Here is a 72089-nt window from a genome sequence, read left to right on the forward strand (position 1 = left end):
ATGTGTGGTTCCTACAAAAGAAGGGGTTTGTTAGAAGCAGTGTTGGAAAACTCAGGCGAGGAGACCTAGACTCGGCCGAGTTACTTAGCCTTGGCTCGTAGCCTGGCTGAGTTCTTATGCACCAACTTGGGTGTAATACTCGGCCGGTACTATATATATTCACCTGATTCTACGGTACTCATGGGAGTAATACTCGAGCACTATTGATTGGAAAAAGTAGGGCAGTGCCTCCCTTATTTCATTTCCCTGCCACTCTCTTGCAATAATTGAGCATTGTAAGTAGGAAAAAGAAAAGCAAAGAAAAAAAACAGCTGGCTAAAAGCAGGGCAGACCCATTATTTCTTACATTCTAAAGAAAGCATAATGTTAACTAAGAGCGTATTTCACCGTGTATTTCTTTTGGGAAACTTCATTTATTTATGAGAAACGTTGAGGTTTAGCTCATAGATAACATCTACATATGAGTCCAACGATTTAGATTGAAATTGAGTCGATCTAACGATCATGACATTATCTAGACTTCATATATGAATCACTTGTAATTTACTCTAGTAGTTATATACTTCTCCTTATCTGCCCTTCATATCTGAATGCCGTTTAGTGTGAAACTCCATTCAAGGAGTTATCATTCAGGTAAAGCACCAATTGGGGGGGGGGATTATCTGGGGGGATTATCTGTGTGAACCATGTAACTTTTAAAGAGCACATTGTCACCCCAAACAGCAAAGAAACGATTTGTTTACATAAGAGAAATGATCCCTTTTATTTCAAGGCCTATTAAAATGGTACCTTCTAATAAATCTTAATATACATTTGGGAAATCATTTTATGCAACAGTTGTATAGTAATATAATAGAACCATACTTGAAGAAAACTATATTTGTAACATTTTTATCACCTCAAAATATGCACATACCCTCTCTTCATCCCAATATTCAATTTTCAAAAAACTAAAATTCAATTTGCATTATAGATATGGCTAAAACGAGTCACATCCAACGTTAAATCTAGACCGTCCATTTTATGAATTTCAAGATCTAGGTCTTAACGAACTCAAAACCATTTTTTCTTTAATGATAACAAAAGTATCTAAAAATTTTCAAAAGAGAAAAATCCTTCCAAGGCTCAGAACTAAGCACCTTAACAAAATGAACGGCTTATGTTGATTGGGCTAAAATAACACTTTCTTCGACGCATTTTCAATTTTTATTTTTTTGTGATTGTTCAATAGAATGAACAAACAAATGGCACTACTATGATTTTTGAATGTTGTTGCGTTATATTACTTTAAATCATTCCCCCATACATTAAAATGTCTCCAGCAAATAATTTATCCTCGAGATACAACAAAACAATGAAACGAACAAATGGTTACTCGATAAATACATAAACACTAAGGTCTAGAAAGCTAGTGGATGAAAGCAAGAAAACTAAAGGAGATCATTGTAGCTAGGAAGAGAAGTAAGAACTTATGACCATTTGTTTGATCCAAATTTTGAAATATACGATCTTTTCATTCTAATGATCAATCACAAAAAAAAATAAAAAAGTTGAAAACACAATCTAGAAAGTATTTTTTTAGCCCAATTAACATAGGTCGTTCATTTTTGTGATATGCTTAGATCTAGGTTTTAAAAGGATTTTTTCATTTCCAATTTATTTAGATGGCTTCATTATCATTAGATGAACAATATTAAAAAATAAAAAAATGATTTTGAGTTTATAAAGGCTAAGATCTTGAAATTCACAAAATGAATGGTCTAGATTCGTTTTTGGAAAAGACTCGTTTTGACCATATCTAGAAGTGTAATTGCATTATACTATGATACAACCGTTGATATATAAAATAAAACTCTTCCCAACGCCTATAGGCGAAAATGAATAGTGATTTCACCTATTCTCATCACCATCAAAACTTCATCGTACGGTCACAGTTGTCCGGTAGTGTTTTAATTTTCCTTTTTTTTCCTACAAATCCAATTTACCTAAAATTTGAAACGTGTGTACATCTTAGTGAAGCGCACCTAAAAAAAATATGAAAACAATAATTTTTAAAATATAAATTGATCAAAATACCCTCGAAAATACTACAAAAATCCTATAGGAGAAAATGGACAGTGATTTCGACTACCCTCATCACCCTCAAAAGTTCATCTCACGGTCACGATTGTCCGGTAGTATTTCATTTTTATTTTTATTTACAAATTGGAATTACCTGAAATTTGGAACTTGTGTTCATAGAAAATAGGAGAATCTACGAAAAATATCAAAAAAATATTTTACATGAAAACAATTGACCAAAATACCCCCGAAACAGTTTAGGGGTATTTTGGTCAATATTTTTCAAGTAAAATTTTTTTTGATATTTTTCATAGATTCTCCTATTTGTTATGAACACACACTCCAAATTTTAGGTCATTCCAATTTGTAAAAAAAAATGAAAAATGAAATACTATTGGACAATCGTGACTATGAACTTTGGACGGCGATGAGGGTAGGCGAAATCACTGTTCATTTGTGCCTATAGGCATTGCGAAGAATTTTCCTATATTTGGGCGAAAATGAACAACGATTTCGTCGTCCCTCATCACCATCCAAAGTTCATCGCATGGTCACGATTGTCAGATAGTATTTCATTTTTCATTTTTTTTCTACAAATCATAATGACCTGAAATTAGAGAACATGTACAACTTAGTGAGTTACACCTAATAAAAATATCAAAAAACTATTTTTCAGAAAAGATAACCAAAATACCCTCAAACTTTTTCAAGGGTATTTTGATCAATTTATTTCATGTAAAATAGTTTTTTGATATTTTTCGTAGATTCACCTATTTGTGATGAATACACTCTTTAAATTTTAGGTCATTTATATTTGTAGAAAAAAAATGAAAAATAAAACACTACTGAACAATCGTGACCGTGTGATGAACTTTGGATGATGATGAGGGTAGGCGAAATTACTGTTCATTTTTTCCTATAGGCGTTTTGTAGTATCTTTATATATATATATATATATATATATATATATATATATATATATATAAACTTCTAACCCGCATCTAGGCATGTGAGCTTACGAGACTGACGGGGAGATTATATACTTGTACCATGAGTCTGATTATGTAGTTGGACCATTTCTGGGTCGTTTGGGTACCTGGAAATGTATTGTCAGAGAAGTGCATTACCGACATTTTGGCTAAGAAATACTGCGTTAATTTTATCTATGGTAATGTAGCTTTTTTCTATTTTATTTTCTTGTTAGGATGAAATATTGATTAAAACTACTTTGTTTTCTAATATGTGAATGTCATATCCACATGGGTTAATTTTATCCCTCTTCTCCCCGTAATTTTTTCGTTAATAGGTGAATGGCATCACTATATTTCAAAGAGAAAATATTGTCGTCATCACTATTTACTATTCATGCCCAGACCTATTATGCAAAAAGTCTATGACATTCTAATAAAATGGTGCACTTGCCTATAAACCATCACTACTTTCTTGTTTTATCACAAAATTCTACTAAATTGCCAACTAAAGATTATCATTGTATCATTCCAATAAGATTTTCTAATATTGTCATCATCCTTATTCTAGAGAGAGAGAGAGAGAGAGAGAGAGAGAGAGAGAGAGAAAGAGAGAAATAAAGTTCTTAAGCATCACCATTCCAAAGATAAAGAGAGAGTGAGAAATAAAGGTCTTGATCATCACCATTCTAAAAAGAGAGAATGAGACTATGAAATAATATTGTCATTATTCCAATAAGATTTAGTAATGCTATCGTCATCAAGATTCCAATGAGATAATATTGTAAGCAATATTCTAACAAGATTTTCTAATACGATAAGAAGTTCATATCATAGAGGTAGAGAGAGACTGATAGAGAAGCTTATCATCATTCCAACAAGAGAGAGAGAGCGAGGAGAGAGAGAGAGAGTATAGCAATTCGAACTAAGACCACTCATCTCTCCCCTTTTGACTCCTCCCAAAAACTTCTAACTCTGGAACTTCCATAAGTGTGACTGGTTTCGATCAGTTATTATATCTTCATAATCATAAAGGTCACCGCCTTCACTCATGATTAAATTGTGTAAGATACAATATACAACAACTATCTTGACTTGTGTTTTTATTGGATAGGTAGTTAACCCCTTTCAAGCTAGAAAAATGTACCTTCAAAACTCCAAAAGCATGTTCAAGGCATTTCTGAGTGAAGAATATCGTTTATTAAACAACTCCTTTGATATTGGGGTACCGACATCTACAACAAGCTGTTTAATAACGAGTCCTACGACAAGGGGCGAGAAATTCTTGCCCCTTTCATTACGGGGACTTCCTTACATTTGAACCAAATGCCATGAATTGAGACGAACTTTTATTAAGGGGATTTCCCTATAAAATTTAAAAATTGAAGTCGATGGAAACATTTGATGCAGCTATAGAAGAGTTCTACAATAAAATCGAATTTCAAAGGGGTAAAAAATAAAAAATCAGTTATGCATCTTTGCACCATTATGTATCTATCTACTAGATTTGTTCTCTCTAGGAGTTATGATTCATGGGTATCAACCGAGATCTCACAAAGGTCAATCATGATTTTGTATGATCAATACAATTTCAGACAAGCACAAGCAACAAATACTCATTGATTCTATGATTTTTATACAACAACAATGTGATCAACTATCAATCATTTAAACATTAGATGATCATGTATTAGTGGTTTGAGGCATAAAGTACTTGAACTTTGGATAAAATTTAGAAGAAAATTATACTGCAATTTTCTGCTGCATAATGGGTTCAGAAAATTGGCCATATTATTGTGATTATCATGTTGTTAATTATTCAAATTCAATCATAATGATTACCCCTCAACCATGTTTTAATTTTTATGACAATTTCCATCAAGAAATCAACAAGAAGTTGGATGAAATCATGATATAGCATCTAGTTTTCTACCGCAACAGGAGTAGTAGTAAAATTAGAGCAATTCAACAAGTCAAAAATTACGTGGAAAATCAACTTAGAACATGTCACAAATCCCTCAAACCACATAATTGATTTTCTAATGTTTTGAGAAGATAATAACTAACCAATTAAATGAGTTTTTTAAAAAATCTGAATCTAAACAAAATTAGTATGAAATGTATGAAATATGTGTGGTCCACAATCAGTAATAACATTAAAACCTGATTTGAAGCAAATTAGTTCATTGAATGTTCTTATTTGAGTTTTAGTTTCAAAAAAAATGAGAAAAAACTAGTTAATTGAGCATTTTTCAGGGCTTAACAAAAGTGAGATTCAATGTTCTTAACTGGTTTTTAGTTTCGAAAATTCGGGAAAAAAAACTAGTTGATTGAGCAATTTTCAGGGCTGAAGAAGAGAGAGATTCAATGTTCCTAGTTGGGCTTTTAGTCTCGAAAAATTGGGAACAAACTAGTTGATTGAGCAGGGCTCAACAAGAGAGAGGGGAAGAGAAGGCCGGCTATAGCTCTGGCTGGTCTGCTACTGAAGTGATATGGGAGAGCATGTGATGTGCCAAGTGAAATGGAGAAGAAGGGACCTCATAGTGGATTTTATTGTTTGGGCGGGTTACCCGTCCCGCTCATATTTTATTTCCCAGCCTTCTCGTTGTGTAATATATTTCACGTTAGCTACGTTTGACTGCTTATGCAGACCAAAACGTCATATTCTCTAAAATTTAATTTTCTGTAATAGGTTTTTAGGTATTCAAATGCTCCCTTAGTCTTCATTTTCTTAAAAGTTTGGATAGGCTATTATATACTTGGACTACAAGTTTAATTATGCAGTTGGACCATCAGTCTTGATTTTTAAAGTTTAGAAGGTGGATGTGTGCGTCATTTTGAAGATAAGACAGGAAAATGACTTCTTAATGGCTAATAATAAAACAAAAACAAGGTTAAAGTTCCCTTGGACGTATTTGTTTTGCAGAAAGAAAACTTAAAAGGGAAAATTACAAAAAACCTTAAGACCACATATTTTATGCAACTTACCCAACAGAATTTTTTCTCTTACTTTTTTCTCCAAAACCAACTTTTATAAAGTTGGTTTTGGATGGTGATCAAACATAAGTACTCAAAACTTCTTTAAACTTTCCAAAAAATACATTCCACTTCTCAAAAAATAAGAACTTCTTTATTTTTTCAGAATTGTTTATCTTCCAGCAAACAAACGTGCCATTAAAGGAGGGTCACACTAGTGCCAATTTTAGAAATTAAAAACATGAAATTTGAAAAAATGCACATCAGGTATTTACCATTTAAATTTGAAAATTTGTTTCGTGTGGACTGGACCACATTTCTACAATATGAGTTCCCAAGGTATATAAATCATCCATCTTAAAGATGGATGCAAATAGGTGGTCCTTCTAAAACAATTGAAACTAACTGTCTAAATATTTTCTTAATAAAATAGCTATTTCTAATTTTCAAAATTTATATATTTTTCATATTCATGATCTCCATGTTAGACATTACATGTCCTTAAAAGTTAAATCAAAAAATCCATCTCAAAAATATATTTTTAAGACGTGAATCATTTCTACATGGCCTCATAGAAACCGTATCCTTTAAATTTGTATTCATTTGTTTTGAATTAATTTCCAAATGCCCATATACATGACTTTGAGTTGAAAAATGTTAAAATTTAAAATAGTTGAAAATTACGGCATATTTTTGATAAATTTCTCTTAACAAAGACCAAAAAGAGATCTCATGTAAAATTAGAAAATTTGTAGACCAATTTTTTTTCTTTCAAAAAATAAGAATATATCCATACAACAAAATTTCCTTTATTATATTTATGGAAATATTTGATTAATTCTGGTAAGTAACTATCGTCGGGCTCCATAGGACCTGAAATCAGGTTGAGAACTAGCCGTTGACACGCCCTAGGGGCATTTCCGTAATTCCTCATATTTAAATGGATAGCCGTTATGGAATGGCCAGCAATTTCAAAAGGTCGCATTTGACCGTTGAGAGGCCTCATTGTAACGTTTGCAAAGAGGGACGCTCCGCAGAAAACCGGCTTCTTTCTCTCTCTAACCCCTGCTTTGCTTCTGCGTTTATTTCTTTCGCTTCCTCCTGTTTATCTCCATCACTCTCTATCTCTCTCTCTAAACTATATAAACCCTCTCTCTCTCTAAACAATACGGCGCCTTTTTTTGGAGATCTTTTCTGAGGCCTTTCTTTGACACACTCTCTCTTGCTCTATCTCTGTTTCTTTGAGATTTTTGAGGTTTCTCTCTCTCTCTAGAGAAATGGCAGAGGCAAAAGAAGGCGAATTTCTCTCCAAAGTGTTTCAGATTGATGAAATATACGAATTTTCAGCACCGCATTTCTTCGACTTTGTGAGTGGAGAAACCGAAGAAGAGATGCACAAAGCTCAGCTCTGGTTTGAGAGGGCCTGTGGTCACATTCCATCGCGTAAGATTTATGTGTTCGCTTTTCGTTTCACTAAATTGTTTTTATTTCTATGGTTTATTGCAGAACAATCTTTTCTCAGAGTTTAGGTGTTCACGGTAATTCTTGTGAAGAAACCCTAGATCTCTAGATTGCAGAACAGGATTAATGATGCATTTATTGTGCATAAGTAAAATGGATTCTTGTTTTAATTTAAGTAATTTTCTTTGTGCAAAACTATCAAGTGGGCAGTTCTAAAAAATACATACAATTACAGTGGAAAAATCATGTATTCTGTACCGTATTTTCTTGGAACGTCAGATTGTTGTCTCACAAAATTGATATCTAAACCTCCTAGTATTTCTCCACTTTTTGGTTGTATCAACCAAGATTGTAAACACAAAAACTAAAAATAAAAAACTGAATAAGGACAAGAGAAATATATAAGTTGCTTAGAGACTGTAAGTCCTGTTACAATTTTTCTGATTGATAATGGAGAAGGATCTTTCTCAATGGTTGGAAATTGGATAATATGGTAAGCCTTGTTACAATTTTTCTGATTGATAATGGAGAAGGATCTTTCTCAATGGTTGGAAATTGGATAATATGGGAAGGATTTTCCTGGTATATATATCTCAAATTCGAGGTAAAAAGGAAACTGCTTTCTTTAAGTTGTGATTCTTTTACGGTACAGAATTTATCTTTAGATTATTGATGCAGCTTTCATACCAAGAATCAAATTGGGAAGATCCACAAAGATAGACAGGCAATGTGATTTTGAAGATGCGGATTCTGTGAAGGAGGTAGGAATACTTTTCACCATATAAAGCCAAGTAGGTTAATTTGAAATCCGTTTTCTTACCATTAAATCTGATTTTGTTGAAACCTGGTGATTATTAATTTGTAGATTGATGAAATGGGTACCAGAGACCCTACGTTGGCACCAGAAGAAATAAGGTACTGATTCCCTTCTTTATATGGTACGCTTGTTTGAAATATGATTTAGGGATTGGGTGTAACGTGGTGTCTTCATGGTTTGGCCAAATAATATATTTGACAACACAATTGAGGTAAAATGGGTCTTCATGCAGGTGTGCTTCTGAGCCAAATTGCGTGGAGTCAGTGAAAGTTAACAATCAAGATGAATCCAAGGTCAATCATGAGGTAGGAATACTTTTCACCGTATAAAGCCAATGAGGTTAACTTGAAATCCATTTTACTACCACTAAATCTGATTTTGTTAAAACCTGGTGATTATAAATTTTGTAGATTGATGAAATGAGTACCAGAGACCTTACGTTGGCACCAGAAGAAATAAGGTACTGACTCCCTTCTTTATATGGTATGCTTCTTTGAAACATGATTTAGCGATTGAGTGTAACGTGGTGTCCTCATGATTTGGCCACATAATATATTTCACAACAAAATTGAGGTAAAATGGGTCATCGTACAGGTGTGATTCAGAGCCCAATTGCATGGAATTAGTGAAAGTTAACAATCAAGATGAATCCAAGGTCAATCATGAGCAGGTGATTTTCAACTATTTCTAGTTATTGAGCTGGTCCTATGTTTGATTAGCAGGGCGTCACTCACTTGATTAAAGAATCAATAATGATTATTATATTATATAGTGAGTAATATAACTAACTGAATTTATTCATCAACCATTTTCAGGTCGGTGCTCCTAAATTGGCTAAAGAATCAGAAGAAAGAAGGTCCTGATTCCCTTCTTTATATGGAAGGCTTGTTTGAAACATAATTTAGCGATTGAGTGCAACATGGTGTCCTCATGATTTGGCCACATAATTTATTTGACAACATAATTAAGGTTACATGGATCATCGTGCAGGTGTGCTTCTGAGCCAAATCGTGTCGAATCAGTGAAAGCTAACAGTCAAGATGAATCAAAGTTCAATCATGAGCAGGTGATTTTCAACTATTTCTAGTCATTGAGCTGGTCTCATATTTGATTCAAAGGGTGTCACTCAATCGATTAACGAATCAATCATGATTAATAAATTATATAATGAGTAATATAACTGACCATCAACCATTTTTCAGGTTGGTGCTCCTAAATTGGGTAAAGAATCAGGTTCACGGGACTTCCAGGAAGATGACAGGTGTGCTTTGATCACTGCAAATCTTCCTTTCCGAAAAAATTCCAGAAATTCACATTGGAGGACAATATTAGTTATAAAGCCTTTCTGTGCAATGCAGTTGTGTGAATGTAGTATCATCTCCGGTAAATATTAAAAAACCAAATTCCGAAAATGAATTTGCAGCTGTTACTGTTCCTTCGAAGAGCACAAACCCTTGCCATGGTATGTATCAACCAGTTTAAAACTCTTCGACCCATGCTTTTCTTCCTCTGCGTTTTGCCAGAAATTTACAAGTCAGAATTTTCATAAGAGAAGTTTTATTTACACAGCTTCTATCATTAACTTTTGCCATTTGTTTTTTCAGTAAGAAGTGCTGCCAAGTGTGCCCCTCCAAAAAGCACAATTCCTAGCCATGGCAAGTATATCAGGGAGGCAAAGCCCTTTGAATCCATCATTTTTCCTTCAACAACCGCGTAGAACTTTCATAACATAAATTATAAACTTTGGATATGTTCTGTTAAGTGCTCTACAATTTTATTGATATTTGAGCTTATGTTTTTTCAGTAAGAAGTGCAGTTAAGAATTCACCCTCGGTAGACATTGCACTGGAAAATCGGGCAATTAAAAGACAAAAGCTTGATGGGGGTCGATCAAGACAGGTCAATTTTATTTATATATTTTATAATACAGGTCAATTTTATTTATGTATTTTATAATTATTAGGTACTTCCAGGTTACAAATCTTGTAATTGGTTATTACTCGCAAATTGTAACAGTTTAGGAATCTTGTATTTGAAATTTTTGGTCCTTGTTGAAGACGGAAAAATGTATTCATCTTTTCTTCTCTTTCATGTCCTGGTTAATCATCTTCACAGATTCTTAATGTTAAAGAACGAGTACTACTCCACAAGTGTAGAAAGGTTTGTATCTATTCAAATTCAAAATTCATACATAATGGCTTTCTCCGCATTCTAAAATCTGTGAATTGGGTTACCTTTTCTGCATAAGCAGTGAATTTGTTTCTCTTTTATGCATATGTTCAGGAAGAGCCATCTCCATTTATTTCAATGGCCGAAATGGTGCAAAAGTTCCAATCAAAGCCTAGGGAGATGGAAATTTCTCATGGCAGATCCTACTCCCAAGTAAATTAGCATGCCATACTCTTCCTTCTTTTCTGTTTCCTTCTGTTTCTTAATCATTGTCCTGTTCTTTATATTTCATTGCACGTGTGTTGTTTCAGGATGAAACTGCTTCGCTTACTCAGAGGAAGCCCAAATTAACTTTAACAAGGCCAAAGCAACCAGAATTAGAGACAGCGCATCGGGCTCGACCTGTGAGGTACGACCTTCCTTAAGATGATCATGATGTTGCTTTTCTGTTTACCAGATTTATTGGTTTGTAGATCATCAAGGGACTTTGTTGGATTCCTTTAAGATGATCGATCATGTTGCCTGCCTGTGTACCTTGTAAATAACCTATGATTCTTATTGCTTCTCTGGATAATTAAGGGCAACCTTTTGTTTAAATGTAGGCTCAAGAGCTCAGCAGAGCTTGAGGAGGAGATGCTAGCAAAGATCCCAAAATTCAAAGCCAGACCAGTGAATAAGAAGGTAAAAAGTGAATATTTCTCAAGCATTGCTTGTTCCTGGTTCTTATTTTATTCTTTGTAACTCATTTTAATATTTATTTTCATGTGAACTTGTGGCTTGTTCCTGGCTTGCTTTCATGTTATCTCCACACGTCAATGGGGAATCCTTTTATCATGATGGGGGTTGTACAATACTACAATCCAAATCTGTTTTTGTAGTAGAGGAATTTCATTACGTACTTTCAGCTCCTATCATTTGACTAGTGTTATTTTTTCTAATTTATCACTTTCATCTTTTGTTCCCATATTTCAAGTTTGAGTGGGAACTTCTGTTTTATAGTGTGATATTCATGTGGAGATTGTGGGATATTCAGATCACTCGTGGGATAGAGTGAAATTTCTAGCTTCCATTTTAGAAGGCACGTCCCTTCTCTGATTTGGTGGAATTGCCAGAATCATTAAAGTCCCTTTCCAAAGGACCAAAACTCAATAAATCAATAGTGAATACATATTGAACCTGTTAATAGGGAGTAGAAGAAAGTATTTCTTTGAATCACTTTAACAGAATATTTGAATCGTTGCCATTAAAAGTATATTTCTATTGCCTTGCTTGATTAGTGAATTACTTGTAGAATAATATCTTCCAGTTTTTCCAATTTTGGACTTGTGGTTTCACACTTAATTTTGTTGGTTGCTATTGGAAATGGCAGACAAGCATTTTTCTGTACTTTGGATTTTTATTATTTTGCTGGCTGATTTTATTTTTGAGTTTATATTATGTGTACAATCATTTTTCATAACTTCATCACCCTCCTGTGCGATTAGATACTGGAAGCTCCTTCCTTCCCAATGCTACCAAGAAGTACTCCACAATTACCTGAGTTCCAGGTAAGATATTGCTTGATAATGACATAATTAGATTTCATAGATTTCTTTCCCAATGCTACCAACAGATTTCATAGATGGGATGCTCCCAAACAATTTCATCTTTTTCAGGAATTCCATCTGAAGACGATGGAGAGGGCTGCTCAACATTGGACAATGTCATCGGTGGCTAACAACTCTTCACTGGTGAAACAACTTTTTCTCTTTCAAGTATTTTTGACGAAAACTTTCATTCTGTGGTAAAAGAAGAAATGTGGCAGTTTTTTCATGTTTACTGAATTTGTATTTCGTCAAAGTTGGTAGGCAAACCCAAGCCTGACCACTCACAGGGTCACCATCTCACTGAGCCTAAGTCACCGCACCTGGAGACTCTTCTTAGGGCACGCCCACCTCAGTAATTTTCTATCCTTGAGAAAATTGCTACAATTTGAATTTCTAGGCTGGAGTGTCAAAATTGCTAACTTTCTATGGTACAGGATCAAAAGCTCTCAAGAAATAGAGCAAGAGGAGCTTGAAAGAATGCCCAAATTCAAAGCCAAGCCACTAAATAAAAAGGTATAGTTAACTCTATTGTATGCTCTGCAAGCACAGGAGTTTTTCCCCTGCATATAAATACCGAAGGACAAATTAGTTACCAAAGAGGCATGTTGTATATGTAAACATTGAGCTCTTAATGGGATAGGTTCAACTTATATAACAAGTAGTTCTAACTTATATGTATGGTATTACTTATTTTTATCCTGATGAGATACAATCACAATTTGAGTAAGAGTGTCTCAAACGAATTAGCAGTGGAGATATTGGAGAAATGAATCCTCATAGTATTAATGGTATTCACAAACACAAATTTTAGGGGCAAACCACAAAATAGAATTTCTCCTCCACAAAAACACATCCCTTTTACATGCACATTGTTGCATTAATTAAAACCTTTTTGTTTAGGCCTCATCATCATATAAACATTTCCAGTGTATGACACAACCTTCCACTGTTGGTCTTTTAGTTGGGCATCATAAGAAATGGGCTTATTGAAATACTTTATTGAAACACTCTATGCAAATCTGATTGCCTTGTAGAGCAGTCAACACAGGAATCTGATATTTGCTTTTAACTTTTTATAGGGATCCAAGAATCGTTTTTAACTTTTAAATTTTTATTTTATATATTATTGTTCACAAATTCCAGTGTGCCTTAGCATTCATGACTGGGTCTCTTATGGTCGAGCGGTATAAGGCTCTTATGCCCTTCGTTAATCTCAGACAAGTGGGCATCGATTCAGTTTGCACAAACAAACAAGTAGTTAATGTAACAACTATATTTGAGTTCTGATCTCACTAGCAGCATCACTTGATAGCATTCATGACTGGGTCTCTCATGGTTACAATGATTCCAATCACACTTTGGACTCATGCTCTTGGTATTGGTGGGCATTGGGGCATTCATGACAGCGGAGGAAAATTGAATAAAACAAATCAAAATGTTCCTGACATAGGTGTATGGCAAGGACATCATTTTTCTATGACGGGTTTTTGCCTTAACCTTTTTTCCGATTCAATAGCACCATGGACGAGAAAGTTTTCGTTGTTGTGGCTTCAGAAATTATGTAATGGGGACTATTTCTTATTTTATATAGCAGGATTCCCTTGTACAAAAATAATTTTCTATGACAATTTCTTTCTGCCAAGGCTTCAACTAAAACTGATTTATTTGTAGGGACATTACTTTCTGTATGCCAAATGTTGATTTTAGTGAGATCGGTATATCTGCTTTAGTTTTTTTAGTTTGTTGTAAGCCTTCTAACATAGGAAATATCTTGTCCAAGCTTTTGAATATTACATACTCTCTCCATTTGCAGATATTCAGCAGCAAGGGAGACCTGGGGGTTTTTCGTAATCCTAAACGCCTAGTCACAACACCAGTGGTAGCCTACATTTTTTTATGAATCCTTTGGAATTTCATATATTATTTGCATGTTGTCTTTGTTTTTTATTAGTTTCTTTCTAATAGAATTTCAACTGCAGGAATTTCATTTTGCAACTGATGAAAGGATACCTCCGACACCACCAATCACAGATCTTTTTGATAAAGTGAGCCTAACAAGCCCAAATAAGTTCTGGTTTTGTTTGTATTTTTTGCTTTGCTGTTTGTTCATGGTCTAAAAGAGGGCCATATTTGGGTTCATAGCAATATCTCTGAAAATATATGGAACTGCTTCTTTGGTGCTTTCTTCCAGCTTTCCTTGAAATCAGAGCCTTGTGATCAAGAGAATCGTATTCCTCATATCACAACACCAAGTCCCTTCCACCTCCAAACAGAAGTTTGCACCCCTTCCATAATTTCCCTTTCCATTTTTGTCATTGTTTTCATAGAAATACACAGCCATCAATCCACGCTTCGACTAACCTTTTGCACTTTTAATAAGCAGGAGCGGGGTGCAGAGAAAGAGAAGAGATTTTTATCAGAAGTCTTACACCAACAATTAGAAGAGCAAAAGGCCAGGATCCCGAAGGCCAATCCATATCCTTATACCACTGATTACCCTGTTGTAAGTCAGGATTTAAATTGGAAAGAGTTAAATAAGAAAAGAAACACAGAAGCTTAAGTCTAGTGATGCTATCATTGCAGGTACCCCCCAAACCAGAACCAAAAGAATGCACAAAACCAGAGGCTTTCCAACTAGAGAGCCTTGTTAGGCATGAGGAGGAGATCCAAAGAATGATGGAAGAAAGGGAGAGGATGGAGAGAGAAGAAGCCCAAAGGAGATTATTCAAAGCACAACCAGTCTTGAAAAGGTACCCTGAATCATTCATTTAGTTCCATTTTCTGTTATACTGAGGATTTTGACCCTCGTACGTTTTCATATGCAGTGACGCAATTCCAGTCCCAGAAAAGGTGAGGAGGCCACTGACCCAAGTCCAAGAAATTGATCTCCATGTTGATCATCGTGCAGTGGACAGGGCAGAGTTTGATAGAAAGGTAAATGTATCACTCACGGCTGAGTGAATCCCATAATAGGTCAAGGAGAAGGAGAGCCGGTACCTTTTGATGTTAAGGACTGTTTTTAAGAAAATTCATTTCTATTAATTGTTATCTACATAATAGGTCAAGGAGAAGGAGAGCCGGTACAAAAGATATAGAGAAGAGTATGAAGCTTCCAAGAAGGTGAGCCATATAGTTTTTCTGTAACTTTTCTATTTTGTTCAGGGAAACAATATATTAAATATTTTGAGTGTTTTGTGCTTCTTTTTTGCATATATTTATGAGAAGATGGAAGAGGAAAAAACAGTAAAACAGATGAGAAAGACGATGGTGCCCCATGCCAGGCCTCTTCCTCACTTTGACAACCCCTTCTGCCCACAAAGGTTCACATTAAGGAGGAAACTTCGTGTCAATTAATATCATCTACGTAGTATTCTTGGCTTTGACGATTTATGGAATTGAACTTTAACTGTTTCCATAATGCTTGACTTACTTCAGATCATCAAAAGAGCCAACAAAACCCAAGTCTCCGAGCCTCCATGTTGTCCAGCGAAAGGAGAGGCGGCAAACTGTAGCTACTTCTACTGCTGCTCAGCATATGAGATGAGCATGAAGCATATATGATGAGCATGAGAATGTACGGCTTTTCTCTTTGGTTCAAGAAGGCTTGATTCCTTTTGTACCCTTATTACAGATGACCTGATGTAGCTCAAAATATTCTTTCGTGTCAGATGTGGCAATTGTTTTTCAATATTAATTCTAACTGTTCCTGTCTCATTTAATATATCCGTCTGTTGCAGCATTGAAAGCATTTATTTATATTGTTTTTGCGTAGGAGGAACAGTTGAAATCAACTTTACTGTTCTTTCAGATGCCAACATTTAAGTACATGATAAAATAAAGATCTGAATAACAAATAATTCACTGTAGCTATCAAATACTTTTTGGAATCTAAAGCTTTCCAGTAGTTATCCTAACTATAAATAGCATAATGAGCTCAAATGTGGGCTTGTATTGAGATGAACAATGTCAAACAAATGGGCAGTTAGTACTTTTTCTGAAAAAATAGATTCTTTTAGGGGGAAAAACAAATTTAATCCACCAAATTTGAAAAGGTTTTTATTTTCGGATGGATTGGAAATCTGCATTTTGGGCTCATTTTTCATGGAAAGCATCTATCAAGTAGGTGTTTCATCTAAAAACAATGGAAACTAACGGTCCAAATGTTTTCTTATTAAAATATACTTATTTTTTCATATTCTCATGATCTCTATATTAGAAATTACATGTCCTTAAAAAATTAAGTCCAAACATCCATCTCAAAAATAGATTTATTAATAGGCCAGCATTTCTACACAGTGGAGCTTGGCCGCATTAGAAATCGGGTCCTTTTGAAGAACTATATCAGTTTCAATCTCTTGGCCGCATTAGAAACAGGGTCCTTTTGAAGAACTATATCGGTTTCAATCTGAAAAGATTTTTTGGCATATTTAGACATTTGTTTTGGACATGCTATTTTAATCTGAAACGCATACATGAGTTTCGATTTGAAAAGATATGCTTTGACTACGAGAAAATTGACTCTTTTAAAATTAAACCTTTCTTGGCCGTAGTGATTTTTTTGCAAGAAAGCGTTCCATAAATAAGAGACCATAAATTCAGTGTCCAATTACTCTGGCGAGTCCGCTTGGAACTTGCCCAAGTAACTCGGGGATCTTAAAAAAAATTATAATATTTTTTTTAAAAAAAAAACTATTTGTAACATGTTTTTTTTTATATATTTTATCATCTTGGCAAAGATTGAAAAGTCGTTTTGGTGATGAATACTTATTTTTTTAATTATTTTGAAAATACACCCAGCCACAAATTGATTTTTTTAAAATCTATTTTTCACTACTTTTTTAACCTCATTTAAGATGTGTTTTGTTTAGTTTTACTTTAAAGCATATTTCCTTTTCTTAGAATTTTTATTTTTTTAATTTTTTAACTTTTTTTAGCTTGAACAGTACTCGGGCCGAATTACTTGGAATCGGACCGAGTACTTGGCTCGGGCCTGGGCTGAGTGGTCAGCCCGAGTCGTTCAATCATAAATATACAGGAGTTGACAGGACTTGACTATTGGAAGGAAAAGAGGTTCGAGGAGGGATTTCAGGTGCCTGGCCTCCACCTTGATTGGAGTTTCCTTATCATCTAGTCCTTAGGGTGATAAAGAGAGAGATTTTGCATGGAAAAACAAACGAAGTTTTGCACGAGTACCCTTGTTAGAGAGAGAGATTTTGCAGAGGGGAGTGAGAGAGTATTGCACGAGTATGGTGATATGGTCTAGATTGCAATAAGTAAACCTTGCTGGTCCAATCTAAATTTTTGAGTTTTTCTTTGAACTTGTATTCTCATCCCCAAGATAACACGCCAGTTAGATTTGGTTTCTAGCATGTAAAGTTTCGAAAAAAAGGGAGTTAGATTTGGTTTCCGGGCAGGATCAGAACGAGCAAGTGCCCAAATTGGTTACTCGACTAAACACCAGATATTAATATAGTGAATGACCAGTTTTCAATCTATTATTTCATTAAACTGCATCTCTCTCTCTCTCTCTCTCTCTCTCTCCACTCTTTAACAGTAAAGCTAGCCAGTTCCAAAAATGAGGGGAAATATGGAATCGGCTTCGGCTCTCGCATGCTCCACTCTTTAATAGTTGGCCAGTTCCATAAATGGAAGCCGCCTCTTCCATGCTCCCTCATGGAGCCAAAGCTTTTTGAGGTTTTCGCTTCTGAAGCCGAAACGTAACAAACATGCCCTCAAGGTATCCTTTTAACAAGAAGACAGCTTTGCAAAAACTATATAAGCAGTTCTGAATTTCGTAGAAAATGTGAAATGAACATGTTCTGCGATATTCTGGACTAAAATTCATTATAAACAATGGCAATGCCGAGTGGATTTTAATTTTTCAGACCTAGATTTAATTTTTTCAGACCTAAAATACTACACTGTTCTTGCAGTTCATTAGCCTTTTTCAGTTTCTTTTGCCAACTAAATGAGACTAATGACAAAGGAATCCTTCTCTTTACATGTCCTTGTGTCAGATGTGGTTATTAACTTGATCCAAGATGGAGAATTTTGACCATTGCACCTGAGATTTTTGCATGGATTCTTGAGTAAGAGACAATAATATGACAAGCGATTATAATATATAACTCTTCCCTTTCCAATAATTGGCAAAAGATTGTTGAATCGAATCTGCAGAGGCTCTGTGTGCAGTAAAACAACTTACATAGGCGTATAGTGTTATGATAGCAGTACTGTATCTGGTGCTATTATTTTTCGTTAGCCACTTTACACAGCTTTAGTTTTTAGGAAGAATAAGTTGTTCACATGGATTGGAGGTTTATTTCAGCAGACCTGATTAGAGGCGCTTCATAACATAAAGTTCTCACCATATTTCTTTCTTGCATCCGAGTCCATGAGAGCAATAGATGGACCATTGTCTCCTCCACATTGATGAAACCACACTTTGGATTGGGTTCAACTTTATCATCATCAGAGAGAATCAAAAGAAAAGCATTATACAAGGTAAATCTCTTGTCAGATGGATATGGGATCAATTTAAAGAAAGGCATATGGTACTTGGATACACATGAGAACATGGTATACATTTAGGGGAGAAATTTGCCAGCATCCATGATGGCCTTCATATTTAGATTACAGAACTTGTTACAGTAATAATTCACTAGCTTCCTCTTCAGATGGATATGAGATATGGGATTCATCATGGAGAACTCGAAAAGAAGAGACTATGTGTCTTATACCAAACAAGGTAGTGAAGAGTGTCATGTTCTTATTACGCTTCTGCAAGGTGGTTTATGCACTCAAGCAGGCCCCAGGAGCTTTCAACACAATGGGATTTTTACAAATTCAGAAGATGTGAACACAAGTAATGTTAAACCTCAGTTGAATTCCATGTTCTGTATAAAAGACTAGGGGCAGATAAGATACTTCTTAGGCATCAAGGTTGCAATGTAAGGATCCAGTTATTTAGGATGCAAATACAGAGGATGTAATTGATAGGGCTTGCCTACAGACCATAATTGATTTACAATTTACAACACACCTGCAGCCCAAACCACACGAGGCCCCACCCCCTGCCCCGGGGCATAAGTGATGACACATGAAGATGTTACAAGGTCATTCAATTGCAACCTAACAAAGCAACAAATTAGGAGTCATATCTATCTACCATCCAATTTGACAATGTTCAAATAATCCATTTAATCTGTCAATACATGATTAATTAATCTGTCAATTCATTACTGATTGTTAGAAAAAACACTCCTGACAGTGAATTACGTCTGGCCCAAATCTGGGTGTGTATGCAAACATCAATCGAGCTGATTCCCCCTATACCAAGAGAATGACTACAAGATACGGAGTTCCATATCTAGAAAAACAAGAAAGAACACGGCGCTCATAAGACTCATGAAAGCCATGTACAAACTATATCATCATCATCATCCCATGTACAATACGGCGCTTATAATTCTACACCCCATTGTGTGGTTTAAATTCCATTATAAATGGAGTTTTTATACTTAAATTATTTCTGTCAGGCACCTATTTATATGATAACATGAGAAAAATATCATCATCATCATCTGAGACTTATCCCAACAAGTTGGGGTCGGCTGCATGAATCATGTTCCACTAATTCCAATCTATCAAGGGCCATAACCCCAGTCAGACCATAAGTCACCATATCTCTTCTTACTATTTCTATTCATGCCTATTTGGGCCTTGTCCTTGCCTTTTTAGAGCCTTCCACTTGAATCAAATCGCTTTTCCTCACTATTGTTGTTCTAGGTTGACACTGCATATAGCAACCACCTAGTACTTTCCTTCATCTTATCAGCAATTAAAGCTACCCCCTAGTTCACTTAGATGTAATTCCAAATTTTATCCTTTCTTGTCTTGCCACTTATCCATCTCAACATCCTCATCTCAGCTACACTCATTCGATGGATATATTGTTTCTTGATTACCCAACATTCTGTTCCATAAAGCACGACAGGTCTTATGGCTGTCCTACAGAACTTCCTCTTCAGTTTCATTAGTAACTCCACCATGACCAGCCTCAAGCCAGTCATGCCAGTCCAAGGATGGAGAAAGGAGGGCTGTAGAATAAAATTTTTTGCCACATCTTTTTCATGAATCCTGATAACATGCGAAAAATATATCTATTGAAGTTTATTAGAGAGCTCAAAGAGCAACAAAGCCTTGAAGATAACTGCTAGCTGGCATTTTTTCAATGATAAAATGAAGGATAACTCAGGTAAACCACATAATGATTAATCATAATAACTGTGCTATCTGCCTACATTAGCAAATTATATGGATAAAGCAGGAAATTTGCAGATCAACAGATGGGCACAAATGACTATAACAATAATCAGCAAAGCTTTGTTATTGATTCAGGCATCATGCCTTTTTTGGTTAGACAGGAAACAAACTGTTTGCATCCCTCAAACATAAATAACCCCCAAAGTTCTACTTCTAAGTTTTATAAGGAATGAACAAGAAGAAAACAAAAAGTAACTATAAACGAAAGGTACAAAATTGCTAGGATAAATCTATCCAGAGGAATAGATGTCCCCCCATAGTAATTTTGACACCTCGAACTTCTATGGAAAACAAAGCAAGAGACAAACCTAACTAGAAGAATAGATAACTTCCAACAAAAGTTTATCATATCTTAAAAGAGAGAAGGACATGGTAGTTGATAGTATAGAAAAGGTACACAAACCACTCCACACTTTCATTTTCAAGGACATATTCATCGTCACCATCATCAAAAGGGCTCAATGCTCATGGTAAATAAACAGGTTGCTGAATCTGATTTGCTCACCAATTTAAGAAAGCAATAATGACAGTCAAGATAAACTAGGCTCTCATGCCATCAGCTAACCATCACATGTCAAATTTCAAAATCATCATCATCAAGTTGCCCATCCATTGTAGCGGCAACCATCGCAACCTCTTCCTCATCATCATCGATCCTAACATATGGGTTCAACTGCGCAGGCTTGAAATTATAACCGGTCAATAAGTAAAAGGCCACACTAACTAGTTCCAAAAGCAAGTTGCAGGTCCAATCGTATTGATATGACACAGCTTCCTCCATCAAGAAGAGAACAAACCGACTAAAGTAAACATAGCTAATAACAACCACATAGTATTGCCTGAAAAGGGTTAGCTTTGCAAGGCTTTTCGCCGCCTTTCCATCGCTTCTGCTTGCTTCTCTAAGATGCTTAATAGACCAAACTACGGGTAGAAGCACAACAACACAACAGATGAAATCCAATACAAGAAATACATTCTTCCACATCTCCCATCCTTTAATTGAAGGACCTACTTCATCAATAGTCACCATTAACAAGTTATCCAACACTTGTAAAGGAATGACCACTGCAAGAAGCTTCTTGTCCTTGTCTTGAAGAGACGGCTTTAGAATGGACCAGCCTGTTCCTATTAGGGCTATTACAGTGAAAAGCATGATCCCCTTCAGAACGCTGAACGCATAAAAGGCCATGTCCCAGCCATGAGGAGTACCAGTCCTCTGAATACGGGATTTATCCATGGCCTCACAGAGGAGATTCAATGACTTCACCACAACTAACAAGCCCATCAAATAGTGAATCTTAGTGACCCATGTCCATTTCATCACACACAGAGAGACCCACAAAAGAAATAGAAGGAAATAGACCACAGAGAAGATGAAATAGAGAGTGGGGAGTTGACCTTGACCTTGAGAAAGATACTCCTTTTTTCCATCCTTCCCCAAGTTGTATGCCACAATCTTCACATTCATGGTTATCTCTAATGGGCTCAAGCAATTTGCAAAGATGAGATTGTACTCATCAGGCTCAGAGATAGAAAGCGAAATGGATTTCGCAGAGTAATTCAATGCGCTAAAGGTCAAAAGGGGATTGACAGAAGGAGAGCGGGTCTCGAATACACATGCGTTTCTGGTATTGCTCAACTCTGATAATTCCATTTCAAGTTCTTCCCAATCTTCATCAGGTAAGACGAAGAAACCCAACTTGGAAGAATTGAAGGCCTGGTTCACACCAGATGGCCATGACCATGAAACATTGCTCACTGAAACTTCCAGTTTACCATTCCTCGTGAAACCAAATTCCAAGATCTGGATGAAGGGGCGAGAATCAGTTGAGATTCTGGTCTCTCTGATGTCTGCAAAGGCTGTTTGGTATGCAAGAAAGAGAAGGAAGAATTGGAGGACATAAAAACAAGGCAGAGAAGGTAGAGGAGGAGCCATAAGGGGAAAGGTAGGATTTGTTTACCTCAAGACCATAAGTAAGATTTTATTCAGAGATACATGGATGAGCAGTTGACAAAATTTATGAGTTGGGTTCTTCTTCTTTAATCTTGTCCTCGAGGTAGAGACTGGGGAAGTTGGTATATGCACTTGCAATATGAAACTAGAAAATGTCAACAACTCTCTCTCTCTAGAACTAGAAAATCTGAATCTCTCTCTCTCTAGAACCAGAAAATCTGAATCTCTCTCTCTTTTTTTGAATGAAAAAATACCCTCTGAGCTCAGATTTCCTGTTACAGAGAGGGAAGACCGGTAGGGCTTTAGTCACCATTGGTTATGAGCCCGTTGAGGGAGATGGGAAACAATGGTGAATTTTTTTATTTAATTCTAAACCGCTAAGAAAGTGGTTAACGGGGGGAGCATCTTATGGGGTTTCTACCAAGAACAATAATTTAATGATTTGGCTTTTGAAAAAGATTGGTGATAGACTTTACCCTTTTGACTTTGTAAAATAAATGGTATCTATGCTTTGCGGCTTTTCCTGTGTTTTGTAACGTGCAGTTAAAGCAAAAGGAATGGCTAACAAGATTAGCACGAGGTTAGGGTGTTCATGTGGTTAATTAGCAATGCATAGGATTTGTGAAATAAGGGCCGGCAATGGGCTTGTTGGACCGGCCCTAAAAAAGTAAGCCAGGCCAGAAAATGTAGCCCGAGGGTCAGGCCAGGGCTTGGCCACTGGGCCTGAGATCAGGGCTGGGCTGTATTGGCGAGGTTTGCAATAGGGCCGGTCTAGGTCAGCCCTGACCGACCCAAGGCCAGGCCAAGCCATCCTTGAGGGAGTAGGGGGTGGGTTGTCCCAGCCCACTGCCACACTCTATGAGGTTTGTTTCCTCCTACATATATGGGCAAGACAAACAAAAGAGGGGCCGGGGCCGGGGCCGGGGCCAGGGCCAAGTCGGCAGCGGCATTTGAGCAAACATGAAGTGCAAGATATGCCCCTGTGCAGTGTTGATTTGTTTTTCGATTTGGATCAGAATTTACTCTGTTTGAATTGGAACTAGTGTGGCGGTGATTGAGTTCTGAAACCTGAAATCTCCTTACTATTTTTGTTTTTTATTTCTTGCCTTTGTTTAGTTATGGCAATGGGTCGGGTTGGGTCAGATTCCAGGTCAATCCGAACCCGGACCCTAACCGACTAAGTTCCACATAAACCAAGACCAACCCAGACCGGAATCGGGTCGGGTCCAAGTCATTTAAATACTGACCTAACCTGAACCCAAACCCAAGTCGGGTACAAAGACTCGGACCCAACCTAGTCTTGGGTCTAGAAATTTAAAAAATAAAAAATATTTCAAACATTGTATAAGACATATTTTATTTTAGCTCGGGTCGATCCAGAGACTCAATAGGGATCCAACCGGACCCGACTTGATAGAGTCCTAGTCATTTGGACTCGGGTCGACCCGTGGGGAACAAAACAAGGACAGAAAGCGGACATGGCTCAAATCAAGGACCGACCCGATTACCACCCCTATCTTTGCTCACCAGATCAGGGATCACCATTGTAAAATACGAAGCTCTCTATCTAAGAAATTCAATACCATGTTTACACATTCATCCGCGTCCAAAGTATTCGGAATTAAATCCCACTCTGATCTACCCAAAAAAAAATCCCACTCTAAGATTGAATCTGGTTATCTAATTCAAATGTAGGCTTTTAAGGGTTGAAAACCTTTGTACTTATTCTGAAATTGCCCGTTATGAATCAAAGATGACCTGAAAATTTTCAGATTTAAAATGTTCCATGGTTATGTGTTTTGGGTGCAAGACCAAGTGCTAGGGTGGTCGTAAGAGACCAGCATATTATTGCCCCAACCTAAATATCACAGAATTTGACTGTTGGAGTGCTATAACTGAAAATTTGAGATATCGAACCAAAAAAGCATGTACAATAATAATCCTGATTAGGGGCATTCAACCCATCCCTGTCATCAATGGTGGTGACAATTCCCACCTCCCTATGCTCATCTCTTTACTGTGCATAATTTGACTCCCGAGTTTTTAATTTTCAACTATTTTTAAATTAGGGTGCGGTTTGTATAGAGTAGGCTCTAAACGCCTACCTTCAAATAATGTCAAAAAATGTGGTTTCATTATTGGAAATCTGTGTTAGCCTTAAAATATTTTTTCATATTTATTTATAAAGTTTAAAGCTTAAAAAATAGCATACATCGGCATATTTATGAGAACTTGAAAATCTTGAAAATTGAAAGTCAAAAAATGCGTTACAAAATATACTATTTCTAAAACCTGTAATCCATTTTTTTTCTCATGTCTCTGCATCTTGATGTCAAGATGATTGATTTGAAGATATTTGGGCATCAAAACAATCTCTTCTAATGAAATTTTTGAAAAACGTTCAAATTTGATTGTTTAGAGCCTCGGCTCTATATAAACTTTTCCCGTTAAATTGTGAGTTTCAAAACTAATTTATTGTTTGATCCAATTTGTTGCAGTGCCATTTGACCACCGCGTTTTAACCTCCTTTCTTTTTCACTTTCTCTTCAAGGGACCATGAGACCGAAACTATTTAATGTTGCAAGGTTCATGCTTGCATCACCCACCTCTTCTCTCTCCTTGTAGTTGCCACGTCCCAAGCAATTTGACAACTCTCTCTCCACGCTCTTCTCTTGCACCCTCTTATGTTTTTATTTATCAAGTGAGACTCTTAAATATTATTTATCGAATAAAAGAGCTTTGTAACAGGAATTACGAAATAAAAGTAGAGGCATGAAAAGATGAGTGAGACTTTGAACTCTAGAAACCAGAAAAAGAAGTAGAGGTATGGAAAGGTGAGTGAGGCTTTGGACTCTAGAAACCAGGGAGAGAACTAGAGGTATGAAAAGGTGAGAGAGGCCTTAAGGAGAAAACAATGAATCATGGAAGATGATTAAGGCATTAAAAAGTTTGATCTTGTGTTTGAGGTAAGGTATGAAAGAGAAACATAAATTTTGAAATAAGAGAAGTATTTCTCATATATTTCGATTCTATTTACTGTCAAATTGAGTTCTTGTGTCATGATCAATTTTATAGTGAGTCAATATATTATTGATGTGATTTTAAGCGAGTTTCTGAGCGTGCAACTCAGTAACTCAGAAAAATACTCAGTAACTCAGAAAAATATTGATCTGAATGTATCATGGGGTTGTGTTCACCAGGGACCCTACTGGATCTCAAACTTGCACCCGGTAGGCAGTGATCAATACTTCGAAGAAATCGAGCTCCTCTTGTGCCTCTAGATCCTGGATATACACTGTCAGTTTGTATTATCTCTGAAACTTGTTCCAATTCCTACGAAAAGTCTATTGGTACTTGGAGTGTTTTTATTGCCAGATATAACATTTGAAACCTAATCTAATTTCTATAGGAATTCTATTGGTATTAAGAGTATTCTGGTATTTTTCGATATACCATCTGAAACCGAATCTAATTCCTATAAGAATTCTATTGGTACTAGGAGTATTCTGATATTTTTCTTTTGACACTACCCTGGATAAGAGAAGGTGCTATCGAATTTTTAGGAATAGGGTGTCAGTTAAACTATATAAAATCTAACATTTTCTAAGTGTAGGACATGCATTAGACAAATATCACGAAATTGTTTTTGGCAGTTCGCTGAAAGTAATGACTCAGGATTTGTAAGGCTAGACCATTTTGGAAGATGGCAGTCTAAGGTCATATTTTTGTTGAGGAGCTTAAAAGTGGAGTATGTTTTAAGAAAACCATGTCATGTTGTTGCAATTACTGCATTTGAATCTACCAGTGATCAGACTACTACATATTAGATTACCGAAGAAATTCAAGAATGGAACGAAAATGATGACATATGTAAATGACATATCTTGAATGCTCTAAGTGATCTTTTATCTCATGAATGCCAACTGTAGAGGACCTGTGGGAGGCTCTAAAAGCCGAATATAAAGTAGAAGATGCTGGTAGAAGGAAGTATCTCATTAACAAATACTTAAATTTTAATATTACATAAGAAAAATCGATATTGGCTCAAATTCATGTTTTTCAAATCATAGCCTATGAACTAGCATCAAATGATATTAAACTTGATGAATCATTCCATGTCGAGGCAATAATCGACAAATTTCCACCCTCCTAAAAGGAATACAGAAACACACTGATGCATAAGTCAGAAGACTTCATCCTCGAACAGTTGATGGCCCATATGAGAATTGACTAGACTCAGAGATGTCAAAGAGCATAAATCTTAGATAGTGGCTAGAGACCACACAATTGAAGGTCTGAAAAAAAAGAAACCAAGGTCTAAAAAAAGAATCAAGATTGAAGGAAATAAAGAAGAAAAAAAAGACACCAAAGATGTAAACACAAAAACAACTCAGGATAAGGGCAATAAAACCCTTGGTATGTTTTTTTTGTGGCAAAACCAACTACATGTAGAAATTCTGTAGAATTGGAAATAGACAGCTGACACAAGCCGAAGAAGAATTTGTTGCCATGATCTCCAAAGTCATTGCAGTAGGGGACACTACAAAGTGGTGGATGGACACAGGTGCCACAAAATATATCTGTAATAACATAAACATATTTAGGACTTATGAAATGGTAGGGGAGGACATGATAATTTATATTAGCAATTCTTCCTCCTCTAAGGCAATTGGTAAAAGGACCGTTGAATTAAAATTTACGTCCGGTAAAGTTCTCAGCCTTCTGGATGTGTACCATGTCCCTGAAATTTGGAGAAACCTGGTGTTTGCATACCTTTTGAACAAGATGGGTTTTAGACTTGTCTTTGAGTCTGACAAGTTTATTTGTCGAAGAATGATGTCTTTGTAGGAATGGGGTATGCCTCTGAAGGTATGTTCAAACTCAATGATCATAATGAAATAGGTACATCTTTATGTCTTCTCCTATATATATATATATATATATATATATATATATATATATATATATAGGAAGATACTACAAAACGCCTATAGGTGAAAATGAACAGTGATTTCGCCTACCCTCATCATCGTCTAAAGTTCATTATATGGTCACGATTGTCTGGTAGTATTTTATTTTTCATTTTTTTTTTTATAAATTGGAATGACCTAAAATATGGAGCATTTATTCATAAAAAATAGGTGAATCTACGAAAAATATCAAAAACATATTTTACATGAAATAAATTAATCAAAATACCCCCAAAATGTTTCGGGGGTATTTTGATCTTTTTTTCACGAATTATTTTTTTTTATATTTTTATTAGGTGCACCTCACTATGATGTACACACACTCCAAATTTCAGATCATTCCGATTAGTAGAAAAAAAATGAAAAATGAAACACTACCGGACAATCGTAATCGTGTGATGAACTTTGGACGGTGATGAGGATAGGCGAAATCACTGTTCATTTTCACCTATAGGCATTGGGAAGACTTATATATATATATATATATATATATATATATATATATATATAGCCCAATGACCTAGATTGCATTTAGGCCAATCTGACGGTTACAACCTCATTTCGTAATATAATTTTAATATTTTTATACAAATTAAAATCACATAAAATTTTAAAAGTCCATTCTTCTCATTAAAGTGTACCTAATAAAAATATTTTAAAAAAAATTCATAAAAATTAAATTGAACAAAATACAACTAAAAGCTTTTGTGCGTATTTTGATCAATTTATTTTTTACAAAATATTTTTTGATATTTTTAGTAGATTATCCTATTTTTAAAAAATAGATGCTAAAAATTTCAAGTGATGTAGATTTGTGTAAAAAAGTTGTAATTAAAATACAAAATACAATCGTGACAATTGGATCGGTCAAGATTTAATCTAGGCCATAAGGTTAATACTGTAGCGTTAGCAAGTAATATATATAGGAAAATACTGTGATTAGCCTACTAGCTCATATGAACATATGAGCCCAATGGCTCAAATTGAATCTGGGCCAGCCGATCTGACAGTCACGACCTCATTTCGTGTTTAAATTTTAATTTTTTTTTTTACAAATCCAAATAACTTGAAATTTTAGACATGTATTCTTCAAAAATAGCATAATCTAATAAAAACATCAAAAAAAATAATTTGCAAGAAATAAATTGACTAAAACACCTCTGAAATGTTTTGGGGGTATTTTGGTAATTTTATTTTTTGTAAATTAGTTTTTAAATATTTTTATTAGGTGCGCCTTCATGAGAAGAACACATGCTCAAAATTTTAAGTTATTTAGATTCGTAGAAAGAAAAAAAATTCAAATTCAAATATGAAATGAGGTCGTGACTATCAGATAAGCCCAAATTCAATCTGAACTGTTGAACTCATATGTTTATATGCGCTAGTGGGCTAATCTCAGTATATATATATATATATATATATATATATAAAAGAAGCCCTTGCTTATATCTATTGATGAGGTCATCTTTCCCAGATGCCTATCCCAAACGGGCCACACATATTGTTTTCCTTTCATTCCTTACATATATTAAGAATCCCTCGCAAGCAGGAAACTTCAATGGGTTGGGTTTTCTAACTAAGGAAACTTATTGCTAAGTAATATGAAATTTCTTTATATTGGTGATTTTAATTATCACCGTATTGACATAATTCCCCAAGCCACAAACTCTCTTCAATGTACGTACTTGAAACTACCTGACCAAAGGAAATCTCTTTTAGGTGATGGTTCCACCCCACAAGAATTGCTTTATCAAGCCTTCAAGGTAATTGGATTTGGCAGTCGACTTTAAAATTGATAGGCAGAGTGACCAATATTGATTTAATGAACATAATTTGATCTCCCGGGAGAGCAATTTAGCCTTCTAGAGATCTATTTTTCTCTTAAATGTATCCAATACATCACGTAAGTGAATTTTCTAGCATGTTGTTGTAGAGAGATAATTATAGGGTAAATTGTCCACCTTGCAACCTATAGTTCTGGCCAGATGTTTGGACTTTTTTTAGGTCAAGCCTCTCATTTTAGTCTTCGGAAAATTGCAAATCCCCCCCCCCCCCCACCCCCACCCACTACCTTGGACTTTCTAGACGTCCCTAACCACTATTTTTGTCACAATTTTTATCCCAAAATAAACTTTTCCAGCAAATACCCCCAAATCAAAAAGTTATTGGTTTTTTTGATAAAAATACTTTTGTCCATACACTATGGCGTCACATCCCCATAAGATGTTTAACAACTAAAAAGAATGTCAGATCGAGTCCACAATGTGCCGGACCGGTTGGAGATATTGCCGGACTGCACTTTGGGCCTATTGCCGGACCTCTCTTTGGCAATGTCGAACTGCATGGGCCTATTGCCAGACCGCTTTGGGATATTGCTGGACTACTTGCTTATAATGCCGGACCACCTTTTTGTGTGTCATGGGAAAAGTTAATTAGTCGGTGTTAGAAGAGAGAGAAGGCATTTTGGTCCAAAAAACTATAACTTTTTGACTGAGGGTATTTGCTAGAAAAAGTTTATTTTGGGGTAAAAGTTATGATAAAAAACTTCGTTGGGGATAAGTTGTAACGAAAGTCGGGTCAAGAGGGGTTTTTGTAATTTTCCCTCATGTTGTTCATGTCAACTAGCAAGACAAAAATACACCTTTGAAAAAACAGACATTCATTGATCCAAGTTTCCATATATAGCCAAATCTTATAATTTTAAAAGAGTAGGACAAGTGGATCCTATGGTGGTCTACAAACGATGCCGATGATGCTTTTTCTGTTCCAAATGCATTCACTAATGGAACTAATGAACAACAAGGACACTATCCAGAATTAACTGGTCTTTAGTGAAGGAAGTGAAAATACAATGTTAATGGCTAATCTCAATTTGGTTTATCAGGATCTTGGCTAGATCTTATACAAACTTCCAAAGAGTTTGATCAGACAAATATCATCAAGGGACTCAATACCTTAATTTTTGGGATCAGAACTATGAAGGAAGCATTCATAACTCTATTGGTTCTGCCTCTACAATAGAGTCTTTGAAATTACAACAGGAGATCCCCCTCCAGTAAAACCTGAAATGATAAAAAGAAAGTAAGCAGGATTCTTCTAAGCTTGGAATTTTGTTTTTCTTGCTTCCTTTATTTCTTCAATAAAGCCTTTGCATCCATCGAGTTGTCTCTTTAGTAGCAAGATTCATCATAATTACAGGCCTATCCTCTGCAAAGCCATCTTAAAATGGATGGCCTTTACAACTTTTCCATGCTCTAGTTTTGGTCCCTTGCATTATTATCCCTTGAATATTATTGGATCTTCTCCCGCAGTTGGCAATAGCATGAAAGAATTTCACAGTTGCTATTCGCTTTCAACCACTTTACCTTAGACCTCTAACACCAATGTATCTGCTCCAGTTTTAGAGAATCTTGCAGGGCAACGCTTAATTCAAACCTTCTGGTCTCCTCCTCCGGGGTAAGGGATCTTTCACACTAGTCAAATTTGACTAGCTTCTCACTTTGAATGGATACCTCTAAAAATTTAGTTTGGATGTTCCTTTAATTGTTCTCTGAGCAATTCAAATTATTACGAAACTTATATGCATTCCACCGTTCTACTTGACCATCTCTCGACTAGGGCAGGCAGGGATTTCTCCTCGAGCTCATAAACTCCAACGAAAGAAATCAGATCAGCAAGAGGTGTTTCAGTATCTTGAAGGATAGGCAGATGGTTGGAGATAAGCTTTTGGAGGGCTCTCTGCTTTCCAGATTGGGGAAATTTGTCTAATTTAGACATCGATCTATGAAGTGGTTGGACAAAGTAAAATTGGCTCCACTGTGAGGGAAGTTGAGCAAATCCTGTGAGGAAATAAAGGACTCAAAACTCATAATGTAGGTTGCCAATCGACCTCTGGCTTTAACAGTGAAAGAATTCCAGAAAATCAAGTACTCTCAAAAGCACTTGCGGCCGTGACACTGTACAATTCAATTGCTTTATGCTCAAATCGGATTCATCATGCCTAAATCAGGGGAGAGGGAGCTTGGTCTCCTACAAAATAAGATCATCTTACAAGCAACAACATTATTCTTCTCTTCTTCTGTAAGTCCACAAATTCCCTCATATTCAAACACAACACTTATATATATATATAGTGGGTCTGAATACTCCTCTTGGTGATCAAACATCGTACAATATTTGTCAAGATGTAACAAATCCAACATATACAATGGATATTAAATTGGGAAAATAAAATCGGTGTAGCATTTTTACTTGTCAAATCTTTATTTTAAAATAACAGATTTATAGCATATACATCGAGCAATGTGTTAAGAAATAGTTGGTTTAAAAAAATTATGACAGTTATGAGATAGTTTTTTGATTTGCAATATGGAAGTCGACTCCCTCTAATTATGGATGCGGTTTGTATAGAGATCAAAATAAGCAGACCTTCAAATAGTGTCGAGAAATATGGTTTCAATACCGGAAATCTTTGTGATAGCCATAAAATATATTTTCATCTTTAAGTATAGAATTTAAAGCTTCAAAAATAGTGTAGATTGAGTAAATCTATGAAAAATTGAAAATCTTGAAAATTGACGGTCCAGAAATGCATTACAAAATGGACTATTTTCAAATTTTGAAATCTTTCTTATGTCCATTGTATCTTAATGTCGAGATGATCAATTTGAGGATATTTGGGCATCCAAACAACCTCTTCTGGTGAAATTTTTGAGGTGCACTTTAATTTGATTGTTTAGAGCCTCCGCTTTATATAAAATTTTTCCTTTAAGTATTATGTGTCAACTATATATTTATAAGGGTCCGAGGCTCTAAACCATTAAAGTAAAGGGCACCTTCAAATATTGTTGAGCAATGTGGTTTCAATACTGAAAATCTTTGTGATAGCCTTAAAATAAGTTTTCATCTGCAATTATAAAGTTTAAAGCTTTAAAAAAAGTTTAGATCGAGGAGATCTACGAAAACTTGAAAATCTTGAAAATTGACAATCCAAAAATGCGTTACAAGATGCATTAGTTCTAAAACTTGAAGTCCGTTTTTTCTCATGTCCATGTATTTTGATATCGAGATGATCAATTTGAGGATATTTAGGCATCAAAACAACCTCTTCTAGTAAAATTTTTGAGGTGGGCTCTAATTTGATTGTTTAGAACCTCAGTTCTATATAATTTTTTTCGATTTATAAAAGGGAGACCTTTCCATTTCTATATTGTAACGGGGACGGCCTCTTGCTGTCCAATTTCATATCTTATGGCTATTGTAACGGGACGGCCTCTTGCTGTCCAATTTCATATCTTATGGCTATTGTAACGGGACGGCCTCTTGCTGTCCAATTTCATATCTTATGGCTATTGTAACGGGATGGCCTCTTGCTGTCCAATTTCACATCTTATGGCTATTGTAGTTGTGACTTTTTATACCAAGAAAAAGCTTAATTCTATATTTTTGCTTATAAAAATACTAAAATATTCTAATAAGGTTACAACCCTATCAAAATAAGTAAAGCCTCACCTCAATACTCACAGAAAATTACAGTTTTAGGGTCGAACATCTCGGCCTTGACCATTATAGTTGTAAAATTGAAGCCCTAAAAATGGTATATATTGTAACACATTATCAAAATGGTCTATTTCACCTTAAAAATAAGTGTTCACACAGCAAATCTGTAGATTCCGGTGCCCAAAATGATCTATTTCACCTTAAAAATAAGTGTTCACTGTAGATCTGTAGATTCCGGTGCCCAAAATACTTTTCAGATGAAGACTTGAGATGAGGCTTTATGTTATGAAAGCCTAGGCCTTATAGAAAGTGGAATCTTACAAATATTGTCAATATGTGATATCTAACCAAGTTGCCCCCTATTGACCAAATAACTAGCATGACCCCATGGCCACATCATGGAGGGGGCTATATGGGTTTTGTTCAGGGTCTTTTGTGCGTGATCACTCCTCAAAACATTCAAGTTGAACTTCCAGGAAACCGTCATGGAAGATACCAAACAAATGTATGAGGAACATGAGGCTCCCCTGAAGAGAATGCGAGGGGTAGATCCAATCTTCCATTGTACTGCAACCCTCTTCAGTTTCCTAATCCGAAAACATCGGCGAGTAAAGAAAAAAATTTAATCACACTTCGTCAAATATATTATTGATTTATTTCTCCTTTCTAATATTGGGAGATATTTATTTGCAAATTTTCCTTCTATTTTATATATGAGCACGTATACTATGCTCCCTCAGTTTCACGGTTTATTGGTACTTCCTCTGTCAGATGGCCTACTTGCGAGGATTTTTTAGTATGAAATTTTGGTACCCACCATATTATTCTCAAAGAAAAATTTGAAATTTGAGTTTTTTATCACATAGATCTCGCCTTCTCAAAATTTAACCGTTTCTATTCAATATTGAAACATTATTCTTTTCAAGCAATTAGATATTTTCTTTTTATTGAGGTTAGTCTATATATTAAAGAGGCTTATATCCCCAAAGTTTTGAGTCCCTAAAACTAATCTGAGGTGGGGTTTTTACCGAGGGAATAAATAGACAGTATATACTCCCGAGGGAGTCGAATATATTTTGGTTTTATATATTTATGCAAAACTACTGATAAAATGCCCAAAGAAGCTATTTTGGTTTTATATATTTATGCAAAACTACTGATAAAATGCCCAAAGAAGCTAAGGATATGCGTGGTGAAAAGTAATTCCGGTAATCCTTGCATCTTCCCGCCTGAATTCCTTAATAAAACTCCAAGAGGCCCAAAAAACTTCATGCCATCGCCCGCATACCTTTCCATGCGTTTCTCTTTCACTTTTCTCTTTCCATCACAAAGATGAGGAGAAGGGGAGGAAAAAACATGAATCCCACCCTCCCCATGTTGTTTTGGTGCACCCTCACTTTTCCAAGCCCTACCTATATTTAGTGGTGGCCTTCATGTTTCTTGCCTCAATAGTATCTTACTCCTAAAAGATGAGCCCTAGTAATTGCTTCATTTTCATCCCCCTCCTGTTGCTCATCTTCATTAGTTCTCTATCTTCTACATTTGCATGGAACCAGAGTCACCCAACAAATTCTTCAGCCCAAACCATGAGTTTGGGCAGGTCACCTTGGCTAGAGAAGGCTGGAAAGCCTAGACAAAGTGGGTGTTGGAAGAGGCCATGGATATGTAAAATGCAGGAAGAGAAGGGGCCGGGGAAGGGGAAGAGGAAGATGAGATGTTGCAAGAACCGATGCGTGGATGTAAGCTCTGACATGACCAATTGCGGCCTCTGTGGAGTGAGGTGCCCCTTCTCTTGGCATTGTTGCAAAGGGATTTGCATAGACACTAATGTGAATCCCTTCCATTGTGGTAAGTGTTCGCACAGGTGCCCTATTGGGGCCCTTTGCTTCTATGGTATGTGTGCTTATGCACAGCCCCTCCCACCCTTCCCCTTCCCTTTCCCTCCCAAGCCACCTCTTCCCCCCTTTCCAAAGCCTCCCAAGCCTCAACCCCCATCACTTAAATAGCAAACTTTAGTTTATATATACAGGGGAGTTTAGTTTATGCGTAAGTCAAAAGTTAAAAGTTAAGACCTTTTCCAGCCCACCTCTCTTGGGACGACCCTGCTTAGACAGGACTAGCACTGGATTACCACTTTTATATTGAGAAGTTTAGTTTATATATATATATATATATATATTCGATTACGGAATTTATTGTTAGATAGTTGTAATTGAAGAATATCTAGTATGAACTATCATATTGCTTTGTATTGGCATCCCATATTGTCATAAATATAAGTTCATCTATAGAAAATAAAGTTAGGTTCCTTTGTAGGGTGACCCATGTGCCAGGGGATCATATGGAAGGTTCATTTTGTTATCTTATGAAATTTGTAATTTTCATTGCATTCGTGTATTTATAACATTAATGTGCGTCTAAGCAAGTAGATCAATTTGTTGACTATGGGGGAGGTTCTTTAAAAAGTGAAGGTAGTTATTAAACTCACATCCTTAATTTGGTTCATCAATTCCCAGCGATCTAGCATTTTAGTAAGGGTGCGGTTTGTATACTCTAAATAATTAAAGTAAAACGCACATTCAAATAGTGTCGAGAAATGTAGTTTCAGTACTGGAAATCTTTGTGATAGCTTTAAATTATATTTTCATCTATAATTATAAAATTTCAAGCTTAAAAAGTAGTGTAGGTCGAGCAGATCTATAAAAACTTGAAAATTTTAAAAATTGACGGTAAAAAAATACATTATAAGATGCACTATTTCCAAAACTTGAAATCTATTTTTTTTTTTCATGTCCATGTATCTTGATGTCGAGATGATCAATTTGAGAATATTTGAGCATCAAAATAACCTCTTTTATTGAAATTTTTGAGGTTCTCTCTAATTTGATTGTTTAGAGCCTCAGCTCTATATAAAACCTTTTCCTTTTAGAAATGCATCCATTGTTCATATGTTGGCTATTACTTGCCATGGTTTGTACCATTTTCTTAGTCCTCTTATTTCTTTTTCTTTGCAAACTTTCCATTGTATTACTCCCACCGATGTGGCCATCTCGTAGTTCCATTTAAGGATGATTTGCCGGGTATTTCAAATAAGCGAAAAGATTTTATACTCCCATTGGGGTATACTATCTATCTACTCTCTCGGGTGAAATTTGCACAGGGATATTTTAGATCTCAAATGTTGGGGATGTGAACTTCAGATCCTCGCAGCTAAGCTTGAAGGAAAAAAGAAAAAAAAAGAAGAAGAAGGACTCTCACCCGCCTAAAAAGAATGACGTCCCAAAATTGCAATAGAATCATCCAATATTTGAAGGGAATGAACTAGACATTCAAGAACTCAAAATCCATTTTTTTTTCTATGAAAACAATCATCCATTTATAATTAGATGGATCTCAAATTTTCAAATAAAAAAGAAAAAAAAAAAAATCTTCTTCCCTAGGGATTAAACGCATAGTATTCTCATGAGGGAGCATAATATGATCGCTCAAGAAATCTTTTTGTCACCCGCCGTACATGCTCTGCTTCCTCGGCTAAAGAGGGTGAGGTTTGCATAAGGTGCCCACCTTATAATATACAAGTAAGGCGTGTCTCTAAAATATTACCGAAAGATACAGTTCCACTATCGGAAATCTTATGGTATATCCACGTTCATCCTAAATTATGAAATTTAGAATTCAAAAAATAGTGTAGATCGAGCATATCAATAAATATTTAAAAATGTTGAAAATAAGCAGTCGAGATAACTTGTTACAAGATGTATTATTTTTAGTACTTGAAAATTTTTTTTTTTTCCTTTTTTTTTTGACCAATATCATTAATTTTATTAGAAACTAATCAAAAGAGATTACATGATTAGAAACAAAGAGTGAAGGAAAAGAGATCCCCCCTTTAGCCAGATAGTCAGCCACATTGTTTGCCTCTCTATAAACATGCGAAAAGAACAAAGTACCTATAGCTGCCAAATCCATGACTTGCAACGACACAGACTGTAACTCCCAGGGGGCTTTTTGTTCCAAGCAACCCCATTTGATCACATTTAATGAGTTCTCCTCATTGTGTAGCTAGAATTAAAATCTTTCTCAAAGAAGATCTTCAGTCCATATAATAGAGCACTTAATTATGTAAAATTAGCAGTATTGCTTCCAATTGGTCCGGTAAATGAGAAAACGACATTACTATAGCAATCACGTAGAATCCCACCAATACCAGCCGGCCCTGGGTTACCAAAAGAGCTTTCATCAAAATTTAGCTTGTAAGAGCAATCCACACACTTCTTGCTCTAGATTTGCTAAGACTGAGAAAGAACAAAATGTTCAGATTGGCCATCACATCTACCTTACTAATACCCCAGCCTTCTTTATGCACAGATAACCAAGCCCATATAGTAGATTTACAAACATGGATCAAGAGTTCAAAGGAGCAAACAGTTCCATCAAAAGTTCTTCTATTCCTTCCTTTCCATACTTCCCAAAGAATAGCCCTATCGAAATTTTCCAAATAATACGCCCTGTTTTAGGAAGAAAATGAACTTTAAGTGAGGAAACAATTTCCCCTATGGACCGTGGAAATGGCATGGAAATACCAACCGACCCAAGATGCCAATGCCACAATCTCATAGTGAAGGGACAATGAATCAATAAATGAGTTCCATTCTTGACATCCTCCTTACACAATAAACAAACATTAGGTAGAATTTTCCCTCTCTTGATCAGGTTATCAACTGTGAGAATTTATCTTGTGCCGCCAACCAAATGAAGATCTGCACCTTGTGTAGGATTGGCCATTTCCAAACTTGTACAATATAATTACAAGACCATCTCCATCTTTCATGAAAGAATAAATTATAGCAAGATTTCACAGAGAACACACCATCAATTTCTATTTCCTAAATTAATTCATCTTCACCAGCATTGGAGACATAAACTTTGTCTAATATTTCCATAAGTTGACACCATTGAGCAAGGTGTTCATTACTCAGTCGCCTATAAGCAACATATATATGTCCCAAGAGACACTCATGCCTTTCCTTTCTATTGCTTCACTCACTTTCAAATCAGGTTGGGTAACTAATTTAAAAAGGTCCAGAAAAGCTAATTTTAAAGGATAGTCTCCCAACCACTTATGGTGCCAAAACGAGATTTGCTCCCTATTTCCGACAGTCCATCGAAAATACCCAGAGATCATCGGTCTACAACTTAAAATGGATTTCCACAATGGTGACAAATTCTTCCCTCTTCCACTCCCCAACCACAATTGCGATTTATCCAAACCATACTTTGCATCTAAGATTTGGTACCAGCAGTGGTCCTTCAAATGGATATTGCGCCACCACCACTTGTTTGAAGCACTTGGTTAAAAATTTTAATTTTTTGAATTCCCAAGCCTCCTTCTTTCTTAGGGGTGCACACTCTATCCCATCTCAACAAATGATACTTTCTATTCCCATCAAAGGAACTCCACAAAAAATCCCTCATCATTTTTTTCAATTTTTTTCATACTGAGCTTGGAGTGGAGTTTAAAGACATCTGGTAAACCGGTAAATTAGCCAAACAAGAGCGAAGCAGGGTTACTCTACCCCTTAAAGATAAATATTTTGGCTTCTATAAATCTAGCTTCAACTGTACTCTTTCCAAAATCTTATCCCAAACCGAAATAGATAGTTTGGATCAGAAATAGGAATACCAAGGTAAACAACAAGAAAGAAACCAACTTTGAAACCAATCGTGTCAGCCAAAGCCTCAACTTCTACAAGGTCGCAGTTGATACCAATAATTGAGGATTTGTTAAAATTGACTTTGATACCCAATGTCACCTCACAACATTCCAGGTATCTTGCTATATTCCTCACTTGCAAACTATCAGCATCACAGAAGATTAAAATATCATCAACATATTGCAAGTGAGAAATAACGATTGAGGAATTCACAATCTTAAAATCAGCAAACAAACCAGCTTGTTCAACCTTAGAAATCATCATGCTAAAGCATTCAGCACAGATAGTGAATAAGAATGGGGACAACAGATTTCCTTGACATATTCCTCTAGAGGCCATAAAAAGCCAATAGGGCTTCCCTTATAAAGTACCGAGAAGTGGGCTAAAGATAGGCATCGCCACATCCAACTCAACCATCTATTACCAAACCCCATCCTTTTCATAATTTTCAAAAGAACCCCCCCCCCCCCCCACTTCACTCTATCACAGGCCTTCTCCATATCTAATTTAAGCATCACCCCTGGCTTTTTCTCCAACACCCTAGAATGAATAGATTTATGTGCTAACAAAACACTATCCATGATTTGCCGTTTTTCAATAAAAGCCGCTTGCGTGCTGGAAATAAGGAGTGAAAGCACCCCTTTCAACCTTTCAACCAAAACTTTTGCAATTATCTTATAAAGGCTAGTGAGAAGGCTAATTGGTCTGACATCCAAAATACCTGATATAACTGATTTCTTTGGAATTAATGCCAGGAAAGTTGCATTTACCCTACAAAACACATGCCATGTGATTATGAAACCCCTTACCATTTCTAGCAGCTCTCCTTTAACCAAATCCCAAAATTAATGGAAAAAGGCTAAAGGGAAACCATTGGGTCCTAGAGCCTTATCACCAAGGATAACAAAAACAGAAACCTTCAACTCTTCTAAAGTCACATATCTTTCCAGAAAGATTTGCATATTACTAGGAAGCATTATAAAAGGAACTTTTTGGAGGTTTGGAGTAAAAGACACTTCTTTAGAGAAGACATTTTTGAAATGGTTGATCAAAGCTGACTTAATAGCTTGATCATCATCAACATCAGTCCTAAGGAAAGTCAATCCAGACAGGTAATTCTACCTTCTCCTAGCATTAGCAATTGCATGAAAGAATTAGATATTTAGATCCCCTTCCTTGAGCCATTTAAATCTCGACCTCTGTCTCCCATAAACTTCTTCAGCTCTTCGTATATCATACAATTCTTTTAGTTTCTCATTCCTCTCCAAAAACAATTGTTCAGTGAAGGAACCATTATCTTGAATCTTCTAATCCAAATATTCTATATCCACTAACACCTTTTTCAAATTCTTTTTGAGTCCACATGATTATCCTTCTTCCAACTAAGCAATTTACGCTAGACAATCAACAGTCTATTTGTGTAGTTGAAAGTCCATAGTACCTTCAATCACACAATTAGTCCACGCTCCCAAACTCGAAAGTTCTATACTAATTTCAATAAAAATTCCAACCTTCTCACTAATGGATCTCGACAAGCAAAGCACTTTCTATTTTAATATTTTATCAGAAACTAATACAATACAAGCATAAAGTTCCACTTGCCCATTACTTATATCATCCTATTCTAAGGATAATTTTTTTTTTTGGGTGAATAAGCAGCCAAAAGTTAAAAGAAAGAATCACAATATCAGTTGACTTTAGCCAGTAAACATTCATCTTGAATAACAGAAGCACCTCTCATAATTACAAATATTGGTTAAAACAAAACAAATAGCAAGAAATCTTAGGGTACAGTATTATAAGTGGCAAGGTGCCACGATCTCCCGTTTAGCACTGATTCACATAAATAAAAAGAAAGAAATAGAATATCAAACTCACCATTTTCCCAGAAACGAATGTTAATGATGTGGTTTTTGGCTCTCGTATTCGCATGATACATGCTGCAAAATGCTGACAAGCACAAGAACATAAAAACTTATGAAAAAGGAAGCACTTCACAACAACTCTTCACAACAACTCAGGTATTAGTAGGCACAGAGCTTTGAGGACCTGAAAAATTAAATCACTGATGGATCACTTTACATACCTTGGAATTGTACTAAGCATTGCTATGGCCTTAAGGTCCAACTTGCAATCCAAATTCAGTACTGCGACAACATTCCTATATTTGAAATTAAAAACCCATCCATTTAGAATATTTATTTTTGGCAAATTTAAGTGCACATTTCAACTCAATAAAGAACCAAGAAGATCACAAGTAGGGGTTAAAATGGATAAAGTACATTGAGTTCCACTCTGAGATATTTGTCCTTTAACTAGGTATTAATTTAATCAACTAAGGATCCAACTTATAGATACTCCCTTATGAAAAAGAAATAAAAGAAAAGAGAAATAAAATTTCCAGCAACCAAATGAATTGGGAAGTATAATAAAAAACGTTTACGATATAATCATACTCACAAACCAACCTAAGTACATTGCATTAACTGTTTATAATTGTTTATTTAGGGATTGTACACTATATGACCGTTTACCTTTGGTACAAGAAGGTCACAACTTGTCTTAGCTATGTGAAATAAGGCAGCTGGGGGTACTTAATTTCTTCACACAAAGCCCAAGAAAATTTTCTCCGACTTTGAGTAATGGCAATGGCACACCTCCGGTCACCTGATTTCGCATTTGACAGTTATAGGCAATTGTGATCTTTTTAGACCAAAGGTAGATGTATTGTATACTTTCCCATTTCTTTATTACCTTTGAGGATACAACATGAATCGTATAGGAACATTAGTTGAAAAGTACATAACTTAAGTCTATTGAAGTATTGGTTACAAGGGAGACTGATAGACTATAAAATGAGTAACTTGGATTAAAACTCTTTTGAAGAACTCTATCAGATTATACAACTATTTCCTGTCGGACTTGGAGTATTCGGACAGGTGTGACTTTAGCTCGGGCCCTTGGGGAGTTGGAGCCCGAGTCTAACTAACAAACATTGCAGCAACCTAATGACAAAAGCGCTGCTAACTAAGCACACGAACACCTTGAGCTAACATAGAGATTAAGAAGCCATTGAGACAACAATGTTCTATCAGATTGGAGTTTAAACAAGAGTAAAGACGTCGAAGGCGGAGATGTACATAATGGTGGGTTCTAAACCAGAAGGACGCCAAGAGAGATCCGCAAGTTGTTCTTCCTCCACAATGTTACAATCCATTGTCATACAAATAAACTTCCAAAATCTCCCTTTTCCAGACCTAAAAAAAAAGAACCAACAAAAAAAGATTAACAAATTGCAAGTTTCAAAGATTTGTCACAAGTATGTTATTCTAACAGGCTTATTCAAACTAACGGAACCACATAGAAAAGAAATTATTCTTTCTCAAATGACTCTAGAAATAATCCCTCATTTCAATGGATAAAACGCATGGAATTGTTTGAAATTAAAAAAAAACCATGGCACTAACACCTTTAAACTCAGGCAAAGCTAAAGCCCATGACAACAACTAAGATACACTCACATAAAGTTAGAAGGGCTGTTTATCAGAACTAACTTTTGAACAACCTAAGATGGTAAATATTGATTAGACTATTTTTTGTTTCCTCATATGACAAGAAACATGCATATCACAAACTAAGAAGAGTCTCCGTTTATCATTTGGCAATCAAGTAAACAGAATATTAAGGTATCAAGGCATTTCCCTTAAGGTCATGAAGACTCTTTTACCATGTCATCTCTGTATTAAGTTCATCTTTGTCCAATCTCTAATACATATAATTTGAACTCACATCCCTATGGTGTAAAACATATCTACTTATAACCGATTCATTAGTTGAGAACTGTTCCTTCAAGAACACTTGATTGAGATGTCCCTTTAATGGGTTCAGTTCAGAACTCCCATACCTATATAATCTCTATGTTCCTGTGGAGAACAATAGTTGTTTTTTCAAAGTTCAGATGGTTGAGAACCAAGAGGCAATTAACCCACAACAATACACCGTAACCAATAATGATATGCACTCTAAAACTTGGCTGGGGCCCTGGACTGAACTTGTGGCCGGAGCCGAGTTACTTGGCCGAGTCCACTTGAACTCAGCTCGCAACTCCAAAAATTGTCTAGTTCTTTCCTACCTAATTCCCATCTCAATCGATGATCTAGATCAGAAATCGCCTAGTTTTAAAATACTAGTATACCTTAATCTGTTTAAAAAACTACTTACTCTCTCTCTCTCTCTCTCTCTCTCTCTCTCTCAAGATAGAAACATGCTGCTAAACATTTTTTTAAAAAAAACTTATTCTCTCTAAACAAGCTACGATATAATAGTATAGAAAGTTATATAGGTAGTTTTTTTAAGACTAAATACCCATGTATAAATATTGGAATTTGAGATATTTTCTATTTCTAAAAATTTAAAAATTGAGATACTTTCTCCCTTTAAACTTTTTTAGATGGTTTCAGTGTCTAAATTTTTTGAAATAGTTTTTCTGTGAAACTTAAAATTTAATTTAGTTCTCTCTTTAAAATATTTATTAATAATTTCCCTCTCTAAAGATTCTTTTCTCTATAAAAAAATTCAATTTTCAAATTGTTTTTCTCTCTAAAATTTTTGAGAAATCTGTCTCTAAAATTTGAATTTTGAGTTAGTTTTTTTCTCTAAAAATTTTAAGATAGATTCTCTCTAAAAGCTATGAGATAATTCTCCATCTAAAGCTTGAAATTTAGTACAATTTCTCTCTTGAAAATCATCCATATTTAACAAGAACCAACAAAAACATGTACTAAATGAGAAACCAAGAATTGAGGTCAACTTTTTGAAAAAAAAAACTAGAAACCAAGGATTAACAGGTGAAGCGGAGAATTAAGAAGAAAAGATCTTTCTTTGAAAATCCAAATTGAAATGTGAAGAATGCAAATCCTACGGACTTGTAAGTTCTCTAATTTATTTTGCCGAAACCTTTGAAATGTCTCAACTCAAAATAATATCTCAAACTAACAAAATGTGCAAACTCAAACTTCCGATGATCTCAACTCAATCCAACTCGATCTCCTTTTTTCTTCTTCTTTATGGGTAGCAGCTCTACTGCTACCGTTTTTTGTTTTTGTTTTGACAAGCATAAGGTCCTATTCAGTAAGAGATAATAATCAAACCCATAAACATCACTTCTCCAAAAGTCCAAATAAGAAAAGAATAAAAAACCAAACTGCTACACGTCTAAAACGTCGGAAAATATAAATTATATCCCCTCTTCTCATCATTAGCACTTGACCTCCTTCAAGCCGTAAGCAAAATACAAGAATGTGAGATCACTTACACCTTCCTTATAGTATACAAATACCAAGCCAGAATCATCATGAATGCTCTCCCCAACGAAAAATTGAAGGTCCTTTAGTTTTTCGAGTAAATATTTGGTTGGCCCCTTATTTAGAATAAAAGCTTGGAGATTACCTAATGGAAGCTTTGATTGACTGCTGTTGCGGAATTGAAAGCAATAAAAACTGATTTTGGAGTCTTTATTTTTCAGATCTCTCTTTAACCGTAGCACTTGCTTCTTGATAAACTTCTACCTCCCTCTTCAATCGATTAACAAAAAAAGGGCAGGCATCTCTCCCTTCTTCTCTCAGCTACCCACTAAGAATCGAACACCCCAGAATCAGAACCCAAACCAGAGAGCTCTGAGCAAACCCTTGAAAGCAATGTCGTCAATTTAAAAACGAGACTATACGCTAATAATTTTCCATGGACTTGCACTTCAAAAGATATTAAGAACCTCTTTCAACATTGTGGGGCAGTAATAAACATTGAGGTGGGAGAAACTATATCGAAGAAATGAGATATTTGGGAGAAACGAGAGATTTGGGAGGACCTAACACCTAAGATTACCAAAGGTTTTACCAAAGCAATGTTACCAAAGGTTTTTCGCCTAAAAAATTGTTCGACATCAAACACCTGAGGTGAACTGCTGATGCAAAGGTATTAACCGTTGCAAATATTTTTGGAGAAGTATTTGCGAGATCTGCCGATGCAAAGCTTTAGGCAACGGGTACTATCACCGATGGATCACAACTACAACAATTTGTTGCCATAAATAGTAGCGAGCGATGCGTGATGAGATACCTTATAGAGAGAAATTAGGCATACTTTGTAGAGATTTTTTTTTTTTTTGAAGAATTTTTGTTTTTGAAGACGGATCAATGCTCTGATACCATGTTAAAATTCGTAGGGGCATACATAGATAGGAATTGAATAGAGAATGTGATACCATGTTAAAATTCATGGGAGCATACATGCATAGACATTGAATGGAGAATAGAGAGAGAAGAAGATAGAACACATCATTTACATGGTTCAGGCCAAAGCCTTACGTCCACGGATCCAAAGCCCAACAGGCTACATCTTTACTATTTTGGATAATGTTTACATCAATTAATACTTCTATATATAGAGGACAATCACATGAGATAAATATGGTATGTAAATAGTAAGAGGCTTTATCACCAAACTAACTTGATGACCTAGTAACTTTGACTTGGTCTCTTCTTATCTTATAGATACCTAATCTTATCAAAGATATATACCCATACATCCATAATGGTGTATATCAATATGAACCCGAGATATCCTTATCCTAACAGCAATGAGGTCTCTTATCTTATAGATACTTAATCTTATCAAAGATATATACCCATACATCCATAATGATGTATATCAATATGAACCCTAGATATCCATATCCTAACAGCCATGAGGTCACAATTGCTATTGCTACTAGCTAATAGATGTCAAATTGAATGACTTGAGATGTGACACAAAGTTTGATAAATTTTTTTTGAACACTGAGTCTAGTCAATGAGACAACCACCGGATTTCAAATCTAACAGACAAAAGTAATTGTAATTTCTTTGTATTAAAAGTAAATGGTCTCTTTGTATACTTTTCCTTTATATATATATAAAAGAGTATCATATTATTTAGATAGAGAGAAAATAATTATATACTTTTGATTTTATTTGCAGTTAACGTAAAAGCAAATATTTTAATTTAAACAATCTAGTAGCCCAAGCGATGCTAGGCAAGGTCAAAGAGGGAGAGTAATTTTGGAATTAAGACATAGAGTAATTTTGTAATTAATATATTTAATAAGGCTTCAAAATTTTCACTCTTGAAATCTCCAATAACAATTTAGAATACTATATTTAAAATAGGGGTATTTCAAGGAAAGACCCGGTTTCTATGCGGCCAAGCCTGCATATTTAAAAATGCTGGCCTATTACTAAATCTATTTTTGAGATGGATGTTTGGACTTAATTTTTAAGGACATGTAATCTCTAAGGACATGTAATCTCTAACATGGAGATCATGAATATAAAAAATAAATAAATTTTACAAACTAGAAATAATAGTTCTAGTAATAAATAATAATTCAACTGTTTTTAGATGGAACACCTACTTGCATCCATCTTTAAGATGGATGCTTTACAATTTTCCTTCTAGGAATAAAAACACATACACAGCCATCTAAACCCACTCTCAAACATAGTACAATCATGATGTGATACCTTAAAATAAAAAGGTAGTTTTCAGCATTGGTGGTTTTTAATAGGAGTACTTTTAGATGTAACATATTTTAGAGGAAAAATCTTAACAAACACCCCTATGAGACTTTGTTTTAGGGGTGCAGTTGGCATACAGATGATCCGTAGGTGTAGAGGTAAGGTGCACCTTCAAATTTTATCATGGTATATAATTTTGATGTAAAATGTTTTTATTTTTATATCTAATTATAAAATTTTAAATTTAAAAAATAGTTAAAATCAAGTAGATAATATGTTGTAAAATGCACTATTTTTTGAACTTAAAATCTTTTTATTTTTCATAGTCATACATCTCGCTGTTGAAATGATCAATCAAAGGGTTTTTCAACATTAAAACTACCTTTTCTGATAGAATTTTGAGAGGCATCCATAGTTCTACATTATAAGGTAGCATCATTGTGTAAACTTTTTCCTTGTTTTAGTAATCTAATAAACTATGCATTCATTAGTTGGAAAAAATAATGAGAAGTTTTCTTTGGACTGTAGTAGAGAAAAGAAACAAACTTTATTCACTTAGTTGGACCTCAGCCACTACCCCTAAGAAGAAAGGGGGATTGGGGTTCTAAATTTTAAGACCAATGTATGAGCCATATTATTATTCTAAACGTTAAGACCAACGTTAATTCTAGTTTGGGTTTTAGAGAGAGATGGAGTTTTGAGAGAGAGAGAGAGACGATGATATAAGAAAGAGATAGAGTTTTAGAGAGACAGATATATAGTCATTTCATAAGTTGTTGAGGTTAATAATACATAGTCAAAATGTTTTAGGGTGTTAGAAGATAGAAAAGATGAAGTTTTTTTGTTTATAAGTAATATTTTCAATTCTTGGGTCTGATGAGCTATAGAAGTTGAAAATAGGGGATAATAGGATATTTTCCCTTAATTAAATGGTGGTGGATGATTGCTATTGATCTACTTTCTATTTCGTCTTGAGTGGTCTTCAATAAATTAGAAGTGGAAAGGAATATGCATTCAACTAGAAGTTACCAAATTGAAATAGATATTCTGATGAAATTGTTTTATATACTTTTATTTTATCATCTTCTATGTTTTAGATTTGAGTTTATTTCGAGTTTCTAGTTTTTTTTAAAGGTATTTGTATATTTTTCTATTGTAGAGAATTAAGGGGTAGAGTTGGAGGTTTAATTCTTTAAAGATGAAGAGCACAGATATAGTATTGATTAAAGTTTCTTAGGGAGAAAATTAGACTTTAGGGTTTTTATTTTAATATGTAACTATTGGACAAAATGAAAAAAAGAGAAGAATAATTTATTTTGGGTCTTGTAAAAAGATCTTTTAGTGTGGACTCTTTTATGGACCTTGAGGAAAGCTATCATCTCTTATCCTTGTGTTTTTATTTTTCTCCTTTTCTCATATATTAATTAGTATTAGAGCCTTGAGATCCATATACCATAATATTATTACGAACATCTATTGATCCGATTATAGTGCATGTGGATCAATTATACCCAATAGATTGCAAAGTGGGGAATAAACATATAGAGAGATGGAAAATAAAAAACTTGATCACCAAGTCTAGCATAGTCACATACACAACATTCTCCAAAGTTGATTTGGTTGTAAGGCAAAGAAAACAAATAATAGAAACCATAAGAGATTTTGGCATAGCAGACGATTTCTCATACATGTCATAATTCTTGTTAAACTAATTCCAATAATCAAATATTCGATAAGAAAAGGGTGAAAATTTCAAGTTCGAAAGAACTAGAGAAGACAATGAAAGAAAATTTTCAAATTCCATAAGCTCGAGTTCGAGCTTTTCAACCTTGGGAGAATGATGCACATAGTTTTCAACTTTTTTATTTTATTTTATAGTTTTAGGTTATTTATTTTAGATTTCTAGTTGTTTTTTTAGTGTATTTATGTTTTTTTTATTATAAAAATTATGTATGGCAAGGATTTAGTATTGATCAGGTTTCTTAAGGACCAAGTTACACTTAAGCAAATTCTTTTGATAGCAGTGTTATAGGTCTTATGGAAGGAACGAAACTCAAGAATCCCTTTGATGGGAGAAGGAAAGATTATGATGATTTAAAACTGTGGCATATTGGAAGTTATTGAAATGTCAGTTTTTCCTCGAAAGGAATTTACTTGTGTCTCCCAATATGAAAAAAGTGGCCAAAGGACATAAGCCCGTCCACTTACAGGATTGTTGAAGCTAAATGTTGCTACGAGTGGCGTAGGGAACCTTGGATCTAAGTATTGGAGGTATCCTGAAAGAATCACAGGGGCTACAATCCTTACTTTTTTAAGACTTGCTGGGAATGCATGGTGAAGGAGGCTGAATTGAAGGCATTGGAATAGGGAGTTTCTGTTCTTTCTTGTCATAATAACAATATCATTTTCCTATGGGATTTAGCGAATGTCACAACATGGATTTCTTTTGATGAAAGTTCACCATGGAACTTGAGGCATATAGTTAAAGAAATTAGAGTGAGGTTAAAAGGCATAGAGGTTCAGTTTGCACATATGGAGAGAGAGAGAGAGAGAGAGAGAGAGAGAGAGATATGAAAGTGGATCTACCAGCTAAGCAGGGTAATCAGCGAGATTACATGTTGGTACAGAACTTCGAATAGGTAAAGAAGACAAGTAATAAGGATATTGTTTATTCTCCCCCCTACTGTTCTATCATCTCCCCTTCTTGCTTTCTGTCCCCTGCTCATTTGTTTATACTTTTCTTTTAGTGTTTTTCTTCTTTTTTTTTCTCTCTCTTCCTTTTTCTTTCCCACTTTTCTAGTTCTTTTTCTCATTTCCTTCTCTATTTCTCTCAATTTTTCTTTTCTTTTTCCTTTTCCTTTTATCTTCTTTATTTTTGTCCATCTTTATAATCCTCTTTTTATTGCTTCTCTCTTGCTTTTCTTCTCTTTCTTTTCTCCCTCTTCTTTTGCTATTGCCATTTCTTTCTTTTTTCTCTTTCTCTTGTCCCTTTTACCCCCTTTTAGTGCTTTCTTTTGCTGCTTGTTCTCATTGTATAATGTGTACAAATATTGTTCTACATTTTTATTATTAAAATATTTAGTTATCATTTAAGAAATAAAAAATATCGACTACTCATTAAAATATACTAAACACATTCAAACACGTATATTATTACGTGATTTATAGAACAATCCTCAAACTCGCGCACTCCCTCTCTCCCTCATAACTCATCCTCCATCCCTCTCTCAGTGTCTCTCTCTCAAACCTCCCCGATCCGCCTCTCTACTCCCCTCTCTTTTTCTCTTGCTCACAAGCTCAGTCCCTCTCTACCTAGAGCAAGTATTCTCTCTCATTCTCTAAAACTCCTGCTTTTTTTTTTTTTTACAAATGTTATTAGATAATATTGATGGATAAAATTACAAAGGAGAGATCACACCATCAGAGGCAACAATAGATGGCAAGGAAGCACCATATTTAGCCAGCCGCCAAGAATTAGCCTCCCTAAAAATATGGTTAAAAGAAACCAAAAAAGGTTCCACCATATCAAGGATTTGCATCCAAATAGATTTGAGTTATCCAGGAACTCTATGTTCTCTATTGCACCAGTGAATAACATTTAGAGAATATCTTTCAATTGTATAAAAATTCTCCAAATCTCTTGAAATCAAAAATTTCAAACCATGAAAAACAGCAAGAAACTCCACCTTATTTGCAGTTGGCTCTGCTATTGGATTAGCAAAAGAAAAAATAATAATACAATTCCAATCTCTCACCACCCCATCAATCTCTCAAACTATTACTCCTATTCTCTCTATATCCTTATGAAGCTCGCTATATCCCTCTCATGCTTGCTAGAACCAAAAATTAGAGCCCAATAGTCTTAACTAGGTCATCTATGAAAGAGGTCAATGAAATTATAGTTTTCCATTACATAGATTGTTTGTTGCCTAGAATTTCTTCATACATGTTTGTTTGCTTGAACCTTAAGTTTAGGATTTTGGTTTTTTTTTTTATTTTTTATATGATGATTCTCTCATTTTGTTTGATATTTGGGTTTTAATATTGTGGTTGATGTTTTTTTCTATTTTCTTTGGTTTCTTTTGGGCTATTTATCGTTTTGAGATTGATTTTAATTAAGTATTCTAAATAAAGAAATTTAATTTCAAGTTCGAAAATCTCTCTATAATATCATTTATCTAAAATTGAGGATAGGATTCTCTCTCTCTCCATTTATTTATGTAAAAGTTGTATTTGCCAGTTTTGTCTCGACTAATCTATGGAGGTACACAAAGAGTTTATATAAGGTTGCAACCTTAAAATGTAAAATTAAAGTGCACCTAAAAAGTTCATTATAAAAAGGTGTTTTGATATTGGAAAACCATCTAATTGATCATCTCGACATCGAGATGTATGACTATGAAAAGAAAATTAGATTTCGAGTCTTAAAAATAGTGTATCTTGCAACACTTTATCTGGATCGTTGATTTTCATGATTTTCAAGGATTTATAGATCTACTTGTTTTGAACTATTTTTGGAGTTTAAAAATTTAAATTAGAGATGAAAATAGGTTTTCAAGCCTTCTTTAGAATTTTTTATGTGAAAATTATATTTATGACAAAATTTGGAGGTACGGTTTAATATTATAGTGAGTGGATCAATAGCATCAATGATGGTTGCTGAGAGGGTGAAATTGGGACTCCTTTATAATGGATCTTTCGACTTAGTTCTCTGTCACACATCTTTTTCATTCTGAGGGGTGCGCTATGAATTATGTTCATTGGGTGCATTTTGCATTTTTATACAGCCAACCCAAGGACATGGTACTTACCCAAAAAAAAAGAAAAAAACAACGAGGACGTGGAGGAAAACAGGTCGGGCTTAATTGTTTACTGTTTGATAATTTGGAACGCTACGTTATAAGCTCAATTCCTGCTCAATTCCTACTAAAGATAGGGGGTCACTCCCCACTAACTCACAAAAAAAACGAACACAAAATAAAAAAAAAACCAAATACTTGGTGGGCGATCATATTGAGTGCAATGAAGTTGCTAGCATTGATGTACAAACCGAGCATGAACAAGACACCACGCATGATCTCGATGGCATCGATCCAATCCATATTGAAAAAACTGGGCGGTTTTAGTGATCGGCCGGTATTTAAAAAATAATATTTTAAAAAAATGTATATTAAATATATATTAAAAAAAAAAATTTGGTTTGTTATACATTTTTTATATTATTTACATTATAGTAAAGATTATAAATTGTTTTGGTGATTAATACTCACTTTTATATTTCCCATCTTTTTAAAAAAATTTAAACCTACCCCTAGGCACAAATCAATTATTTGAAATCCATTTTTTTTCATTAATTTTCGACTTCATTTGAATGTGTTTTGTTTTAATCATTCTTTCTATGCTTTTCATATTTTAGTAGATTTTTTTTTTATCTTTTTATTTTTTTCAACAATTTGTTGACCACCTGAAACTTAACTAATTAGAAAGATTGAATTGGCCAGTTTACCGGTTAGGCCAATTAAACCATTTCCGGCTTCATGTCCGGTTAACCGTTCCGATTCGATTTTACGAACACTGGATCCAATACAATGCCCATGCAAAATAGGTTGAAATAAAGTTTGTATTTCAAAAGGAACAATAGTCATAAACAATTTATTGAATTTACAATATCAAGAGTTTTACAATCTAGTTTGTGAAAAGTGAGAGAGAGCACATGTGATTGTGTGCAACAAATGTGCATTGTTATAACGTTGGTGCGACATATTTTGATTTGGATGACGAGGTTGAAGGGGAGAGTTGGTCAACCCGTCTCTCAAAGCCACTGGGTGGAAGGAAGAATCAAGCTCACCTAAATGACCAGCCTGAATTTAGCCCAGGGGCCACATTGTCTTACATGTAGGGCATGAAGGGTTAAAGAGGTTGTGATGAACTATACATGGGCCATTAAAGAAGTCATATATGGAGGTCCCCCAATCTTTACACAAGCTCTGGGTGATCGATTCCGAAATGATAGCATACATTTGTTTGGGAAATTTAGTGGGAAAGACAGACCCGATCCGTTTTTTCAATAGATTAGAGAGTTACATTTTGAAGGTGTTAATTGGGGGTGTTAGTGATAGCAATGGATACCATGATGTAGTAACTTAAAGAAGGCCCCGTGTGATCTAGTCGGAGTATACAATAATATTTTTTTCTTTTTAATTCTTTTTCTTTTCTTCACGGTCAAGATCACTTATAAGAAGTCGTTTTACAATATAACAACTTCAAATAAAATAAAGAAAAGAATAAATTAAGATCTCAAGAATTTAAAGCCACTCACAACCACACTATTCATAAACAAAGAAAAGACATAACCTATGCTTGAAAATAAAATATATAACAAATAAATATGGAAGGAAAAAAAGAGGGTGCTGGAGATTATCTCAACCGGGCTTCTTACATTTCATACCGAGTCACCACCTTTCAATGGCGCCGGATCTAATGGTCAACCTTCAATCTCAATCAGGAAAGCAAGTTTGGATAAGCCACACTCGTGAAATATAAATTATTTTTTATCACAAACTCAAACCCTAGATAAATCCTCTTAGCAACCTAGTTTGAGAGAAATGTTTTTCTTTCTACCACAATCATATAGTCTAAAACCCCAAAGAAAAATGAGATATCATGAGAGAAGATGAGAGACACCATGAGAGAGACCATGACAGAAAACCATAGGATGAGAGTGAGTGGGGCATGCCCCCCTTGGCCTTTCAAGAAAGAGAGAAGGTTTCTAAGAAGAGAGAGAGAGAGATATTCTAAGTGGGGCGTACCCCCTTTGGTAGGTTAAGAGATAGAGAAATAGAAAGATAATGTGTAGAGATTTTGGGTAGAGACAATCCCTTTTTATAGTGCTGGAATAAGTTTAGGGTTTCTTAGGGTTTTCATTGACTTGTTACTCACATGATAATGAATATGTACCATTGATCTTGGGTGACTTGTAGGGTGAGAGATATGAGTTCTCCATTCTATAGATGAGCCATCAACATCCTATGGAAGGTGCTAAACCATTGTCCCCCACTTCCTAAACCATTTTGCTATTAATTAATTTAAATAAGAAATTAATACATCATACTATTATCATTTTTTATTTTATGCATAGGCCTTCTCATACATACCAAACTATCATTCAAAATTTCCTCAAGGCACAAGCATACTTAAAAAAACACAAACTTTTCTCTCGCTTTAGAGCTTGATCTCCACAAAATAGAAGGCTTTTTTAGGTGGGGTGTGCCACCCATATGCAATGGTGGGACTAAAAGACCTATTAAGCCTCCCATGCAATTATGTCATTTTTCATATTTTTAGATATATACAAATTTATTATTTGAAAAATTAAATCATTATAAAGTTAATATATCTGTTTTTATAAATCCAAATTTGATAAATAAAATATCCAGAGTTTTAAAAAAATTGAAAAAAAATTCTAAAATAAAATATAATTAAAATAAAATAAAATTAAAACCTTGATGCAATATGATCCACATGATATAGAAAAATATCTACTAGGGCATTTCATGTCCAACCGCGAACTACGAACCATACATGCTTTCTCAAACCGGCCCAACATTGCTCATGACCCACAATCTATGCAGTGGATCATTAGTGAGCAACCAAAGTCTAGCCAACGGGCAAGGGGTCATAGTCCCAGTATATGGATTTTAGGTCCCCCCCCCCAACCCCAACGGAGACGAAACATAAGGTCATCCTGACCAGATGCAATCCATAGCTCGATGGTGCACACAGGGTTTCTCTCGCACATGCACACGTTTCACCTTGAATGGTGATACGCTTTTCAAAAAATGAGTATCGTAGTGCATGCCGTGTGGGTACAAATGGTGATGTTTTGGCCCCGTACCTGAGGGCTTCCATCACACACAAGGGTCACACAGTCCCTTGGCTCACTCATTTGGATATACTCCAACCTCATCAAGGGATAACCCATATAACCATCATCAATTTGTTTCTTTTAGCCCAGGTAATATGGTTTTTCCCAACCAAACCGATCGAGCATATAAGCACAATCTAATATCAGCAAAAACATCGTTTGCTTAGTATGGTCTACAAGGGACCACACCCCCACTGAATTCATGTTCCACTATATATTTTTATTTTACAAGCATTCATAAGGCCTTTAATGGCTACACACACCAAACAGTAACTAGATGTGGGGATGCTACCACCACGACCCCAACTCCTTTCCTACTATAGGATTCATTCAAATTAACATTGAGCAGTTTCAACATTTCTGGCCTTCAGTCAATGCTTTCATGGTTTCTTCAATAGGTGTGAGCCATTGTTTACGCTAGATGAGACACTCTTAAGGGAAAAATTCCATATCATGTTTTATACCATGGAGATAGATGCAAATGGCGGTATATTTCAATAGGGTGAGGTTTGTGTAAGGTGTCAATCCTAAACAATCAGGTGCACCAAAAAATCTTGTTAAAATATGTATTTGCAGTATCAAAACTCTTGTCATCGCCTAAAAATCTATTTTGACCTCAATTATAAAATTGAAAGCTCAAAAAATGATGCAAATATAGTAGAACTATGAATACTCTAACACCTTAACAATGGACGGTGTGGACAAGATGTACTTCTTTTAATACTTGAGATTTATTTTTTCATTTATATCCATGTATATCAAGGTTGAGATAATCTTTTGGAGAATTTTTTAATGACGAAACATACTTTCCTTATGGGTTTCTAAGGTCTACCATACTTATACAGTATAAGGTTGACTTTTTCCATTCCAATAACATTCACAGTAGTGGAAAATTCATTTGATATGGTTTTTTAAAAGAGTAGGAATGCTTAGGGCTTTTATCCGCCTCCTGCATCATACATATAATAATATCATTATTACAATAATATATAATAATGTAATATCCTAACATTAATATTAATACAATGTTATAATAAAAATTACACAATATTGTAATATTCATGCAATATGATATTATTATATTAAGATAATAATATTTTTTAATGATATATAGTATCGATAACCATATCTAGAAGCAATACTTCAAGGATCTTTTACATCAAAATACATAAAATAACGCGAAGCACCAATGCAGTTATAAAGGGAGCAATTGATATTTCTTTTCATGAAAACACCTTCTACTCTTAGGTAAATTCTTATAATTATTAATAGAAGGGAAAAGTTTATATATGATTGCAACCTTAAAATGTAAAATCATAGATGCACCTCAATAATATATCGAAAATATTGTTTTAATGTTAAAAAAATACTCTAGTCGATCATCTCGACATCGAGATATATGAATATGAATAAAAAAAAAAGTTTTTGAGTCCCGGAAATAGTGCATCTTGCAACAATTATCTAGACCGTTCATTTTTAAGACTTTCATCTATTTATAGTTCTACTTTGATTTTGACCATTTTTGGGATTTAAATTTTTATAATTAGGTATGAAAATAGAATTTAAGATAATACTAAGAATTTTTTACAACAAAATTACATGTTATGATAAAATTTTAAGGTCCACCTTAATTGGAATGTTTAAGGTTGCAACCTTATCGAAACTGCACCCTTAATAGAAACTAGAATTTATATTCTCCATAAAGATCAATCATCATCATCGTAGCTTTTTTTCCAATTAATTGAGGTCAGCTATACAAATCCTAGTCCGTCCTTTTACTCTATTTAAGACTATACTTTCAGTGAGGCCATAAGTTCTTATATAGACCAATACAACTGCTAACTTATACTAAGGAAAACGAGATTGATTCCATCAATCTTGCAATTCCACACAACTCACCAATTCATCAAAGAAGTTTTGAAGATAAACTGTAGAAGAAGGCTATGATGATTAGATATGGTAATCAAGAACTAATTGAAAAGTCTTTCATATTCATTCAAATGAGAAAAAATCTGAGGTGCAACATGGATGCAAAAATGAAGCAGTACTTTGATCTATCCATTCCAAACAACAATGCATGATCACATACATGCGCGCAAAAATGAAGCAGTACTTTGATCTATCCATTCCAAAGAACAATGCATGATCACATACATGCGAACGCACACACACAGGAAATATTAAAAGGTTGAAGGTAGTTTTAATCTCTCTTGTTGATATTAAAGCACCCAATGGAGAAGTTGTAGCTCAATAGAGATATATATATATATATAGATAGAGAGAGTGAGGGAGATAGAGCTCTTCATCTTAGAGCACTTCATCTCAGGCAAGCCTTAAAATAAGAAGATGCAGGCATCAAGAAGGGTTTGAAGAAGATCCCAATGCCACATAAATAGTGGTAGAATATCTCATGACAGAAGAGAGAGAGCATAATTGATTTGAGAGATATAGAAGGCAGTAGCATCCTTATCTGATCTGGAAATGCTTGTAGGAAGAAGTAGGGTTTGGTTGCAAGGGGTTTATCTGCATCCTTGTAGCAGCAGCTGCAGTAGCAACTTGATCGGTTGTGTTGTGTCTACAAATGTTACTATTATCTTTGAGTTGGTGATTATGATCGATGGCGATGGCCACGGCTCCTCCCCTTCGGCCATTCACTCCTCCCTCTGTCGACGGTGTCTTCCTACGTCGCTCATTATGGCCTGCAAGGCGCCTACGGCAACTCCTCTTTGCTTCATCAAACTCTGATAATTCATGAAACCTGTGACCAAAAAAATTGGCCTTCGGTGATGAATGAATGAATGAATGTGTGTGAGAGAGAGAGCCTCTTCAGAGCAGATAGAAAGGGCCACCCTTCGTTTAAGAGAGGGCAGCAACTAGAAGGAAGACAAAAGCATATAGAGATATTGCCACCTCTTTTCGAACTTGCAAGAGACATTAATCAAATAATGTAAGTTTTTGCATATCATTTGGAACATGTCAAAATGGCTTAATTCATACTGGTGTAGAACCTATGAAATTAAGGAAATTTGGGTGTGTATTAAACTAGAATTTGCAAAATTTTATAGATAAGAAAGATATATAGTCGCACCAGGTCACATTCACTTTTGGTTGTTGGATGTAAAAAAGGTGGTTAGGCTCAATGTCCAAAATAAAATTCTAAAAACCTTTATGCTCCAAATTCCATATCTGATATCTGGGATGATTATGACCTTTATGTATCATAAAAAAAAAATTTGGATAGCATACGCTCTTTATGGGGAAATGACAAGTTTATAACCATGATTAGAAGCTAATGTTCATATACTAAGTAATGTCGGTCCAATAACAAAGCGGCCGAATCAAAACTTCCTCCACAATTATCAATTGGAGGACTATGAACTACGTATCTCAACCATCTATTAGTCATATGGATGTTGGAGACAATATGGAGACTACATGACTACTTGCATTATACAAGTCGACCATTTCTCTTAGAGAAAGTATGAAATTGGAAATGGGCAATTTTATTTTTTGATTGAGCTCGAAGTTTTTTTTAATATATATATATATATATATATATATATATATATATATATATATATATATATATATATATATATATATATATATATATATAAAATAAAAAATAAAAACTATCCCAAACTGAAAATTTTTCATATCTAACTACTAAGAGTGATTGTCAGCTTTTTCTTAGCTGGCATTAATAACCTTACAGTAGACAATCCCTCTCTAAACATTCATCAAAATTCACTAATAGGGATAGAAAGACAATGATGGGGACCAAATCTTAGATCATAATGAGCTTATATATATTATTCTGCCTTTAACAAGCACATGGGCATATTTACCAATTTTCCGGAATTTTAAAGGATCATGCGTAAGGCCCTTGATATAAATTCCACTAAATTTAAAGCATTAGGCCTATGTAGAGACTGGGAACAATGGGTGGTAAGATAAAAGATAACTAAAAAATATAGTTAATCATGACAAGATCGAGCCGGCTTATTAGCCCTTAGACAAGCAAAAAATGACTTAATAAAATTGTGAAAATTAATATTAGGCCAGTTTTGGCTAATCGGATCACTTTTATGCTAATTATACCATTTAAACAAATTGAGGATACTTTGTTGATATATTTAATATTTTTAAAATACTATTCATATTCTTTTATTTTATTTTTTAGGAGTGTGCATACTATGCTCTAGGGGGATTATAAATACACTTACTCCCTAAAGTAAGAAAACTAACTTGGGAAGATTTTTTTCTATCGGAAGACAACATAAAAAACAGTAGATTATATTCAAACCAAAAAAATTTGAAGTTTAAGTTTTCTAACACTTAGATCTCACCCTTTAAAAATTTGAACAATTTCTATTCAATTTTGAGGCATTATTTTTCAAGCTACATCCCCAAAATTTAGGATCCTAAAAACACTCTTATATTGGGTTTTGCCTTACAGAGTAAATAGACAATACACTCCCTTGAGAGGGAGCATAAAATCTTTTCATTTTTTAAAAATCTTAGTCCAATTAGACTTTTGGAATGTTAATGTTGATTGAACCAATCCCTCATTTTTTTGGTGGCAAGTAGAGAGTGTACATGAATTCGTAGGCTAATTAGTGGGCATTTTAGCTTCAAGTTTGAGTCTGCCCCTAGAAGAGCATGTTGTATATTTAACTCTCTTGGGCAAAAGAGCTATATAAAAGGACTTTTTTTTTATTCTAAAAATTTGGGATCTAAGTTTTATAAGATGATTCTTTGAAATAAAAAAAAAATGGATGTTGATTCAATCAAAACTTATATCTCGCCCTACAAAAATTGAACAGTTTATATTCAATCCTAGGACATCATTTTTTTAGACAGTGTAATTAGAAAATGTTTTCTTTTGATGTTTGTCACTAGGTTGAAGAGGATAACATCACTAAATTATGGGGTCCTATAAATATTATTAGATTAAATTTTACCGGAGGGATTCAATAGACAATATGCTCCAACTTAATGATAAAACCTTTTGCTTCACTGTACATGCGAATGGATGGTTGGAAGGGATTAAAGATAACTTCAATAGAGATTGAGAATAATACACTACACTCTCGAATATGCACATTTTCAGCCATATTCATTAAGAGATTGTATATTATGAGACCATTTTTAATTTACAAAAAGGTCAAAATTACATTTAGCCATTAGATGTGAAATCTAATAGAAGAAATTGTGTCATAACATTTAAAAAATTTTGTTTTGGACTTTACTGCTTAACAATGAAACATGCTTAACCACCTAATTTCAAATCTAACCGTCAAAGATAATTGTAATCCCTTTGTATAAAAAAAAAAGAAAAATAGTCTCATTATATGCATTTTCATTAATTTATGCCAAAAAAAAATAAAAAGAGTTTGGCTCGAGTTCTTTAAAGTGCATTCGATAATAGAAAGGAAGCTCAAAGTTATAGTCGAGTACAAAGCAAGAATTTACCCAAAAACAAAATATAAAGTTACTACACGTGTTAATGGTTCCGATACACAAAACTATCCATCCACCGCCCATACTCATCAACAACGGTAGAGATGATCTGCAAATGCACTTCTACGCTTGCTCCTCTGCAGAAATTGCAGCTCATCTCCACCGTCCATTAGAAAGGACAAACAGTTGATGGCTGACCGCAGTTGAAATTTGTTAAAGGAGAGAATCGTAGTATACAGACTGGCTCTTATGGCCCCTAATCGTACGGATGTCACTCTCCCTAGGTCCACATATACCGTCCGATTCATCCACAATGGGCTAGTGGGGTGCACCATACCTTTCCCTCAGGGAACATAATCATATAGCATAAAACTCAATAATGATATTGATTCATACTAAGTGTAAAACTTTGAAGTAAAACTTTGGACGGCCGAACAAGATTTATGTAGCTTACTCAAATAGTTATTGTAAAAGTTGATGATGATGATTCAAACTAAGGTAGAGAGGTCATCAAATTAACAAATAAAGAAGAGACGGGGAGTGAAGATAACTAACTCATCATCATTATTTTAGTTTTTTTTTTTTTTTTGGGTTTGTGAAGGACACATTCTAATTTCTTAAGAGAGAGATTTTAAATTAAGAAGTTTCCTTGTTCAGATGATTATGCCAAGGGCATGTTTTTAATTTTAAAGGGAGATACAAAATTTAAGTTCAAGAGGTTTTCTTTTATTATTATTGTTTTTGTTGGGTTTGTGAAGGACACATTCTAATTTCTAGAGAGAGAGATTTTAAATTAAGAAGTTTCCTTCTTCAGATGATTATGCCAAGGGCATGTTTTTAATTTTAGAGGGAGATACCAAAATTTAAGTTAATTAGGTTAAGGAAAAACATTTTTGTTCATAGAAGGGGTATTTCGTAGAGAGAAAGAGAGCCAAATTCCAAATATGAAAATTAGAAAAAGAAGATTTAATCTCTTTGATGGGAATGTGAAGGGGAATTGCTCTCACGAGAGAGAGAATCAGATTCAAAACAAGAGAAACGTTTGTTTTACCTTTGATGCCATTGCCTAAAGCATATCTGATCTTTCAAGGTATAGAGAGAGAGGGGAGGGGGGGGGGAGAGATGGTCACCTGCTACACTGTTGGCAGAAACGCTGGAGAAGACCGGCAACAAGCGTAGACGGCGACTTGGAGTGCACCTCGCAGACCTTATGGCGCCTGTGATAGCGCTTGGCAGCACTGAGATCAGCCCTACAGCGCTCGGCCTGGCAACACGGACCCTGCCGCGCCTTCTTCCCCAACCCCCCAACCACCACTCTCCTCTTCTCTTCTCCCTCTGTCTCCTCTTCTCCGTCGCCGTCTTCCTCCTCCTCTTCCTCCTCCTCCTCCACTCTCACTCCTCCTTTCTTCTCCTCTCTCCTCTCCATCACTCCACAATTGACTGCCAGTGCCCCTCTCCCCCCCCCCCCCCCTCTTACTCCTCTCTTTTGGGTGGTGAGAATGGGAAAGTGAGGGGGAAAAAGGTGAGGACCACAGCCATTCTCTTGTTGCTGTCAGTGCAAACAGCCACCCTAAATCACCCCACCTCGTCCTCTTCTTTAAATTATAAAACTCTAAATCTCACTTTTAAGGTCTAACGTATAACGTTCCAGGGCTCCTTTGGCCACTGTTTGTTTTAAAAGGCCCTTTTCTTTTTTCTTTTTTCTTTTAACTAATAAAAGGCTCTCTGGTTGTTTTTATTTATTTATTTTTTTAAAGGCGGTCACCTTTACGAAAAAAAAAAAAAAGTGTAGGGTCTAGGCCGCAGTTTGAGATCCAATAACCATATTAGGGCTAGTCGACCTGGTTCGGTCAGGCCATCCCCTCGATTTTATTTTTAATTTGTTTTTCGCCTGGCCCTAGCTAGACGGGCCTTGGGTCGGCCTACAGGGACAAGGTACGGATCATGGCCAATATAAGCCAGGGCAAAGACTGGCCCGGCCCGTTGCCACCTTTATTTACCTAGAAGCATTTGGGTGGAGTACTTAAAATGTAAGTGGCAAATGTAACCCTCAAAGATGACTTTCCTTTTTTTTCTTTTGACAAATTAATTTGAACTTTCCTGCTTGGCCCAAAAAAGCGTCGAGCCTCTTCCTCTTAACACTTTACGTTCCTGGGAAAGTTTAAGCGATGTGCAGATGGTGTGGTGTATGGTACAGTGTACACCATGTGGTAGGTATATCGATCTTTCAGCTTCAATTTCATAACAGTTAAGTGGCGTTATGACCATTGTTCCCCTTGTCTATCATGTTGTAATCTGTATATGTGATGCATATAGATAACAGCCATTTTTTATAACCACCGTTGTTGATAAGTATCCTAACAGTTTTATATCACTTTCAGAAATGTGAAAAGAAGATCTATACAGCACATGTTAGGTTTGATATTTTTTTAACGAAAAAGTTTATATAAGATTGGAACCTTAAAACGTAGAACTATGGATGTACCTCAAATATCCATCAAAAAATATCGTTTTAATATTGAAAAACCCTCTAATTGATCATCTCGACATTAAAATGTATGACTATGAAAAATAAAAGATTTTGAGTTCTAAGAATAGTGCATTTTACAACACTTTATCTAGACTGTCCATTTTCAAGACTTTCATATGTTTATAGATCTACTTGATTTTAATCATTTTTAGTGTTTAAAATTTGAGATTGTGTACAATGAAACCATTTATCTTTGGTATAGGGAGGTCACAACTACTTACAACCATCCGATGTAAAATATAATAACTTGAGTGCATCACGAGGTTTGAGAAAAATTCTTTCGAACTTTGAGCATGGTCAATGAAATAAATGCAGCCACCCAATTTCACATCCACTGGTCAAGATTAATTGTGATCATCTTGTACTAAAGGTATATGGTCTTATTATATACTTTCCCTTAAAGTTTTATATCTAGATATGAAAATAGATTTTGAGATAATGCAACGAATAGTTTACATCAAAATTATATGTTATGATAAAATTTGAAGGTGCACTTAATTGAATTGTTTAAGGTTGCAACCTTATGGAAACCACACTTTTTTAAAAAAAGTTAATTGTTAGTTCTGTTAAGGAGAAGGTTTATACAAGTTTTACGTAAGGCACACCTCAAAAATCCATCGGAAAAAGTTATTTAAATGCTGAAAAACCCTCTAGTTGATCACCTCGCCTTGATATGGATATGGAAAAAAAGAAAGTTATGTCATGAAAGTAGTGCATCTTGTAACATATTATCTAGTCTGCTTATTTTCAAGATTTTCAAGTGTTTGTATATCTACTTATGTGTGTGTTTTTTTTTTTTTTTTAGTTTTAGATTACATAATTAAATGTAACATAGATTTTTAGGCCATTTTCGAAATTTATGATACTTAAATTATATTTTTCGATAACGATTTTAATGTGCGCTTTAGTTGGATTGTTAAAGGTTGACACCTCATGCAAACCACAACCTTCTATTATTCTTTTCAAGTTTCTCAAATGGCCATCCCAAAAACCATGTCGAATCAGCTAATCAACGATTTAGATCAGCTAATCGATTGGTTTTGGCCTCAAAAAATAATAAAAAAATCCTTAAAAATAACATTTTTGTGTTTTCATAATTAAATAAATACAGGTGATGCATTATGAAACTTCCATTATTTTGCAAAAATTGGTGGTGGTGAGTTCTGTGTTACTCAGTGGGTTCCTTTTCAACCAAAATGACAGACCCCATTCTCTCCCTCTCAAGACCCCATTCTCTCCCTCTCAAGTCTCAATGTAAGAGACCAGCTTTTACTCTGAGGACCTACATAGGGAGGACACAATTTATTATATTCTATGTTGAGCAAGATATGCAATGATTTCTATCTTGGCTTAAATGACAAATTCCTATTCTTACTCAACTGAAATAGCATAGCCATTTATCTCTGTGTGTGTGTGTGAGAGAGAGTTCAGGTGTCCATCTAACAGTTCTTGCACAAGTATACTAATCACTAAAACCAAACTGCCAATCAAACTATTATGCCAATTTAGTGGTCCTCCTCAACTAATTTGGGATCCAATTTATTAAACATTATTAATTCTCTCTACTCAACCAAAATTATCATAACTTAGCGAAATATAATATTATACTCTGAAATTAGAGTTATTAGGGTATATTTTACAATTATTTTACTATACAAAATGTGTATAAATTTAAATTTTGTCTTATAATATAATCTAATTTTTTAAAAATTAGTTACAACTATGACAAAAATAATATATTGTGGAATATATAACATAAACAAATCAGTAAATAAAATACAAGATGTTCTTATTAATGTATAATATAATATGATATTATGGCATTTCATCAACAAAAACTATTAAAAACTTTACCAAATTATAAAAAATAAAAAAGTAAAACCCCTCATAAACTTTGATGCCATGACATTTTTAAAAATTATCTTCAAAATTAAGAGTTTCTTACACTTAATATGATATTATAAAATTGCAGTAAACATGTAACAAAACCTATTAAAAACACTACCACATTATAAAAAAATAAAACCCCTTATAAATTTTGATGACATGCCATTTTAAAAAAATATCTTAAAAGCAAGGTTTCTTCTAAAAAAATAAAAAATAATAATATAGAATTTGAGAAATACAAAAATAAAAATATTGAATCACACACTATACAAATCAATGACCTATATGCATCAAAAGCCCTAGTTTCTTAAAAAGATCATTAAATATTCTTTTTAACAAAGGAGTTCCCAACATTCCAAAAACCAGTATGTATTTTGGCCCAAAATCCATACTATTTTTTATTTCTATACATTGTATTAGATCTGTAGTGTGGAAGATAGATTCAATACGATTATTTTTTATTCAAATATCAAGAAATTTAATACAAATTTGAGGGATAATATTTTAAAGGGAAAATAACCTTTACCCCCTCCCCGAAACTTCCATCCCTATTAGCCCTTTGGGATCATGAAAATCCCTTGTACCCCTTAAATTTAAAATTTTGGGATTGTTACCCCCCTAATTGTGTTTTTTTTTTGTTTTCTTATACATTTGATCTTTGTATTTTACAAAATTTTCCCTTTCTTTTTTCTTCTGCTGCTTAAAACCAATCTTACCTATGTGAAAAACCCCATTGAAATTTGATCCAAATCAACTGAAATTCCCATCGATTTCTGCAATTTTCGTTAATCGTTAGAAGTTCAGGAAATTTTCGACTTCTTGGATTTGGACGCAAAATTGATGGAATCCTAGTTTACTCCAACAAATGAGCAGCAGAATATTGTAAAGGTTTTAATTATCAATAAATAAAGCCAATTTGCGGGACATTTGATGACGAATTGAACCTGAAATCGATATAAAAGCGGATTCCTACAAAAGCTTCAAAAAAACTCCTGATTTTGATGGCCAAATCTGATGTTATTTTCCAAAATCGATAGAATAATGGTTATATAAGCAATTTGCAATCATTTTAATCAACAGATCCAGATCAGAATCGCAAGTGGAAATGATTTCGGTTTTTAAAATAGTGCCCCTATCTTTGTGCCGTTATAACAGCCCTTCTCATTATGTAACGGGAGCGGTCTCTGCACGTCATTTCAGATCGAATTTTAACCTCATTCTCATCAATGGAATTTCAATGTCTTTTTACACGGAAAGGACGTTTCACGAAGTAGTAATGTACCACATGCTATACACAAGCAGTGTATGGTTTGACTTCTGTTGCTTTCTTATTGGAAACGATTGTGCACCGTTGCCTTTGTTTAAGCTACATGCGTGGCCCCAATCGGACTCATAAATGCGGCGTGCGCACCCTGCTATTGTTTCGTAGGTGCGAGCCCGCTTGGCCAATAGTTGTCTGACACGTTTGCGTTGTGGTACGCCAACGCATGTGCATGGCTGAGTAAAAAAAGTAAGAACGGTACCTCTTTAAAAACCGTCTCTGATTCCGTGACTCGCTAACGACTTTTTTTGGTATTTACGGTTTTACCCTCTCCACGACTTTTTTTTTTGTTTTTTGTTTTTTTTTCAAGTTAAGGAGATTTTTATTAAGGAGGCATGAAATGAAAAGAAAAAAAAAAAAAAAAAACGGAAAAGGAAGGCATAAGGACCAGCAGCGATCGCATACTGTCCGTGAGAATCAATCTGCTGCTCTATTTCTCTCATGAAACCTTTTTGAGCAGCTCTCAGCACCTTTTTTTTTTTTGTTACATCCACCCATATAAAAACACAAAATTAGAAGTTCACCTTTGTTACATTCACCCAATGGCCCACCCAATTCCCATTTTTTTTTAGTTGTATATTTTATCCATAATTTCTTTAAGTAGAATGAAAATTTATCAATTTCTCCTACTTGAAAATTTTCATTAAATTTTGAATACGAAGAAATTTCTTTTTCCACTTCCTCTATTTAATGTCTTAATAAAAGAGTAGGGTGCCCCACACCCTAGTATGAAGGAGGAGCCACCCATCCCCTACTCTTGTGCTGCACAGGCCCCCCAAACCCTCCAACCATTCACCATCTTTTATACGTACTAACGCCATGTAAAAAAAAAAAAAAAAACATACCAACCCCATGATCTTTTAGAAGTGCCCGATGTGGGACTAAAATGCTAGAGAAGGTAAGTGAAGTTTTTGAGGAACACTAGAAAGTTTTTAAGCGTTCGCACCTATGGGTAGCCATGGGCCCTCAAATATTTCTCACATTATCTTATAAAAAAGTCTATGCTTATCACTAAAATAGGGACACTTCTTAAAAAGAAAAAGTGTCATTATCTAATAGGCAGAAAATAACCACTTACCTCTCAAGATTAGGATTACAGGGTAAAAACTAAGCCGAACGTTGGAGAGAGAAAGTATTATTATCTAACGGGCAGAAAATAACCACCTATCTCTCAGGATTACATAGCCATGTTTCTCAGATATTTCAAGAGGAAATCCAAACATTAGAGAATGGCCTCCTCTCATCCCTCTTTAAGTAGGTTTCATGGCCATAGCGATATGCACTAGAGAATTAATTTTGAATTCTCATTGTTCTGGGAAAGGGCCCGATCTCTGCGATCCCTAGCCTTTCATAGCCATAGAGAGGTAGACCAGAGAATTAATTTTGAGTTCTCATTATTCTGGGAAAGGGCATGATCTCTGTGATCCCTAGTCTTTCATGGCCATGAAGAGATAGACCAGATAATTAATTTTGAGTTATCCCTAGTCTTTCATGGCCATAGAGAGATAGACAAGATAATTAATTTTGAGTTATCATCTTTCTGAGAAAGAGTCTGATCTCTGCGATCCCTAGCCTCGTGACACGGCCAGTAATCCTAGGAGCTTTGGTGTTTTATCTATTCTCATCAAAGTCCAACATTGGTATCAGAGCAGGATTCATTATTTATATTTATTTAATTATTATTTTATGATTCTTGCTCTCAGGTTCCATAATTTATTTATTTATTTTTATGTGTTCCTTGCTTTTTTTATATTATTTTCATATTTATTTGTGCTCATCGATTATCCTTTTTTTAATCTAACTTTGCAACCTAATTATGCAAAGACAAAGAGAATCAAATCACAGAATTTTTTTTTCTCTCTCCGCTTTTATTTCTTGCTCATCATCAAGGTAACATTTTTTTTTAATACTAGACTTCTTCTGTTTTTTCTTTTCAGCGTGCTACTATGTAACCAATATTTTTTTTTGAGGTGAACGCTTTCAATAGAAGTCATTGTTGACGGCTCAGCGAGACTATTTGTTAAGAGTGCAACTTTATTCACTTAAAATTTCATAGAAATCTTGTGAGTTTCACTGAAATATGGTTTTAGTGTTTTCTCTTTATTAAACTACAGAGCGTCCATCTCCCGCATAGATTTATCTCTTGTAAAACTTTGTGAGAAGCACATCTTCTACCTGTGCATATTGTTAGTATATTTATCTTGGCAACTGTTAGTTGTGCCTTATCTTCTACCCATTGCAAAACTTAGTGCTTATCTACTTCTTAGGAAGCACAATAAAGTTATCTCTTGCAGAATATTAGTGCTTTTTAACGTTAATACGTAAGTTCCAAAACAGTTGCTCTCTTCCTCCCTCTTAGCTAATAAAAGACCTTTTTATACAAGAAAAGCTTTACAAAAAAAAAATTTCTCTACCCTAATTGCAATATTTTTCTCTCTCTCTCTCTCTCTCTTATATATTCTTTATTTGCTATCTTGTTTTTAGATTATTGCTCTTCTTAATAAGATTGAACCACTGTTGACTGCTGTTTTGACCTACTATATTTGCTCAATATCAAGAGATTCTATGTCATTTATTTATTTATTTATTTTTTCTTTTGTATCTTGTTATGCGCCTCACTCACCTTTAATAAAAAATTTCTTAGCTAGCAAGTAGATCCATGCTTTACAACGGAAACTAATGACCCCCTAAATTGTTTGTGCTGCTGAATTTTTTAGAGAGGACGTGTCAAAACTCCTCATATTTTAGAAAGATATACACAATATTATTGCTGAAATTTTAGACAGAGAGACAAAGAGACATATAACTAATGTCGATAATTTAATTTTCTACTGTTACATTTTGTTTTATGCTTAGACTGTAATTTGGGGATATTTATACATATGCTATTTGCAAAATAATTGTCATTGCATTGCATAAGTATCCTATGTTTTGGTCTCTTTAAGTAAGAAATTTCATGATCTTGATTTTGTGAATTTATTTTTGTGATGCCATATTTTTGTTGAAAATATCAAATATCATTGTAGACTCTCTCTCTCTTGTGCTAAAATATATTCACATATTTATGAAAATTATTCTTATGCAAGATTTGACATAAAGTAGTTTGTTGCCTTACTTTATTAATATTTTGTTGTATCACAGCAGTGCAAACATAAACTGTTCGAGAACTTTTTTTTTTTGAGGTTGTAGCTCATTGAGAGGCGGCAAACCTATTGATTTAGCAAGCAGACAACCCTTTCTGAAATACAATTAAATTTTTTGAACTTTTAGGTATTATCTAAAAATTTAAAATGGCATCTAGGCTAGTCATGTCAGAACAATCCAAATTTGAAAAACTCAATGGGACCAATTTTTCTATGTGGAAAGGAAAAATTGGATATATTCTTTTCCAATATATGGTAGATTATGTCATAGATATAGAACCATTAGTTTGAGAGCCTAACGCCAATGATTAAGCTAGAAGGCGATTTGACAAATGGTTAGAAGATGATAAAGTAGCTAGGACTACTATGTTAAGCTTTATAGAAGATGATTTAATTAGAGTCTTTGAGGATCACACCATAGCTCAAGTATGATGGGTGCCCTATCTGAAAAGTATGTGACCATTTTTGAGACTCATGTGCAATTGTTGTTAGAAAAATACAATTCTTACAAAATGAAAGAATCAGACCCAGTGACCGAGCATGTCAATAAAACGATAGTGCTCGCAAAGAACCTTGCTGTGGCCGGGAATCCAGTCCTTGATCGAATGCAAGTATTTATTGTCCTAAACAGTCTCCCTCCATCTTGGGAGTCCGTTATATTGAATCTTCTCATGCACCTCAGTAATGAAGCGGTGAGAAGAATGAGGAAGAAGTCTAATGAGCTACATTTTGCCCAAAGTTCATCTTCTCAGCTTCCCAAGAAACCCTACAATAATAAAAATAATAATGGGTATAAGGGAAATGGGAGAAATTTTAAAAATCAAAAGAATAAGGTTGAGAAGACCTGTTTTTATTGTAAAGAAATTGGACATATCAAGTTTAATTGTCCTAAGCTGAAAAATAAAAATAGGAAACAGAAAAACAACCCTGTTCGAAATAATTAAAATAAAAAAAAATGACTTGATCTGTGTAGTCCTAGAATCAATAGTTGCAAACCAGGACCAAAGAAATTGGCTGGTCGACTCGGCCTCTACTTGACATGTCTCGAGGATCAAGGACGGATTCACAGAGTTGAAATAGATTGCAGCTAGTAACCAACAGATTTATATGGGAAATCACACATATTGTGATATACGTGGTGTCAGTACTTTCAAGCTTTGTTTGCCAGGAAGAACAAATCTCCTAATGACTGATACTTTGTTTGCGCCCAATGTGAGACGTAATTTGATTTATGTTCCTAGGCTAGACGACAAGAGTTATAAAATAAGATTCAGGTCTGGTCGGGTTACCATTGGGAAGCATTCTACAACATTGGTGTATGGTACTAAAGTTCATCCTTTTCTGGTTATTTTGATGTCTCTTTTGATGCTTTTATGTGTATGGATGATCCATATTTATGGCACTTAAGATTAAGACGTAAAAATATGGACATAATGGATCAAATAGTTAAAAAAGATTTGCTCCTTAGGACAAATTGTGTTCAAAACATGCGAGCCATGTATTTCCGGTAAATTAACTAAGAAATATTTTCCTAAAGGGAAAAGGGGTTCAGTAAACTATTTAGTATTGTTCACTCTGATATATGTGGCCCATTAAATGTAAAAATACATAGAGGTATGGAATATTTCATAACATTTATAGATGATTATTCGCGTTCTAGATATGTATACTTAATTAGTAAGAAATCAAATACATTAAAAACTTTTAAAGAATATAAAACTGAGGTTGAAAATCAATTAGGTAGACATATTAAAATTCTTTGAACAGATAGGGGAGGTGAATATTGCTTGGCCTTATTTACCGAATTTTGTAAAGAGCATGGTATAATTCACCAAACAACCATGCCATATACACCACAATAAAATGGTGTAGCTGAAAGAAGAAATAGAACATAGAACTCTAATGGACATGGTTAGGTCTATAATGAACCATTCAAATTTATCACCTCATTTTTAGGATGAGGCTCTCAACACTGTAATATATATTATTAATCATGTTCTAACTAAATCTAGACTTGACTCCATATGAATTATGGATAGGTAGGAAACCTGACCTTGTTATTTTAAAAGTTTGGGGTTATTGGGCACATTTGCTTATACCATCACAAAAATAAAGATAAATTACAAAGTTAAACTATAAAATTCTCTTTTATATGTTATTCAGAAAATTCTAAGAGATATAGATTTCATAACCATTAATAAAGAGTCATAATGCTCATTTCTTAGAAAATATAGATGATGGAAATATTTTAAATAAGCCTATTGACTTACATGAAATTATTAAAAATAAGGGTCAGGAAGACCCTATTTCTCACACTCCCTTTACATTTGGTGAGAATGATTCAATTGAATCAAGTATACCAAACATGCCTAAAAGAACTAGAGCCCCACCTGTGACTTTAGAAGAATTTTATGTATTTATGAATGAAGATAATTATTCTTCAATGAGTGAGGATATAATAGATGAACTTCAAAGCCACAGTGAAGCTATTAGCTCACATGACTCAGATGAATAGACTCAAGCCATGGATGATGAACTATTAAAAGAAATTAAGTTTGGGAGTTGATTGACCTCCTTAAAGATAGAAAAACCATCGGCTGCAAATGGGTCCTAAAGGAAAATCTTAATATAAATGGATCAATTGATAAATATAAAGCTAGGTTGGTAGCTAAAGGATTTACCCAAAAGGAGGGCATAGATTATGTAGAGACTTATTCTCCTGTAGCAAAAATTTCATCTATTAGGATCATCTTAGTATTAGTTGCATATTCTGATCTAGAATTATTTCAGATGGATGTCAAAACAACTTTCTTAAATGGAGAATTAAAAAAATACACACACACACACACACACACACACACACACACACATATATATATATATATATATATACAGAAAATTCTTCTCAACGCCTATAGGCGAAATGAATAGTGATTTCGTCTATCCTCATCCCCATTCAAATTTCATCGCGCGGTCACAATTGTTTAGTAGTGTTTTATTTTTCATATTATTTTTACAAATGACTTGAAATTTAGAGGGTATGTACATCTCACTGTGGCGCATCTAATAAAATATAAAAAAAATTATCCGCAAAAAGTTTTTTACCAAAAGTTTCGGGGGTATTTTGGTCAATTTTTTTCATGAAATTTATATATATATATATATATATATATATATATATATATATATTGAAGATTCTCCTATTTTTGATGAATACATGCTTCAAATTTCAAGTCATTCTGATTTGTAAGAAAAAAATTTAAACAAAAATACTATCAGACAATCGTAACCGTACGATGAACTTTGGACGGTGATGGGCATAGGCAAAATCACTGTTCATTTTTTCCTATAGGCGTTGTGTAGTAATTTCATATATATATATATATATATGTGTGTGTGTGTGTGTGTGTGTGTGTGTGTGGTTTTCCCCTTCTTTTTTTTTCTATATACACATCTATCTATATATGTGAAACAACCAGAAGGATATGTAATTAAAGGGCAAGAAGACAAAGTATACAAACTTAAGAAATATTTATATGATCTAAATAGTCTTCTAGGCAATGATACTTTACTTTTTATAAGGCAATCACTGAGATTGGTTATATAGCCAATAGGTTAGACCATTGTGTATATGTCTGGAATAGTGAGAGCACTTTTGTTAAATTGTCACTATATGTAGATGATATTTTGAAAGCCGATAATAATATTGGCATGATTAACCGCTAAGTTCTCATTTTGAGATGAAAGATATGGGAGAAGCGTCATACG

General features: G+C 34.7%; 3 protein-coding genes and 1 long non-coding RNA gene across 4 annotated transcripts; 1 reads left to right on the top strand and 3 right to left on the bottom strand.

The window, feature by feature from the left end:
- The first annotated feature begins 6893 nt into the window (after positions 1-6893).
- On the top strand, positions 6894-15777 carry TPX2 (targeting protein for XKLP2). The gene is made up of 29 exons (XM_088858382.1): positions 6894-7448; positions 8145-8227; positions 8332-8381; positions 8516-8588; positions 8694-8743; positions 8878-8953; positions 9099-9139; positions 9274-9349; positions 9486-9544; positions 9642-9745; positions 9888-9998; positions 10073-10182; positions 10399-10443; positions 10567-10665; positions 10764-10861; positions 11055-11133; positions 11937-11999; positions 12108-12182; positions 12293-12390; positions 12473-12551; positions 13852-13917; positions 14018-14083; positions 14230-14313; positions 14422-14541; positions 14622-14788; positions 14864-14972; positions 15099-15158; positions 15264-15358; positions 15474-15777. Exons 1-29 carry the CDS (start codon positions 7283-7285, stop codon positions 15580-15582), a joined length of 2511 nt encoding a protein of 836 aa, XP_088714508.1. The 5' UTR covers positions 6894-7282; the 3' UTR covers positions 15583-15777.
- Positions 15778-20688: 4911 nt separating this feature from the next.
- Positions 20689-22836, bottom strand: LOC18448127 (protein CANDIDATE G PROTEIN-COUPLED RECEPTOR 7). The gene has a single exon (XM_006858203.2). It carries the CDS (start codon positions 22297-22299, stop codon positions 20938-20940), a length of 1362 nt encoding a protein of 453 aa, XP_006858265.1. The 5' UTR covers positions 22300-22836; the 3' UTR covers positions 20689-20937.
- An 8027-nt stretch (positions 22837-30863) lies between these two features.
- Positions 30864-41717, bottom strand: LOC18448129 (uncharacterized). The gene is made up of 5 exons (XR_016049474.1): positions 41641-41717; positions 40587-40661; positions 38975-39271; positions 38470-38765; positions 30864-31126 (listed from the first exon to the last, which is right to left on the bottom strand). It is a non-coding gene; the product is annotated as an uncharacterized LOC18448129 (long non-coding RNA).
- A 14455-nt stretch (positions 41718-56172) lies between these two features.
- LOC18448130 (squamosa promoter-binding-like protein 4) lies at positions 56173-60885 on the bottom strand. Its single transcript, XM_006858206.4, has 2 exons — positions 60571-60885; positions 56173-56735 (listed from the first exon to the last, which is right to left on the bottom strand). The coding sequence occupies exons 1-2, from the start codon at positions 60864-60866 to the stop codon at positions 56444-56446; spliced, it is 588 nt and encodes a 195-aa protein (XP_006858268.1). The 5' UTR covers positions 60867-60885; the 3' UTR covers positions 56173-56443.
- Positions 60886-72089: the final 11204 nt, after the last annotated feature.

Source organism: Amborella trichopoda, chromosome 2, assembly GCF_054954075.1.
Source record: "Amborella trichopoda isolate Santa Cruz 75 chromosome 2, AtrichopodaSantaCruz75HAP2 v2.0, whole genome shotgun sequence".
In the NCBI taxonomy this organism is placed as follows: Eukaryota; Viridiplantae; Streptophyta; class Magnoliopsida; order Amborellales; family Amborellaceae; genus Amborella; species Amborella trichopoda.

Bases quoted from the DNA above. Each gene is read 5' to 3' on its own strand.
- TPX2 (XM_088858382.1), top strand. From the start codon at position 7,283: ATGGCAGAGGCAAAAGAAGGCGAATTTCTCTCCAAAGTGTTTCAGATT. The intron at 8,382-8,515 runs GTACTGATTCCC...GTCTTCATGCAG, and splicing joins TTGGCACCAGAAGAAATAAG to GTGTGCTTCTGAGCCAAATT. The intron at 11,134-11,936 runs GTAAAAAGTGAA...CTGTGCGATTAG, and splicing joins CCAGACCAGTGAATAAGAAG to ATACTGGAAGCTCCTTCCTT.
- LOC18448127 (XM_006858203.2), bottom strand. From the start codon at position 22,299: ATGGCTCCTCCTCTACCTTCTCTGCCTTGTTTTTATGTCCTCCAATTC.
- LOC18448130 (XM_006858206.4), bottom strand. From the start codon at position 60,866: ATGGAGAGGAGAGAGGAGAAGAAAGGAGGAGTGAGAGTGGAGGAGGAG. The intron at 56,736-60,570 runs GTGACCATCTCT...TTTTGGTCACAG, and splicing joins TTCTGCCAACAGTGTAGCAG to GTTTCATGAATTATCAGAGT.